This window comes from Salmo salar, chromosome ssa10 (genome assembly GCF_905237065.1).
Source record: "Salmo salar chromosome ssa10, Ssal_v3.1, whole genome shotgun sequence".
Taxonomy (NCBI): Eukaryota; Metazoa; Chordata; class Actinopteri; order Salmoniformes; family Salmonidae; genus Salmo; species Salmo salar.
The window spans coordinates 93,974,514-94,046,406 of NC_059451.1; the positions used below are offsets into that span (position 1 = coordinate 93,974,514).

A 71,893-nucleotide genomic window follows, 5' to 3' on the forward strand; every position below is an offset into this window, starting at 1 on the left:
TTTGTATTAAAGCTCCATAGACTAAAGGCAAAACATTTATTTGCCACTGCTCTTGATCCGTTCCAGCTACAAACACCAACCCAAATGTGCAGACTGTCTTAACTTAGATGGCATCAACACAGCTTTTTGCTACCATTCATAATTCATGAACTTTAGAGCTTGTTGTATCCCCATTCATTTCAATGGCGGAATGCAGGCTTCAACATTTTAAACTGAAATCACAGCCCAAAAACTTTAAGATTTATAAGGGCACAAGGCGAGACCCAAATGCAGACACAGGAGGCAGATGGTCAGGCTGGTGGGCTCAGAGTCAGGACAGGCAAGGGTCAAAACCAGGAGGGCGAGAAAAGAGAGACTGGGAAAGCAGGAACTGAAAAACAGAAACGCTGGTTGACTTGACAAACAAGACAAACTGGCACAGAGAGACAGGAAACAAGGATAAATACACCAGGGAAAATAAGCAACACCTGGAGGGGGTGGAGATAAGCACAAGGACAGGTGAAACAGATCAGCCCCCCCCCCCTCTAGGGGCACCACCTGGCATCCTACCTGGGCACATACCTGGTTGACCGGGGTATCGGCGGTGGAAGTCTGCGATGAGGGCTGTATCCAGAATGTCTCTAGTGGGAACCCAGCACCTCTCCTCCGGGCCATAACCTTCCCAGTCAACCAGGTACTGGAAACCCCTGCCCCGTGGTCGAACACCCAGGGAGGCGTTTTACCGTGTATGCCGGATGGCCATCGATGACATGGAAAGGAGGGGTGGGCCTGGAGACAGATGACAAAGGGCTGTGAGACATGGGCTTAATCCTAGACACATGGAAAGTAGGGTGAATACGGAGGGTACGGGGTAACAAGAGACAGACAGCAGTGGAACTAAGGACTCTAGAGATGGGAAAAAGGACCAATGAAATGGGGGGGACAGTTTGCGGGACTCCACCCGAAGGGGCAGGTCCCGTGTGGAAAGCCATACCCTCTGCCCAATGCGGTAGTGGGGAGCTGGAGTCCGGCGGCAATCCTTTTGTTGATGATACCTGGAGTTGGTCTTGAGAAGTGCCACCCGAGTTCTTCTCCAGGTACGTCGACAGTGGCAGACGAACATCTGGGCCGAGGGTACGTTGACTTCCTGCTCTTGTTCTGGGAAGATTGGAGGCGGATACCCCATGGAGCACTCCAAAGGGGAGAGTCCCATGGCTGAACAGGGAAGGGTCTTCCGGGCATACTCCACCCAGACCAGTTACCGGTTCCAGGTAGTGGGGTTGGTTGAGACCAGGCATTGTAGGGTGGTTTCCAGGTCCTGGTTAGCCTCGTTCCGACTGGCTGTTGGATTGGGGATGGAATCCGGAGGATAGGCTGGCCGACAACCAAATAAAAGTGCAGAATGCCTTCCAGAACTGAGACAAGACCTGAGGACCCCGGTCAGAGACAATGTCCACCGGGAGTCCATGGATCCGGAAGACGTGCTGCACCATGAGCTGGGCCGTCTCCTTGACAGAGGGTTGTTTGGGGAGAGGGATGAAAATGGGCAGCTTTGGAGAACCGATCCACTACTGTCAGAATGACGGTGTTGCCATCAGACGGAGGGGAGCCCAGTGACAAAGTCCAGAGAGATATGGGACTAGGGATGATGAGGTAGAGGCTGAAGGAGGCCAGAAGGAGCTTGCCGCGGTGTCTTGTTCTGAACACACACAGTGCACGCGGCGACGAAGGCAGAGACGTCAGGAACCATTGTGGGCCACCAGAAACGTTGTCGGAGGAAAGCTCGGGTACGACGGGAACCTGGATGACAGGTCAGCCTGGAGGAATGAGCCCATTCCAGGACCTGGGACCGCACTGAGTTTGGGACAAACAACCGGTCAGCCGGGCCCCCTTCAGGTTCAGGCTGGGAACGTTGTGCCTTGCGAACCAGGGTTTTAATACCCTAACCCACTGAAACCGCAAGGCATGAGGTAGGGAGAATGGTCTCGGAGACCGAGGGTGTAGCAGAGGAACTGTATAGGTGGGAGAAGGCATCAGGCTTCACATTTTTGGACTCTGGGTGGTAGGAAATGGTGAAGTTGAATCTTGAAAATAACAAAGTCCACTGGGCCTGCCTGGAGTTAAGGCACTTGACTTTACAGAGATATTCCACATTTTTATGGTCGGTCCAAACCAGAAATTGCTGTTCTGCTCCTTCCAGCCAGTGCCTCCACTTTTCCAGCACCATCTTGACCACCAGAGGTTCTCGGTTGCCTACATCGTAGTTCCTTACTGCCAGATTGAGACAATGGGATAGGAAGACACAGGGATGGGGCTTTTGGTCCTGGGCAGATCGCTGGGACAGGATGGCCCCCACTCCAACATCAGAGGCATCAACCTCTACCACAAATTGATGAGACGGGTCCGGATGGACGAGGATGGGCGCTGTGGTGAACTGATGCTTCAGGTCCACAAAGGCTCTGTCAACAGCTGGAGACCATGTGAACAGTACTTTGGGAGAGGTGAGTGCAGAGAGGGGGGCCGCCAGCGTGCTGTAGCCCCGAATGAAACGGCGGTAGAAGTTAGCGAACCCCAGGAAACATTGTAACTGCACCCTGGACTTAGGTTGAGGCCAATCTACCACTACTTTCACCTTTTCAGGATCCATTTGGACATTTCCATCAGCGATGACATATCCCGGAAAGGAGATTGTAGAGCGGTGGGACTCACACTTTTCAGCTTTCACAAACAACTGGTTCTCCAGTAGGCGCTGAAGGACCAGGATGTCGTCAAGGTAGACGAACACAAAACAATTTCACATGTCCCGGAGCACATTGTTTACCAGGGCCTGGAAGACAGTGGTGGCATTGGTGAGTCCAAACAGCATGACCTGGTACTCATAATGTCCGCCGGCTGTGTTAAATGCTGTATTCCACTCATCTCCTTCGCGTATCCGAACCAGGTGGTAGGCATTCCGAAGGTATAGCTTGGGGAAAAAATGGTGGTAGGCGGTAACGATTCTTGATCGTTATATCATTAAGACTTCGGTAGTCAATGCACGGACGCATGGTATTGTCCTTCTCCAAAGAAAAACCCTGCGCTGGTAGGAGATGCAGACGGATGGATGCCTCCAGTAGCCAGAGACTCCTCTATGAATTCCTCCATGGCCTTGGTCTCCTGCCCGGATCGAGAATATAGCTGACCACGAGGTGGTGTGGTGCCGGGGAGGAGATCAATGGCACAATCATAAGGACTGTGTGGGGGAAGAGAAGTAGCATGTGCCTTACTGAATACATCCAGGAGGTCATGGTACTCAGTGGGAACGGCAGAGACATCCAAGGCTTTGCTTACGCACTGAGGAGGATGTCTCGGGGACGGCTGTGCCGCTTTAAGGCAGTGAGAATGACAAAAGTGGTTCCAACCCAGGATGCAGCTCGTGGTCCAGTCAATAACAGGGTTGTGTTTTTGGAGCCAAGAAAATCCCAGAACAGGAACATGGGGTGAATTGATGAGGAGGAACTGTATGTTCTCACTGTGGTTTCCGGAAACCTGTGTCTGAACGGGCACTGTGCTATCGGTGATTGATCCAATTGAGCGGCCGTCCAATGCCCTTGAATCCATGGGGACAGAGAGAGGTTAAGTGGGAATACCTAATTCAGAAACCATAGTAGCATCCATAAAACTTTCATCAGCCCCAGATTCAATGAGCATCCAGAGAGACTTAGACTGGTCTCCCCACAGCAGAATCACAAAAAAAGGTGTACAGGTGATGGGAATTAGGGAACTCCCAGTCTGGCTCACCAGAGTACTTGTACCCACTAGAGAAAAGGAATTCTTGACCGGGCAGGTGGCTATATAATGTCCTGTGTCTGGCTATATAAATGCAGACACAGGAGGCAGATGGTCAGGCAGGCGGGCTCAGAGTCAGGACAGGCAAGGGTCAAAACCAGGAGGGCGAGAAAAGAGAGACTGGGAAAGCAGGAGCTGAGAAACAAAAATGCTGGTTGACTTGACAAACAAGACGAACTGGCACAGAGAGACAGGAAACATGGATAAATACACCAGGGAAAATAAACGACACCTGAAGGGGGTGGAGACAAGCACAAGGACAGGTGAAACAGATCAGTGCGTGACAAGATTGTTCAAACTAAAGCATTTTGAGAGCGTAAACACATTCTATGGCTAATGATGCTATAGTACCCACTATAATAATTCCACACCTACAAACCATCCCAGAATAGGTCACTATATTATAACTAGCCCGTAGCCTAAGAAAACCCTACTACTACTACTACTACTACTACTACTACCATTACTACTGCCATCACTACCACTACTACTTCTATTTCACAACCATAAATACTTCAAAACTAGCAAGCACCCAAATTTACTTCAGAAAATGACTTTTTTCTAGTTCTTTATTACGTTTTTATCCTCGATCATTTTAAACGTGTTGTTTTCGCATAGTTGAAACAACCATTTGTTTCAAGAGTATTTTATTCATTCATTTGGCTGCTACAGTGCGCTTTGCAGCAGAGGGCACAATCCTCGTTATCAGGTATGATCTGAATTGTAGTATCTCTTGTGCATGCAAATGGATTTCTGCCTTTATGACACACACACACACACATGCACACACACACTGCCCCACTGTTTGGACAAGTCATCCCCTGTCAAACCTGACTCAGCAGCCATACAGGCAGACAATGTGTGTGTGTCTGAGTACGTGCGTGTGCGTACGTGGTGTGTGTGCATGTAGCTGTGTATGTGAGTGTGTTTTTGTGTTCCCGAGTGTCGGTGTTCCTGTGCAAGCCTGTGTGTGTATGTCATCCTGTGTTTAAGTGTGTGTAGGGGGTTTGTATAGCCAGTGTGAGGCGTGCCCAATACTGGTTTGCCATGCCCAACGCTGAGATCATGTGTTTGGTCAGTCATTGTTCCACTCCGGACCCCTTTAGTTCTGGCTGGTTGGTGCCTTCCTGTGCGGTCATCACACCGGGTGTCAGTCGGCTCTGGTGTGGCTCTCCTAACCCCCTACAGCACATTTGGCCACCTGTTGTCGGAAACCGGAAGACTTGTGTTGAGTCTCGGAGCTTTAGCTCAGTGGACTAACAGTTTTAAATGTGGTACAGAACACCCCTGGTTGAATGCCCGGTTAGTATTTTACCCCAGCTAACTATCCTATACTCTGTGACCCTTCACCTCCAGGTTGACCTACTGTGAGCAGGTCCTAGTGACTGTTATTCATCCATCATTGATCAATTATTGGTCCTCTCTCTGGTTATGGATCAATGATTCTGCTGATCCACAGGGACAGATAATGCTGAGACCAAACTCTATCTCATTTTACACTGGCCTTTCAGAAAAAAAACATGATTTCACATTTGGAAAATCACATGATTTCACGAGAAATTTCCCATGTGAAATCAAGTGAAAACATGTGTTTTTGGAACACTTCACATGTGATCACGTCTTCACATTTGTAGTTTCATGTTATCACATGTTGCTTTACATGTTGTGACATTAACTTCACATAAGATCACATGAAACCATCTGTCTGTCTGCCCGTCTGTCTGCCTGTCTTATATTTCCCTGGGGTAAGTAGGGGAGGGACAGAGTGCTCTACTGTATCTACTACAGCCAGGGATAAATAAGAGCTTAATTTATCATAAACCTGCCTGATAGTCTGACCAACAGACATGAGGGACGGAGGAGATATTGATGCTGAAGATGATCCATTCTTCATTGCTCTAAATCCAATGGATATTTGGTCAGTACTAATGTAAGTTCAAGATACTGGAATACTGTATACCAAAGCATGTTTGTTATGTATGATATTGAATAGACAGAGGCTAGATGTATTGGCTCATGTCCTGTGAATGCACTGCTGTAATCAATTATGCTCACCCATAATCCAACCCCCAGTCAGTCGTATACTAGCAGAGCTGATCTATAATATAGATACAGCACAATGACCCATATGTGGAGTCCTATTCCACTCTGGACAGTACCCGAGTGCAGACTGAAGATGTACACAGATTAACAAGGTACAGTATGTGGATCAGTGTCTATTTTAAAGTATCCAGAGAGGAATTAAATGAGGACAGGAGCCTGGACTTTACCCCGCAGGGAGATAAAGTACTATATCTATCAGAGTCTGATGACATCAACATGTTGAGTAGGAGAGAGATATTGGGAATAAAGACAGAGCGAGAAGTGGGTATGTATATAAGACATGAGAGAGAGAGATGGTGTGATAACAGAAGGAAGATGCCAAACTAACACCAATGCAAAATCACAAGTTGTGCATTCTTAGCTCACAAAGAAGTTCCAAATTCCTTGTGATGTTTGTTCTATAATTTGTGATGTACTGGCTTCATTCTCACACTGACTATTGCTTTTATGTTAATCATGACAGAGAGGGTTGGTTTCAACTCCAGCTGCAAATTACATCCAATACACTATATTGATCTGATAGTTAATTCTATGCACAATACCACCCTCCTGTTAACGATTCGTTCTTACAGGCATATTTATCTGCAGTGTGTGTGTGCGCCAACCCTTTTTGTCCCCCACTGGCTCCCATCCCATAATACGACAAGACCGCACTGATGAATTATTTGCCCAGTGAGGTGTATCCTCGGGAACCATGCATTCCTGACACACATCATAGAGAGAGAGACACACACACCCTTGAACGAGGGAGGGAGGGGTAGAAAGAAGGAGCATACTGAGTGTGTGAGTGATACTGAGAAGAGGAGTGAGCAGAGTGAACCTGCAACTCAGTCTAACACACACACAGACAGACAGAGGGATCTTTACAGCAGCAACGGAAGCAGCAGGAGCGCGGTGTGGGACAGAGGGGGATGTTGTCTGGCTGAGCTGGGACCTGTCCTCTTCCTCTCCTGTCTGTCTGATGGAGAGCAGAGGGACGCAGCACAGTGAGTACTACAGGCTGTGTGTGTGTGTGTGTGTGTGTGTGTGTGTGTGTGTGTGTGTGTGTGTGTGTGTGTGTGTGTGTGTGTGTGTGTGTGTGTGTGTGTGTGTGTGTGTGTGTGTGTGTGTGTGTGTGTGTGTGTGTGTATCCAGAATATATAGATTGAGGTAGGGTTTAGGGAGTTGTGAAGGGCTAAGGAAGAGAGACAATGATTGAAAGGAAGTTGGTGTTGCTGTGTACCCAGCTAGCACATAATGTTCTGAGAACCATATATTTCTTAGCACTTGGTGAAGGCGGGGTTGACCCATGGTTATTCTTTATACAACCTTCCCACGATGTTCTTGGAATGGTGCAGGATAGTTGCTTGGCTTTGGAACATTTGTCAGGACATTTAAGGAACTTGACAAAATATTGTTATTTTCTTGGTATTTCATTACTTTAACAGAACATTTCCTAAAAGTTCAAACATGGTTACATTTAATATATTTTTTTGTCATGTTCTAGGATTGTTCTCCTAATGGTTTGACATTGAGAATTTTCTCAATTAGTTCTGAGAATGTGAAGAAACAACATTCTCCTGTTGGAATTTCAATACTTCAGCAAAACGTTTCCAACAGATTTCCTCATGATTCTATTTTAAGTAATGTTCCAACTTTTTTTAACAACGTTAAGAAACAATGTTCTTCAGGTTTCCTTGTGGTTCTATTTAAAGTCATGTTCTCAGAACATTAAGAAAACGTTCCATTAAAACGACAAGAAAACATTAGTAATGTTCAAATAACTTTTTAAATATTATATTGAAAATCCTATACATTCTGTCCTCTGCATCAACAAAACTCTCTCTAGCCTATATCTTGTTAAGTGTGTTCAGGTGTGTTGGTCGAGCCCACTAATTGGCCACACCCGATTTTAATGAGTGCTTGTTTCCTTTGAAATGGGGTCTGTTTGAATAGACCAAAATGAACAGCTTTGTATGAGTTTAAAAAAATACTAGCTCCATCCTGGTGGTGCAATGGACTAATTCCATGGATAGAGAACAGAAGATCATAGGTTCAAATTGCACTGATGCTGTGCCACACATTATTAATGCCAAAGCAAATTAATTTCCATGTGTCCTATCTGTGCCTGGAGTTCAAAACCGTTAACCTAAGCGAGCAGTCCTATTGAAAAATTCAGTGAATGTTTTATGGAAGTTATACAAAAAAAACTCTAAATAACCTCTAATTTCGGTTCTCAGAACAATAACAAAACCTCACAGGAAAACTTTCAGGAACCCATAGTAAAATGTTCTCAGAACCTCCCGGTTACCTAAAAATTAACGTTCCCAGAACAAGTTTAAAAAACGTTCAGTTTTACCGGTCAGGAAACGTATGACTTCGTTCCCAGAACCAATGGGAAACCAAAGACGTAGGTTCCCACAACTTCCAAGGAACCAAATGTGCTAGCTGGGTGTGTAGGAATATATATGGTGACTGCTGTGCTACATCCTGAGAGCATTGGCAGAGAGAGGCATGGAAAAATCTAACGGGGTATGCGTGCATACATTGAAGGGTATGTTTTTTTTCTAATGGAGGAGGAGAGGGACATGGCTCCAGTTTTTTGTATGCTGACTTTGAGGTGTGTGTTGTCTGTGTTCTGCAGGTGAGCTGATACTAAGGTGTGTGGGATCGAGGTGAAAGAGGAGTTCGCTGGGAATCATGTGATTGGACAGCGATGTTTACCTGCATCATGTGACTTCACAGAGAAGATTATACTATAGAGTCTCCATTATGGCTGTTGTGATGTGTATCTCTCTCCTCCTATTCCTGCTCCTCCTCTTCCTCTCCCTCACTCCTCTCCTCCATCTGCATGCCTTCCCCCTGGCCACAGAGGCACCACCTCACCCACACACAGACACACAGACAGATGTACAGGTTTCACACATCCCTTTAGGGGCCTCCTGGGCTCTGGTAGGCCTCAACGCTGGAGCCAGAATGGCCGACTCTCTGGGTTGGTTTCCAGAGCTGAGGGGCTCCATACTGGAACCTGAGGAAACTAAGAAACAGGACTACACAGACGAGTTTCAAGGAACTATCGGTGAATACCATGATTTGCTGGAAAGCCCTGAGCAGTCACCTAAAACTGTCCCCAGACAAACAGGGCTGGAGACATTCAGATTCACAGAGGCAGACAGTGTCACTGCATGGATGGAAATGAAACCTCCAACTGGGACCTTATTTAGGAATGGACTACCAGACAGGATCCAGGATGGAGATCTTGAAAACGAGCTAAAAGAGATCAACACCAGGGGGAAGGCTGGATCCCCACTAACTCCTTCACAGGATGGACAAACTCCTCTGATACATCTGTCACTCCCACAGAATGGAGATAGTATTGGTAGACCAACACCCATCCTTCTCTTTCGCTCTGACTATACAGAGACCCCAGGCTTTAATCCACTCACTAGGCCTACTTTACCAACCCCAGTGACAGCACAGCTAGGCTCCACTACTGACCCGGACCAAGACCAACCCATAGCCTTGGCCACAGACAAAGGGTTGCTATCTCTGGACCAACCAGCCACCCCACAAAGAGACATGATGGAAGGAGATATCGTGATGGAGACTGGAGACTTCTCAGAATTGGAGGACTACACAGAAAACCTCACAGATACAGGAACAGGCACAGGTAAGACGAACTTCTCAAATCCAACCCACATTCCCGTCTTATGTCCGCTTTTACAATACCCTCAGGATGTTAGTAAGAAAGAATAGGATATTGATCAGAAATAATTGTCCTATTTTTCTATTTTGTGTAACACTGGAGGTGAATTAACTGATGTACTGTGGAAGTGTGACGAGTATCCCCTTATATATTTTCCCTTCATGACATCCTACCTCTGATGTTAGGAAATGTGTATTTTATGTTTACATGCCTCTGTAGCAGTACATAGTAGTAGTAGTATGTTTTCTGTTGAAGTGTGTGTTGGAAAGCGATGGGACTTGTCTGCTCTGTGTCTTCTCTGTGCCACAGTGTGTGTGTGTGTGTGTGTGTGTGTGTGTGTGTGTGTGTGTGTGTGTGTGTGTGTGTGTGTGTGTGTGTGTGTGTGTGTGTGTGTGTGTGTGTGTGTGTGTGTGTGTGTGTGATATGTATTCTGCTAGCAAACACGGTTGTTTTATATTCACAGGGCAGTTTACTCCACGCCTCCTCATCTCCCACTCCTTCAATCCCCGTTCTCTTCTCCCCTCTCTCAATCCCCCCTTCATCTCCCATTCATCTCTACCACTCCCTCTCTCTCCTCTGTCCTGTCTTCTTAAACAGCTAAACTGAGGGAGACTGTGAATTAATTCCATGTGAATAACAGTAAATGAGATGAATGGCAAAACATAGCTGGACTGGTAGTTGTGGGACATCCCGGAGTTGCCTCTTCACTGTTGACGTTGAGACTGGTGTTTTGCGAGTACTATTTATTGAAGCTGCCAGTTGAGGACTTGTGAGGTGTCTGTTTCTAAAACTAGACACTCTAATGTACTTGTCCTCTTGCTCAGTTGTGCACCAGGCCTCCCACTCCTCTTTCTATTCTGGTTAGAGCCAGTTTGCGCTGTTCTGTGAAGGGAGTAGTACACAGCATTGTATGAGATCAGATACTCAACTAGTCTAAAGAAGGACAGTTTTATTGCTTCTTTAATCAGAACAACAGTTTCTAGCTGTTCTATCATAATTGCAAAAGGGTTTTCTAATGATCAATTAGCCTTTTAAAATGATAAACTGGGATTAGCTAACACAACGTGCCTTTGGAACACAGGAGTGATGGTTGCTGATAATGGTCTGTACGCCTATGTAGATATTCCATAAAAAATCAGCCGTTTCCAGCTACAATAGTCATATACAACATTAACAATGTCCACCTTGTATTTCTGATCAATTTGATGTTATTTTAATTTAATGGACAGATAATGTGCTTTTCTTTCAAAAACAAGGACATTTCTAAGTGACCACAAACTTTTGAACAGTAGTAAGTGTATATATATGTGTGTGTGTGTGTGCGTATGTATATACAGTTGAAGTCGGAAGTTTACATACACTGAGCCAAATACATTTAAACTCAGTTTTTCACAATTCCTGACATTTAATCCTAGTAAGAATTCCCTGTCTTAGGTCAGTTAGGATCACCACTTTATTTTAAGAATGTGAAATGTCAGAATAATAGTAGAGAGAAAGATTTATTTCAGCTTCTATTTCTTTCATCACATTCCCAGTGGGTCAGAAGTTTACATACACTCAATTAGTATTTGGTAGCATTGCCTTCAAATTGTTTAACTTGGTTCTAACGTTTCAGGTAGCCTTCCACAAGCTTCCCACAGTAAGTTGGGTGAATTTTGGCCCATTCCTCCTGACAGAGCTGGTGTAACTGAGTGAGGTTTGTAGGCCTCCTTGCTCGCACATGCTTTTTCAGTTCTGCCCACAAATTTTCTATAGGATTGAGGTCAGGGCTTTGTAATGGCCACTCCAATACCTTGACTTTGTTGTCCTTAAGCCATTTTGCGACAACTTTGGAAGTATGCTTGGGGTCATTGTCCATTTGGAAGACCCCTTAGCGACCAAGCTTTAACTTCCTGACTGATGTCTTGAGATGTTGCTTCAATATATCCACATCATTTTGCTTTCATGATGCCATCTATTTTGTGAAGGCCACCAGTTCCTCCTGCAGCAAAGCATCTCCACAACGTGATGCTGCCACCCCCGTGCTTCATGGTTGGGATGGTGATCGTCGGCTTACAAGCCTCCCTCTTTTCCTCCAAACATAACGATGGTCATTATGGCCAAACAGTTCTATTTTTGTTTCATCAGACCAGAGGACATTTCTCCAGAAAGTACGATCTTTGTCCTCATGTGCAGTTGCAAACTGTAGTCTGGCTTTTTTATGGTGGTTTTGGAGCAGTGGCTTCTTCCTTGCTGAGCGGCCTTTCAGGTTATGTCGATATAGGACTCGTTTTACTGTGGATATAGATACTTTTGTCCTTTGCTGTTGTTTTGGGATTGATTCACACTTTTCGCACCAAAGTACGTTTATCTCTATCTCCTTCCTGAGCGGTATGATGGCTGCATGGTCCCATGGTGTTTATACTTGCGTACTATTGTTTGTACAGATGAACGTGGTACCTTCAGGCATCTGGAAATTGCTCCCAAGGATGAACCAGACTTGTGGAGGTCAATGTGGAGGTCTAATTTTTGGGGGGAAGTCTTGGCTTATTTCTTTTGATTTTCCCATGATGTCAAGTGAAGAGGCACTGAGTTTGAAGGTAGGCCTTGAAATACATCCACAGGTACACCTCCAATTGACTCAAATGTAGTTAATTAGCCTATCAGAAGCTTCTAAAGTGATGACATCATTTTCTGGAATTTTCCAAGCTGTTTAAAGGCACAGTTAACTAGTGTATGTAAACTTCTGACCCACTGGAATTGTGATACAGTGAATTATAAGTGAAATAATCTGTAAGCAATTGTTGGAAAAATTACTTGTGTCATGCATAAAGTAGATGTCCTAACCGACTTGCCAAAACTATAGTTTGTTAACAAGAAATTTGTGGAGTGGTTAAAAAACAAGTTTTAATGTGTGTATTTAAGTGTATGTAAACTTACGACTTCAACTGTATGTTGGGTATAGTGTGTATATTTTTGTTGTATTGTACAGGGCGCATTTGGAAATGAGACCTAAATCTTAACATGTCTTCCCTGTTAAAATAAAGATAAAACAAACTCACGCACACATGCATGTGAAGAGGAGGGACCAGAGGTCTTGTCGCAGAGCTCCTATCCCTGTACTGTATTTACTGTATTTCTCTATGAAGAGGCAGTAGGCAGGCACATAGGGAATAGAAGTGTCTACATTATTCAGATGGTATGTAATCATAGGGGACAGACATATGGAATGTGTATGTGCACCTACAATACTATGTTATAAATTATGTAATGTTAGTGAGTGTGCCAGTTTCTGCGATTTATAAATAGTTCACAAATGAGAACAGCAATGGGGTCAATACTACCTAATCTGCCCCCCCTCCATCTCTCTCGCTCCCCTGGCTCTCTCTCTCTCTCTCTCTGACCCAGTTAGAGATTCCCAGTTACAAGCATGTACTTTTGCAATAGATTACACCACACTCGCTGATGTTTCACCCTATGAAACGCCTCAGATCTGGGGATAGGGGCAAGGAGTTGATTTGGGCATCAGTTTCAACCATCTTTGTTTCTGTTTTACAGGTGTGTCTCCAGAGGAGGTGTGGCCTAAGTCAGCCACCAATGAGACACCTATCCTCGACTGCAGCCTGGAGACCAAGGCCACACCCTGCAACACAAATCTATCCTGGAGCCCTGTTTACCCTGATGACATCATCTCAAATAAATCCCAGCGCCCCATTCTGTCTCTAACCCCTCCTCTCTTCGTGCCTCTGTATTCTGATTGGAACTCAGCTCTGGCCACCTGGGGCTTTGCCTGGGAGGTCCACATCTACGGTCTGGGATCTGTGTTCGCTGCATTAGGTCTGATATCTGTACTCTGCCTGTTAGGCCTGCCCCTGCGCTGCCCCCCCGGGAAGCCCCTACTTCACCCTGCTGCATCTGTTCCTCCTGGCCACTGGAGGCACTAGAGCATTCACTCTGCTGTATGATGCTTATAGTCACCAGGACCGCCTGTCTGCTCTGGGCTCTCTCCTACTTTCTGAGCTACCCTTACCCTGCCTCACCTCTGCCTTCTCCCTCTCCTTCCTCCTCCTCTCCCTCCGCTCTCGCATGCACCTCTCCCTCCCTTTCTCCCTCTCTCTCTCTCTCCCTCTCTCAGCTCTGCCCCGGCCCTGTCTCTTGTTCTCCCTCTCACTGTTGCACTTTGGGGCCTCCCTGGGTTCCATAACTCTCTTCCATGTCTTCCCCAGCCTCCCTGTCCTCCTCCTACTCCCCCAGGGAGTGTTCATCCTACTCTGCCTCCTCCTCTCCTGCTCCTTCCTCCTCTTCTACTGCTTTGTACGACAAGACACCAAGCATGTCCAACGGCTGAGTGATGGTGAGGGAGAGGTAACAGGTTCCCCGGTGTTGGTGGAGAGGCCGTCCCGCTGCCCATTCGCTGAGGCTGGGGAGTGGAGCAGGGCGGCAGGGGCTGGGGTGGGAGGGTCTCTGTGCCTGTTAAGCTGTGGGGGGCTCCAGCTGTATGGGATGTTACATGCAATGGGGTTTGGAGGGGTGAGTGCTGGGGCGGGGTTTCAGCCCTGGCCTTGGTGGGGCTACCAGCTGGGCTGCAGGCTCTGTGAGGTGGGGGTGTGTCTGTCCTTGTCAATCATCGGCACTCATCCCCTCCTCTTCTGTTGCTCCAACTCTAACTCCTGCCCCTGGACTAAACCCAACTGCAACCCCCGTCCGGGGTCCTGGGTGCAGCTGCCCTGTGGCTCACCCTCAGGAGGGCCTAGCCACCCCCTTCCCCTCTCCCCAGCCCTCCCCCCTCACTACCCCTGGTCCCTGGGGCAGGAAGAGAAGCTGGTGGTGTGTGATGTCATCAGTAAGTGCAAGTCTGAAGCGTTCCCCCTTTATACACTAATGGACCCCCCCTCAAACGGACTGAACCTGCATCCTAACCCTAACACCCACCCTGACCAGACCAGAACCTCCAGACACCCCCACCTCCCTGACCCTCCCAGCCCACCATGGATGCCTCAAGCTGGGGTTGCATCCCAGGGCTCTTCCCAGGCTAGTCTAGTTCTGGACACTGACTCCACAATGTACCTGCGCCCCCCCTCTCCAATCGACCTGTCCCGGAGCATAGACCAGGCCCTGTACAACGAAACCCTGTTCCCCCACAGTCTCTTCAGTCATCCCAGGCTACTCCATGCATCCTCCAGCCTCTCCCTGAACTCCCCTGGCTCCCACCTCAGCCAGAGTGCCTCACAACCTGGACACAACTCAGCCGACAGCTCCCTCTACCGGACCTCTTCCTGTAGGGATGTGGATATGTCTCCTACACGGCCACCCCAGCCTGAGTGCATCCTCCCAGGCCACGGCGATCCCATCTCTCCCCCTGAGCGCTGGTGGAGAGGTAGTAACTCCAGCTGCATGTGCCAGGAATCCCTGAGTGGGTCTTCCCAGGGTCTGTTCTCCAGCCTGGGGGCAGGAGGGGCGCATTCGCATCCCCCCTCCAAGAGAGGGCAGCTCCATTCCCAGAGCAGTCTGCCCAGGACGCTCCCCAACCTCACCCACCACAGACGCTACCGCACCCTCAGCTCCACCTCGCAGGACAGCCAGGGGGAGGGGCGGCTGGCGGGCAGAGAGGACCTGAGTGAAAGCAGGTTGCTGGAACGGGATCTGGCCGTACAAGCGGAGTTCGTCAACGTGTGCCGACAGATCGATGCTCTTAGCGTGTGCAGTGACACTATTGACTTGTAGGTAGATACTACTGGGTTTGAACCATGAGTCATCTATGCGCCACAAGACACTGTTAGTCTGCCGAGCTAAACCAAGATATTTATCTGTTATGTAAGGACATAAGGATATGATGTAAAATGCACAGAGATTATATATTGACCTCTAGAGCGATCTAAGGACTTAACTGATAAGCTAAAGTTTGTGTTTGAGTGGTTAACATTGAGCTCAATTATCTCTTTCACTGCTACATCAGACGTGTTTGGAGGAATTACTATTAATTACAGTTTTCTGGGATTCTACATGTAGAAAATAGACATAAGTTAGACTTAATTAGAACTAAATAAAGAGATAAAGTTCTGGTTGATTAGTTCTAAGTGTACAGTTATAGAGTTACAATATGTGCTAAATGAAACAACTTTCTGAGCCAACCAATGTAGAGTAGATTAGAACACTAATGTCAGTGTAGTGTTGACGAAAGCCATAGAAATGTGCAAGATCACTTCATGCTTTAGTGGCACTTACTGGGGGAGAGTGAACATAGTGTAACAGATGCTGTCATACTGTACATTATAGCTGTTTTTTTTATTAAAACATTTGTTCTTATAAAGCATTTATAACTGGTGCCCTACCTCAAGCGTATCTGTTTAAGTCGCAACAGCAATGTCAACCAGGAGTTGTGTTAGAGTGTCCAAGTGCCAAATGTAGCTATGGAACCAACACCAAATCAATCAGAGAGATCTAACAACGTTTTTCAGACAGGAACAAACCAGTTCATTCTCTGATATTCACACTGACTTCAAACCTTTTTTCTACAAAGAGTATATGTGTCATACTGTACATACATCATTAAAGGCTGTGTAAAATGTTTATTTGTAAACACAATGTACATGGAAAACATTTATACTGTATGGCATGTATCATAGACAAGGTATGATAAACAAAACATTAAGTTTATGATGTTTGAAAACACAAGTCATTAATTGTAGTGTATGAACATACAACAGACACTATAGATAATACTGTAGACTTTTAGGGATTCTCCAACTCTATACATTGTCATGAGCTACAGGCCATATCACATGGAGTTGTTTCAGTTGAACTTACAGTACCAGTCAAAGGTTTGGACACACCTACTCATTCAAGGGTTTTTCTTTATTTTTACTAATTTCTACATTGTAGAATAATAGTGAAGACATGAAAACTATGAATTAACATATATGGAATAATGTAGTAACCAAAAAAGTATTTAACAAATTTAAATATATTTTAGTTTCTTCAAAGTAGCCACCCTTTACCTTGATGACAGCTTTGCACACTCTTGGCATTCTCCCAACAAGTTTCACCTGGAATATTTTTTCAACAGTCTTGAAGGAGTTCCCACATATGCTGAGCACTTGTTAGCTGCTTTTCCTTCACTCTGCCGTCCAACTCATCCCAAACCATCTCAATTGGATTGAGGTTGGGTGATTTTGGAGGCCAGGTCATCTAATGCAGTACTCCATCCCTCTCCGTCTTGGTCAAATAGCCCTTACCCAGCCTGGAGGTGTGTTGGGTCATTGTCCTGTTGAAAAACAAATAATAGTTCACTAAGTGCAAACCAGATGGGATGGCGTATCGCTGCAGAATGCTGTGGTAGCCATGCTGGTTAAGTGTGCCTTGAATTCTAAATAAATCACAGACAGTGTCACCAGCAAAGCGCCCCCAGACCACCACACCTCCTCCTCCATGCTTCATGGTGGGAACCACACATGGGGAGATCATCCATTCACCTACTCTGTGTCTAACAAAGACGTGGCGGTTGGAACCAAAAATCTCAAATTTGGACTCATCAGACCAAAGGACAGATTTCCACTGCTTGTGTTTCTTCGCCCAAACAAGTCTCTTCTTCTTATTGGTGTCCTTTAGTAGTGGTTTCTTTGCACCAATTTGACCATGAATGCCTGATTCACACAGCCCCCACTTAACAGTTGATGTTGAGATGTGTCTGTGACTTGACCTCTGTGAAGCATTTATTTGGGCTGAATTTTTGAGGCTGGTACCTAATGAACTTATCCTCCACAGCAGAGGTAACACTGGGATTTCCTTTCCTGTGGCGGTCCTCATGAGAGCCAGTTTCGTCATAGCGCTTGATGTTTTTTGCGACTGCACTTGAAGAAACTTTAAAAGTTCTTGAAATTTACCAGATTGACTGACCTTCATGTCGTTTCTCTTTGATAATTTGAGCTGTTCTTGCCATAATATGGACTTGGTCTTTTACCAAATAGGGCTATCTTCTGTATACCACCCCGAGCTTGTCACAACACGACTGATTGGCTCAAACGCATTAAGAAGGAAAGACATTCCACAAATGTACTTTTAACAAGGCACACCTGTTAATTGAAATGCATTACTACCTCATGAAGCTGGTTGAGTGAATGCCAAGGGGTGCAAAGCTGTCATCTGGGAAAAGGGTGGCTAACACGTTTTTGGTTATTTCATAGTTATTTCATAGTTTTGATGTCTTCACTATTATTCTACAATGAAAGAAAAACCCTTGAATGAGTAGGTGTGTAGAAACTTTTTGCTGGTACTGTAGGTGTTGAACATTCAACATAGTTTGGAGTTTTTTCAGTAGTCAGCAGCAATAGTTAAAAATAGAAATAGTAATGAATTCAATGTCTGTTCATCTAGCTACCACAGATGTAAATCTGTAGTGTAAGCCTTGAGTGTGGTTTATGTTGCTATTAAACAGGTTAGGCTTGGGATAAGAGTTACGAATGGAGTGAGGAGAAAAGGGGTGAAATAAGGAGAAAGAGAAAAAGGGAGAAAGGGAGAAAAGGAACGAGCAAGGGAGCAAGCATAACAAAGACCAAATTGTCCTCTGTTGGTGTGGAAAAAAGACGCTGTCGCAATGTTAGTAATGACGTTATGGGCAGCAACTGATGTAATGATGTGATGTAATGTCATTAATCAGCTCATTAATCATGATAGGCCTACACAACATACATACACCAAATAAGGAGATCAGTAGATTAGTCAACTTCTTTATTCTGGTTTATGCAACAGCATGGTACAGCTTGAGTGAATTAAAAGCCAGAGATTGAGATCACCAGGATATAACAAAATAAATAACACTAATAAAACATCTGATCAGCTTTTGTGCAATGTTCAGCACCCAAGGTTCACTTCAAACAAAGGTTAACACAACAGACAGAGTGGTTCTGTCATTGCTGGTGGTTGACTAACAACTGATAGTGGTCTACTGTTATAAACTAGCTGCAGGTCTTCTACAGGAAGAAGATTTATGTAATGGAAGATGGATAAACAACATTTCTTCACTCACTGCCACCAGGTACAGATGTAGAATCTTCATTTGAGCCAGTTTGCAGGAAAATAATCCTGCATCAACAGAAATGTTGAATTATTATGTGGATCACTGGAGGTTGGTGTGGTAATGGCTGGAGCGGAATAGGTGTGGAATGGTATCAAATATATCAAACATGGTTTCCATGTGTTTGATGCCATTCATCCCCTCAGCAGCCTCCACTGATGTGGATTATAATTAAAATTGACATTTTTGTAGGGGTTGATACATTTTTGTTGAGGCAAATCAAGTCTGACATTTTAAACTGGAAATTACAAACTTTAGAAGCCTTTTTCAAACTCAAATACACTCAAATACACACGCTTGCATTTCCTGCTGTGTAAGAACATTCTCAGCAACAAAAGAGTGATCAAATTAAGATCCTACATCTGTAGTAGCAGTACATTCAGCCTGGTTAACAAGATAATTATAGAAAGACATCCAGGGATGGTTTCCAGGACACACACTCCTCATTGAGCATGCTTAAGTCCATGGCTAGGCTTAGTCTGTGTTCAGGAAACCAGCCCTAAGGTATATTACACGGTATACAGTATTATATTGTGGCCTACATATATATTCCTTTTCTCAAATCCACTCAAGTACTACAGTATATATTTACAAATACATCATATTATTAACAGTCTACTGATAAACTAAAGACTAGGCCAAAGTCACTGTACAATTATGCTGTCATCAGAAAACACATCACAAAACTTTACACACAGACAAAACAGTATTTGGCTATCTACTTTCTATCTGTTTTGTTTGATTCCAAACTGATAAGAATCCAGTGAGAACCTGATTACAGCAATATCCACAGTGTAGACCAGTGAAGTAATCAACACACTAAACCTCGAGTCAGAGTCGAGTCCAAAGTCCCTAGTGTTAAAGTCCTAGTCCTTTATACTTGAGTCAAGAGTCCCTTGGTAGTGCTAAAGCTGTGGTCCAACCATTTTAAAATCTAAATTCTGTTACATTGTTGCACATTGTAAGGATATGTACATAATACAGCACTCTAACATTTGCTGGTGTAGCTACTATGTTAAATCATGCAACAAAGTCACTACTAATCGAGTCCAAGTCCAAGTCCTCACTGGTCGAGTCCGAGTCGAGTCATAAGTCATGAAAATCGTGACTCGAGTCCAATTCAAGTCCGAGTCCTGGGACCTTATTTATCAATATTGCTTAGAAATTATTATAAAATACTACTTACGAAGGGAATTCAGAATGTTTAATAAGCTAGGCGTATGTCGCACGTCACTAATTCACAGGAGAGGCATTTTAACAAATAAATTTTTTAGCAAAATGTGTTTTTGGCAGAAATGCCTTCTGGAACATGTGAACTTTCATGTGCCTAGCTACAAACCAAACGGAAAAGACATGCTGCTGTGAAGTGTTCATCCATGTACAAGTCTAGCTACATTTTCAGATATTATACATTTCTAATTTTGTCAGAAAGTCGTTTTCATTGCAAGTTAAAGCATACTGTTAGTTAGCTAGATCACTAGCCAACATTACGTGTATGATCTGTGTAGTAATATTATTAGGATCTCAGAAATCCATTTGCATTGCTAGTTGTAGCCTAATGTTAGCTAGCTAGCTTTGAACCTAGTTTGTTTGCTTTAGCTACCTGCAGATTCATACTCTAGCATTTTATGCATAGTGGCAAGCTATGACAATCCATTTGTACTGTAGCTATGGGTTGGGAATATAGTTAATTGTTTAGCTTGGTAGCTACATGTCTAAACAAGACTCCACTTCGCAAGATAATGATTACTAGACCCATCAAGTTAGCCAAGTGTGTCTGAGGTTGATTATGGCCATTTATTGTATTTCAGGAACATGTGTACATGTATAGACAATAGTGACCCGTACAAATAACTAGATGTGGTTGGGGGTGGTTGTAGCATTTCTTTCACATGACCCATCAATGTAGACAAGTGTCTGGGTAAGCATCCTGTAATTATAAATATTTTTATCTGGACACTTTCAAAGTCAGATTAGGATATAGGCCAAAGAGTAGATAAAGTTGATTTTTACCTTTAGGTTTTCCTTATTGTAAAGAGATGGGTGGGGCTAAGGCTTAAGAGGGTGTGAATGATGCGGAATAGGTGTAGACAAAGAGCTCTCCAGTAGGTGTACCATGTACAAAAACATTCAAGGGCCCTTTCCTCAAAAGTGGGGTTACAAGTTTATCAACTTTCAAAGCAGAATTACTTTCCCATTGTTCCTCAACTGCAGTGTATGGCTGATGTACCCTTTTGTAGCTCTGAGTCTCTACTTTATTCCAATTTAAAAGTAAAAATAAAAATGTCATGTTGCTACTAGAACCGAATCAAGCCGGTGGGTCACATATGGTCAAAATAATCTCTTTAAAGCCTGTGGGGAATGTACAACGCCGGACCATGAAATATAACCTACAACGGGCAAACAAAAAAAGCTATGAAAAAAAAGTACTTTTCCAAGACTGAAATAGAGGTGCCTAGTGTCAGAGATTGAGTACAATCAAAATGTTTTACTTTGCTCACTCAGTTGTGGTTACCTGTACAAATTAAAACATAGCTACAAAGAGAGGACCATTAGGACAATTCAAGTCGCTTTAGCAATGGCAAATATACTTAAAATGAGTAGCTAGACAACTCACTAATATGCCATCCATCCTCAACAGCACCCTCCTGTAGGCATATACAGTGCCTTGCAAAAGTATTCATCCCCCTTGGCGTTTTTCCTATTTCGTTGCATTACAACCTGTAATTTAAATGGATATTTATTTGGGATTAATGTAATGGACATACACAAAATAGTTTAAATAGGTGAAGGGAAATGGAAAAAATAACTTGTTTAAAAAAATTCAACAACAACAACAAAAATACGGAAAAGTGGTGCGTGCCAATGTATTCAGCCCTTTGCTATGAAGCCACTAAACAAGATCTGGTGCAACCAATTACCTTCAGGAGTCACATAATTAGTTAAATAAAGTCCACCTGTGTGCAATCTAAGTGTCACATGATCTGTCACATGATCTCAGTATATATACACCTGTTCTGAATGGACCCAGAGTCAGCAACACCACAAAGCAAGGGGCACCACCAAGCAAGCGGCACGGAGCTCTCCAAACAGGTCAGGGACAAAGTTGTGGAGAAGTACAGATCAGGGTTGGGTTATAACAAAATATCAGAAACTTTGAACATCCCACGGAGCACCATTAAATCCATTATTTAAAAATGTAAAGAATATGGCACCACAACAAACCTGCCAAGAAAGGGCCGCCCACCAAGAAATACGGACCAGGCAAGGAGGGCATTAATCAGAGAGGCAACAAAGAGACAAAAAGACAAAGATAACTCTTAAGGAGCTGCAAAGCTCCACAGCGGAGATTGGAGTATCTGTCCATAGGACCACTTTAAGCCATACACTCCACAGAGCTGGGCTTTACAGAAGAGTAGCCAGAAAAAAGCCATTGCTTAAAGAAAAAATAAGCAAACACGTTTGGTGTTCGCCAAAAGGTATGTGGGAGACTCTCCAAACATATGGAAGAAGGTACTGTGGACAGATGAGACTAAAATTGAGCTTTTTAGACATAAAGGAAAACACTATTTCTGGCGCAAACCCAACACCTCTCATCACCCTGAGAACTTTATCCCCACAGTGAAGCATGGTGGTGGCAGCATCATGCTGTGGGGATGTTTTTCCATCGGCAGGGACTGGGAAACTGGTCAGAATTGAAGAAATTATGGATGGCACTAAATACTGGGAAATTCTTGAGAGAAACCTGTTTCAGTCTTCCAGAGATTTGAGACTGGGACAGCGGTTCACCTTCCAACAGGACAATGACCCTAAGGATACTACTAAAGCAACACTCAAATGGTTTAAGGGGAAACATTTAAATGTCTTGGAATGGCCTAGTCAAAGCCCAGACCTCAATCCAATTGAGAATCTGTGGTATGACTTAAAGATTGCTGAACACCAGAGGAACCCATCCAACTTGGAGGAGCTGGAGCAGTTTTGCCTTGAAGAATGGGCAAAATCCCAGTGGCTAGATGTGCCAAGCTTATAGAGACATACCCCAAGAGACTTGCAGCTGTAATTGCTGCAAAACGTGGCTCTTCAAAGTATTGACTTTGGGGGGAATGAATAGTTATGCATGCTCAAGTTCTGTTTGTTTCACAATAAAAAATATTTTGCATCTTCAAAGTGGTAGGCATGTTGTGTAAATCAAATGATACCAACCCCTAAAAAAATCCATTTTAATTCCAGCTTGTAAGGCAACACAATAGATTAAATGCCAAGGGGGGTGAATACTTTCGCAAGCAACTGTGCCATTGCCGTTCTGCAGAATGAACGTGTCGTGCTTTCCACATGGCCACCCTGCCACCACATTCAACAACTTATTTTGCGCATTATTTTGCCTATCACCCGCAGATGAGTGGAAGCCTTTTCTGTTCACACGCTGGCTGAGGCGGCATAGTTTAACTCGTTTTGGGATGGTTCTTTTATGGCGATGTGGGTGCCATCCATTGCTCCGTTCATTGTTGGGAATGCTGATGGACAAAGAAACCCCTATTGACTTCAACCTGTTGTGCGATGGTGTATGGACATTTTATGTAACTGGTCGTTTTGCTGATGACTGCATCCAAAACATAGGCTTATCAAGGGCTGTGAGATGCTGATCGGCAAGCTCACACTGAAAAGTTCCCGTTGGCAAAAACCAGAGGGTGGATAGCACTTGCATGTGCACCGGAATAGCATGTGTGTGTGCCTTTCTAAAGCAGGTCTTAAATAAAAATCCAATAAGATTGGTTTTGGGAAACGATATCTGATGAGCCAATCTGTACTTTCTGCAAAAAAGTCCCACCGATCTCTAAAAACACACTCTCTGCGAAATGCAGCGTGCCGAAAGAGCAAGCTCAGCTGTCTCTCGTTCGATTTCCCATCTGTCTTTTACAGTATTTCACCTGCGCCTCTAATTTAACAAATGACTGTAGCCTACTTTATATGAATTATTATCATAACAGATGCTCTGACATGGTCCAATTATACAGTACCAGTCAAAAGTTTGGACACACCTACTCATTCAAGGGTTTTTCTTTATTTTGACTATTTTCTACATTGTAGAATAATAGTGAAGACATCAAAACTATGAAATAACACATATGGAATCACATAGCAACCCAAAAAGTGTTAAACAAATCAAAATACATTTTATATTTTATATTCTTCAAAGTAGCCACCCTTTGCACTGATGACAGCTTTGCACACTCTTGGCATTCTCTCAACCAGCATCATGAGGAATGCTTTTCCACCACTCTTGAAGGAGTTCCCACATATGTGTAACCGATGTGAAATGGCTAGTTAGTTAGCGGTGGTGCGCGCTAATAGCGTTTCAATCAGTGACGTCACTCGCTCTGAGACTTGAAGTAGGGGTTTCCCCTTGCGTTGCAAGGGCCGTGGCTTTTGTGGCGCGATGGGTAACGATGCTTCGGTGGGTGTCAGTTGTTGATGTGTGCAAGGGTCCCTGGTTCGAGCCCGGGTTGGGGCGAAGAGAGGGACGGAACCTACACTGTTACATTGGTGCCGTGACCCGGATCATTGGTTGCTGCGGAACAGGAGGAGGTCAAAGGGGGGGTGAGTGTAACCGATGTGAAATGGCTAGTTAGTTAGCGGTGGTGCGCGCTAATAGCGTTTCAATCAGTGACATCACTCGCTCTGAGACTTGAAGTAGGGTTTCCCCTTGCGTTGCAAGGGCCGCGGCTTTTGTGGCGCAATGGGTAACGATGCTTTGGTGGGTGTCAGTTGTTGATGTGTGCAAGGGTCCCTGGTTCGAGCCCGGGTTGGGGTGAAGAGAGGGACGGAACCTACACTGTTACATATGCTGAGCACTTGTTGGCTGCTTTTCCTTCACTTTGCTCTCCAACTCATCCCAAACCATCTCAATTTGTTTGAGGTTGGTGATTGTGGAGGCCAGGTCATCTGATGCAGCACTCCATCACTCTCCTTGGTCTAATAGCCTGTACACAGCCTGGAGGTGTGCTTTGGGTCATTGTCCTGTTGAAAAACAAATTATAGTCCCACTAAGTCCAAACCAGATGGGATGGCGTATCATTGCAGAATGTGGTAGCCATATTGGTAAAAAAATCTGTGAAACCACCCCCACACCTCCTCCTCCATGCTTCACGGTGGGAACCACACATGTGGAGATCATCCGTTCACCTACTCTGTGTCTCACAAAGACACAGCGGTTGGAACCAAACATCTCACATTTGGACACATCAGACCAAAGGACAGATTTCCACCGGGCTAATGTGCATTGCTCGTGTTTCTTGGCCCAAGCAAGTCTCTTCTTCTTATTTGTGTCCTTTAGTAGTAGTTTCTTTGCAGCAATTCGACCATGATGTCCTGATTCACGCAGTTTCCTCTGAACAGTTGATGTTGAGATCTGTCTGTTACTTGAACTCTGTGAAGCATTGATTTGGGCTGCAATCTGAGTTGCAGTTAACTCTAATGAACTTGCCCTCTGTAGCAGAGGTAACTGCAGCAGAGGTCCTCTTTTCCTGTGGCGGTCCTCATGAAAGCCAGTTTCATCATAGTGCTTGATGGTTTTTGCGACTGCCCAATTTTCCGTATTGACAGACCATCATGTCTTAAAGTAATGATAGGCTGTTTCCCTTTGTTATTTTAGCTGTTCTTGCCCTAATATGTACTTGGTCTTTTACCAAATAGGGCTATCTTCTGTATACCACCCCTACCTTGTCACAACACAACTGATTGGCTCAAACGCATTAAGGAAAGAAATTACACAAATTAACAAGGCCCATCTGTTAATTGAAATTCATTCCAGGTGACTACCTCATGAAGCTGGTTGAGAGAATACCAAGTGTGTGCAAAGCTGTCATCAAGGCAAAGTGTGGCTACTTTCAAGAATCTCAAATATATTTTGATTTGTTTAACACTTTTTTGCTTACTACATGATTCCATATGTGTTATTTCATAGTTTTGATGTCTTTACTGTTATTTTACAATGTAGAAAATAGTAAAAATAAAGATTCACAATAGAATACAATTAAATCGAAAAATTATTTAATTATTACTCTCACAATTTCACACATTTTCAACATACAGAATAATTCCCCCATTCTATGCTTGACAAGCAGTTCCCTTATTCCGCCACTTTACACTGTGCCTATGCATCGTTATGGCTGTGCATAAATGTCTGCACACTCTCAAGCAAAGTTCATAGTGATAAATCTTACACTTTGCATGGAAATGATCCCACACATGGTTTACCCACAAATTTGATAAAATGAGGCCCCCGGACTCTAGTACTACAACACTGGTATAGCCTTCATGTGCAGTCTTAAGGCGCTGTGGTTATCCCTGATTTAAGGCTAACGCTTACCTTATAGCTTATCCTAGCTTTGGTCCTCTCTACAGTAGAGCCACACAGACAGACCTCTATGCTATTTCATACAGTAAAAACACTACTGAACCTCCAAACCAGTGGAGGCTGCTGAGGGGAGGACTGCTCATAATAATGACTGGAACAGAGCGAATGGAATCAAACACATGGAAACCATGTTTGATGTATTTGATACCATTTCACTCCAGCCATTACCAAGAGGCCGTCCTCCCCAATCAAGGTGCCAACTGCCTCCTGTGCTCCAAACACATCTGAGACCAAGGACCATGATCAACCAGAACAGGTTTAAAGAGTTCCAGGGTACATAAAACAAGGATTATTATGTTCAAATAGTCTCTCCCAGGACACAGTAGTCACAGTTCTACATTAGCTACGTACATTATAAAAATTGTCAAAGACTCCAGCCACCCTAGTCATAGACTGTTCTCTCTGCTACCACACGGTACCGGAGCTCCAAGTCTAGGTCTAAGAGGCTTCTAAACAGCTTCTACCCCAAGCCAGAAGACTCCTGAACATCTAGTCAAATGGCAGCCCAGACTATTTGCACACCCCCCCCCCACACACACACAACTGCCACTCTCTGTTGTCATCTATGCATAGTCACTTTAATTAACTCTACCTACATGTACATACTACCTCAACTAACCACATTGACTCTGTACCGGCACCCCCTGTACATATATTGTTATTTTTTACTGCTGCTCTTTAATTACTTGTTACTTTTATCTCTTATCTGTATTTTTGAAACTGCACTGTTGGTTTGGGGCTCGTATGTAAGCATTTTACTGTAAGGTCTACACCTGTTGTATTTGGCGCATGTGACTAATAAAAATTGATTTATACAGCCCGATGGCTCTGTGCCATAACCCAATACATCTGACCATTGACGCTTAGTCCCTAGTCCCTGTGGTTTATGTCATAACATCAATTAAGTCATAGGTCAGAGGTGACTCTTGGTCTCTCAAAAGCATCTTACACAACACAGAGAAAGAGTAGGTGAAGGGAGACGAGAGGAGAGGAGTCCAGCGGTCTTCCCTTGTATAGCCAAAAGGTTATGTAATGGTTGAACTGAGTAGTAGCTATGGTTAGGTCAGATGTGGTTACTTGGGTGGAGGTTGAGTAGTGGTTGTAGGTAGGTCAGATGTGGTTACTTGGGTGGAGGTTGAGTAGTGGTTGTAGGTAGGTCAGATGTGGTAACTTGGGTGGAGGTTGAGTAATGGTTGTAGGTAGGTCAGATGTGGTAACTTGGGTGAAGGTTGAGTAGTGGTTGTAGGTAGGTCAGATGTGGTAACTTGGGTGGAGGTAGGTAGGTCAGATGTGGTAACTTGGGTGGAGGTTGAGTAGTGGTTGTAGGTAGGTCAGATGTGGTAACTTGGGTGGAGGTTGAGTAGTGGTTGTAGGTAGGTCAGATGTGGTAACTTGGGTGGAGGTTGAGTAATGGTTGTAGGTAGGTCAGATGTGGTAACTTGGGTGGAGGTTGAGTAGTGGTTGTAGGTAGGTCAGATGTGGTAACTTGGGTGGAGGTTGAGTAATGGTTGTAGGTAGGTCAGATGTGGTAACTTGGGTGGAGGTTGAGTAATGGTTGTAGGTAGGTCAGATGTGGTAACTTGGGTGGAGGTTGAGTAGTGGTTGTAGGTAAGTCACATGTATCCGTTGTGCCTGGTGGCTGCTGGTGAGGGTACACTGGGTGCTGCTCGTGAGCTCACTCTTCCTCCTCCCTCAGTATAGCCGCTTCTCATAACTACAGGAAGACAACACACAGAGACAACTGTCAGGAATACAAGTCAAGCTTAATTGAAACTCATATTACACTACATAAACTAGATTGAGGGTTTAAGAAATTGGTAGAGCTTTAAAAATTCACGACCTCGACTTTTGGGTCTTCCTGAAAACAAAAAGAGACCAACAGAGAAAATTGCAGTAGGAAAAGAGTTAGAGTTGTGAGCACAGGGAGAATGTACTTACATGGCACAAAAGAATATCTATGATGAGAGCATGAGTCAGAGAAAGAGAGAAGACAGACATTGTGATGTTTAGCTTGCTTCAGTGTTACTGTTTAGCTCAGGGGTAGGCAATTCTATCCACAAATGGTCAGAGTGGGTGCAGGATTCTGCCCCAGCTAAAGCCATGACACATCCAAAACAATAAATCAACCAATCATAGTCAAAAGTGAATTACTTGCATCTGCTGTTACTGCTTTGGCTGGAGTGAAAGCCTGCACCCACAATGGACCTCGTATGGTATGACTGCCAATCCCCGGTTTAAGTAGCAACTCCTAAACAACATATAGTAAAGGAGATATGGACGCCACTGGTGAGAACAAACACACTCACTCACACTACCACCCAGGCTAGAGATAAAGGACATCGGACACAGAACATGGGACACAACAGGACAGGTTAGTCGATCACAGAGGAGAGGAGCACAGGATCTACAACGAATACCAGGATGTGTAACGATGCCAGAGCCAGGCAGGGGCAAACTTACGAGTGGAGCCCGTGTACTCCCCCCTCAACCTGAGCTGACATAGTCCTCTTCTCAAACTTCAGCTCCCCAGAGTACATCATGGACCTGAAATAACATACAACAATACAATTTTATCACAACAATGGAACAAAGAGACACAGATCATATCAAAGTGGAATACAATAACACAATCTAACATCTGTTCTGACTTACCGCAGTATGCAGAGGCTCTTGGCTCCGATGTCTTGGCAGCCATGTTGTATGCCAGCGATGAGGTAGGGGGCAAACTTATGGATAGAACCTTTATCCTGAACCGACCCTGACACACCCTGAGCCACCTTCACCTTGTCCCCCTCACTGTCGAGATAAACACACAATCACAAATCACTGCAAATAGACAACACACACACACCTTCTCCCCCTCACACCTCTGGCCTTTGCCCTATTACTGGAAATACACAAGACACACCGTGTCTCTCTTTCTACCTGAAGTAGCGTTTCTGACTGCTGCTGTTCTTCTCCATGGCGTCCAGGGAGCCCATCCCACGGTACTTCTTCAGCCGCACGCCATCTGAGAAGAAATACTCCCCCGGGGCCTCTGTGGTTGCTGCGAGCAATGACCCCATCATCACTGAGGGCACAGAAGTCAGAGGTGGAAGGAGGTAAAAGTCAGACCATCGATAGTATGGTGTAGATTTTCCTGTTTGTGGGAAAAGGCTAATAATAATGCTTGGTGGGTTCAACACACACACACACACAAATACACACCTGTGGATGCCCCAAGAGCGAGAGCTTTTACCACATGTCCAACGGTCTGGATGCCTCCGTCTGCGATGACGGGCACACCGAAGCGCCTGGCATACTCTGCAACCTTGTACACTGATGTGCCCTGGGGACGCCCACACGCCATCACTGGCACACAACACAAACATAACACAAAGCATCATGTCAGCAACGTGTCAGCAATTTGACAACAAATAGTTTGTCTTTTTAACTAAACATTTGGCAAACTGTACACTCTCCTCCCTCCTCATTTGCTGTTCCTCCCCTGTCTCTCGTTACCTTCCTGGGTGATGCAGATGGAGCCGCAGCCCATCCCCACCCTCAGAGCGTCCACACCCGCATCGATCAGATTCTTAGCCTGGGCTGCAGTCACCACTACACACACACAGAGAGAGACAGAGATACAGAGAGAGAATGTAAATTGAGAATGGGGAAGAAAGAAAGAAAGAAAGAAAGAAAGAAAGAAAGAAAGAAAGAAAGAAAGAAAGAAAGAAAGAAAGAAAGAAAGAAAGAAAGAAAGAAAGAAAGAAAGAAAGTGAGATTAACGTGAAAGAGACATTGCTAGAGAAGGTAGAGGAGACTCACCGTTTCCTCCCACCACCTGTAGTTCAGGGTATTTCTGTTTAATGTAGTTGATCATGTTGATCTGATAGACAGAGTTCCCCTGGGAGGAGTCCTACAGCAGTAAACAGACAGGGGTTAGAGAGGAGTGGAACCCAAAGATAAGACAAGTAACCAAAAATACAATATAAACAACTCAGCCTCTTCCCCAGACCCACCAGCACTACCACGTCAACCCCAGCCTGCATCAGCAGGTCCAGTCTGCATTTGTCCTCCTCTCTGGTTCCGATGGCCGCTCCACACAGCAGCTGTTTCCTGGAGTCTTTAGAGGCAAGTGGGTAGTCTCGGTTCTTCTTCAGGTCTGTCCTGGCGATGATGGCAACTAGCTCATCACTGTCATTCACTATGGGCAGTTTACCTAGGAGAGACAGAAGTTCCAAACAAAGACTAATCTTTTGTCATATCCTATCTAACTAAAGTGTCACTACAGGACATTTTGTGTCACTACCATACAGTACCTTTCTTGCTGCGCTGCAGGATGTCGTTGGCCTCTTTCAGTGTGACGCCAGCTGGTGCAACCACTAAATCTTCTCTCTTTGTCATAGCCTGCAAGAATCATCCATTCATGTAAACCTCACAGGAATAGTATTCAATTATACAAGAAATAGACTCATCCAGTTTACAATATATGTTTTGATAATAAATTGTCAATATATTGGACGTGTACAAACAAGCATGTCATCCACACACACACCTCTTCCAGGGGTCTGTCATGGTCTTTCTCTGAGAGGAAGTCAATGTCTCGGGAGGTGACGATGCCCACCAGCTTGCTGCCCATCTTGCCCGTCTCGGTGACAGGGATGCCAGAGAAGCCGTGGCGGACCTTTGCTTCGAATACGTCTCCCACAGTGTGGCGAGGACTCATCACCACTGGGTCTGTGATGAAACCCTGCTCAAATTTCTGACCACAAATAAATAAACATCATTCAGCGAATGTACTTTTGTATTTATTAAACCAGCTAGTTTAAGTGTATTCATGTACTGTTACATTGTCAAATGACGTTGTGACATGAGACTTTATACTGTTGATATAACGGTCTATCAATATACTGTATATCATCATGTTGTCTAACCGCTAGCCACCATCTTACCTTAACCAAGCGGACCTCATTGGCCTGGAACTCTGGAGTACAGTTATGGTGCATGATCCCGATCCCACCCATGAGCTATAACACACAGAGCACTGACCAATCAGGGTTAGCCGAACAAGACATTTGTCCAATCAGACTTCAATATGCGTCAAACAGAGTCCATGTATTACAAGACATATATTTTATTTTTATTTATGGAAATACATAAAAACTCATTACCACAACCAAAAATACCACTAGTAAATTAAGTTTTATAACAGATTTGTGGTCTTGTCTTATTGCTGTTGGCTGGCTGAGGAGGTGAGGAGTGGCTCTATACTCACAGCCATAGCAATGGCCATGGAGGACTCAGTGACTGTATCCATGGGAGATGAGATGATAGGAGTCTTCAGGGTGATCTTCCTGGTCAGAGCTGAGGTCAGGTCCTAGAAACAGGTAGAGGAGGAAATAGATAATTATCACATTGCAGTGATCTGAGAAGAAAAACTTAACTACATAAATAATGACACCCTGTCACCAAATACCTGTGACTGTAAGGCAAGACCCATCTGAACATGCAATACCTCCTCATTGCCATTAGGTGGCACCATGGACATCAGCTGTCCCTGCTCAGTCCTGTATGTACAGCCATATACAACAGGAGGCATACCTTTCTGCCAGTAGAGAACAAACAAGCTAAAAACACCAGCACCTGTAGCCTACTAAAGCAATTACACCGGGCATGACTCTGACTCTCAGCCATGAGGGACTGGTGTTGCTATTCTCAGTGTTGTTGTCGAGTGAAGTGGTCTGGCTGACTGTGTTACCAGCAGAGAGGTGTGTGTGTGTGTGTGTGTGTGTGTGTGTGTGTGTGTGTGTGTGTGTGTGTGTGTGTGTGTGTGTGTGTGTGTGTGTGTGTGTGTGTGTGTGTGTGTGTGTGTGTGTGTGTGTGTGTGTGTGTGTGTGTTATTCAATTGAGAGGAACATAAAGCAGCCTCCTATCCTCTTCAGGGAGGCAGAGAGGACCACAGGAGAGGAGAGGCTGCACACACACACAGGGCTATACTGGACTGTGTATGTATGGGTATGACATCATATGCCAGAAAACAGCAATGGAGTTGACTAAAGCAGTAGCATGGCTATGATAATGTAGCTTCTGTTGTTAATTAGCAAATAAAAGGTTAACCAAACACACTGGATACTCACCACTTCATCAGAAATAAAGTCTATGAAACCAGGCAGAATCAGGAAATCACTGTAGGGGGGAGACAAAAAAATGAACAGAGAGAGAATATTGTGTGGTCTACGATCACTGACATATCATGTTGTCCTGAAAGGTGGATACACATCATTCTGCCAAACAGTGAGGGAACTGTTGTGTGAACACTTCCCACCTCTTGCGTCCCAGCACCAGTCCCCTGACCCCTGGCCAGCACAGAGTCACATCCCTACACCCTCAACCACTTTGCATATCACACACCCTCACACAGACTGGAAATAAAGCCTCTTTCTAATCCTCCCACTGTACTAGATGTGAGGATATGATGTTCTCTCTGTGTAAATCTCCATTAGGACTGATAACACAAGCCTAATATACTCATTCTAATTTGAAAATAAACAAATTCCTCTTATGTAAGGCATAATGATGATTATTCTACTGGTCTGGTCTCACCATATCATCACAGCAGTCAATGAGTGTTTTTACTCTGTCAGTATCACACTAACACTTATAAGGTCTTACTGAACGAAAGGTCGAAGTGGGTCTCTGCTGAGAGAGGATTTGTTATATCTATGATACATTAGTGTGGACATTAAGATAATACACCAGCCATATCCGCACATATTCAGCCATCTATGAGATGTTTCATATTGAGGTGGAGGAGCACATGTCTACTAGTATCAGAACTAGGCCTACTACATATCATACTCATTTGAGTGTCCCGGATGTACTGTATGTTTACTATGCTGATCTATGAGACCAGGCTGAGTCACTCTCTGTCATACACTTTCAATTGGAAACATTTCAGGAATTTCAATCAAGATCATTGGAAATGCTCCTCTGTAAGTCTGGTAGAATGTATGAAAAATAAATCTTACTTGTATGTGAGTCCATCCCCGATAGAGAAGAGCTGCTGAGCCGTCAGTCCATCTTCAGGCACGTACCCTGTCCCTCCACTGATCAGGTAGTCAGCCATGCTGGAACACACACACACAGTATATATACTGTACATGTGTGTATATATAAACTCAGCAAAAAAGAAACATCCTCTCACTGTCAACTGCGTTTCTTTTCTGCAAACTTAACATGTGTAAATATTTGTATGAACATAAGATTCAACAACTGAGACATAAACTGAAGAAGTTCCACAGACATGTGACTAACATAAATTGAATAATGTGTCCCTGAACAAAGGGGGGGGTCAAAATCAAAAGTAACAGTCAGTATCTGGTGTGGCCACCAGCTGCATTAAGTACTGCAGTGCATCTCCTCCTCATGGACTGCACCAGATTTGCCAGTTCTTGCTGTGAGATGTTACCCCACTCTTCCACCAAGGCACCTGCAAGTTCGCTGACATTTCTGAGGAGAATGGCCCTAGCCCTCATCCTCCAATCCAACAGGTCCGAGACGTGCTCAATGGGATTGAGATCCCGGCTCTTCGCTGGCCATGGCAGAACACTGACATTCCTGTCTTGCAGGAAATCACGCACAGAACGAGCAGTATGGCTGGTGGCATTGTCATGCTGGAGGGTCATGTCAGGATGAGCCTGCAGGAAGGGTACCACATGAGGGAGGAGGATGTCTTCCCTCTAACGCACAGTGTTGAGATTGCCTGCAATGACAACAAGCTCAGACCGATGATGCTGTGACACACTGCCCCAGACCATGACAGACCCTCCACCTCCAAATCGATTTTTCTCCAGAGTACAGGCCTCGGTGTAACGCTCATTCCTTCGACGATAAACGATCTGACCATCACCCCTGGTGAGACAAAACCGTGACTCGTCAGTGAAGAGCACTTTTTGCCAGTCCTGTCTGGTCCAGCGACGTTGGGTTTGTGTCCATAGGCGACATTGTTGCCGGTGATGTCTGGTGAGGACCTGCCTTACAACAGGCCTACAAGCCCTCAGTTCAGCCTTTCTCAGCCTATTGCGGACAGTCTGAGCACTGATGGAGGGATTGTGCGTTCCTGGTGTAACTCGGGCAGTTGTTGTTGCCATCCTGTACCTGTCCCGCAGGTGTGATGTTCGGATGTACCGATCCTGTGCAGGTGTTGTTACATGTGGCCTGCCACTGCAAGGACGATCAGCTGTCCGTCCTGTCTCCCTGTAGCGCTGTCTTATGCGTCTCACAGTACTGACATTGCAATTTATTGCCCTGGCCACATCTGCAGTCCTCATGCCTCCTTGCAGCATGCCTAAGACACATTCATGCAGATGAGCAGGGACCCTGGGCATCTTTCTTTTGGTGTTTTTCAGTAGAGTCAGTAGAAAGGCCTCTTTAGTGTCCTAAGTTTTCATAACTGTGACCTTAATTGCCTGCCGTCTCTAAGCTGTTAGTGTCTTAACAACCGTTCCACAGATGCATGTTCATTAATTATTTATGGTTCATTGAACAAGCATGGGAAACCGTGTTTAAACCCTTTACAATGAAGATCTGTTTAGTTATTTGTATTTTTATGAATTATCTTTGAAAGACAGGGTCCTGAAAAAGGGACGTTTCTTTTTTTTGCTGAGTTTATATATATCACACACAGTGAATTCGGAAAGTATTCAGACACCTTGACTTTTTCCGTATTCACCTCAATCTACACACAATACCCCATAATGACAAAGCAAAAATGTTTTCAGAAATGATTGCCCCCCAAAAATGTAAAAATGAAATCACATTTACTCAGTACTTTGTTGAAGCACCTTTGGCAGCAATTACAGCCTCAAGTCTTCTTGGGTATGGCGCTACAAGTTTGGCACACCTGTATTTGGGGAGTTTCTCCTATTTTTCTCTGCAGATCCACTCAAGCTCTGTAAGTTTGGATGAGGATTGCCGTTGCACAACTATTTTCAGGTCTCTCCAGATGTTTGATCGGGTTCAAGTCCGGGCTCTGGCTGGGCTACTCAAGGACATTCAGAGACTTGTCCCGAAGCCACTCCTGCATTGTCTTGGCTGTGTGCTTTGGGTCGTTGTCCTGTTGGAAGGTAAACCTTCACCCCAGTCTGAGGTCCTGAGCACTCTGGAGCAGGTTTTTCACCACTTTGCTCCTTTCATCTTTCCCTCGATACTGACTAGTCTCCCAGTTCCTGCCACTGAAAAACCACAGCATGATGCTGCCACCACCATGCTTCACTGTAGGGATGGTGCCAGGTTTCCTTCAGACGTGACGCTTGGCATTCAGACCAAAGAGTTCAATCTTGGTTTCATCAGACCAGAGAACTTTGTTTCTCATGGTCTGAGAGTCCTTTAGGTGCCTTTTGGCAAACTCCAAGTGGGCTGTCATGTGCCTTTTACTGAGGAGTGGCTTCCGTCTGGCCACTCTACCATAATGTCCTGATTGGTGGAGTGCTGCAGAGAGGGTTGAGCTTCTGGAAGGTTCTCCCATCTCCACAGAAGACCTCTGGAGCTCTGTCAGAGTGACCATCGGGTTCTTGGTCACCTCCCTGACCTCCCGTTTGCTCAGGTTGGCCGGGCGACCAGCTTTATAAAGAGTCTTGGTGGTTCCAAACTTCTTCCATTTAAGAATGATGGAGGTCACTGTGTTCTTGGGGACCATCAATGCTGCAGAGATATTTTGGTACCCCTTCCCAGATCTGTGCATCGACACAATCCTGTCTCGGAGCTCTACGGACAATTCCTTTGACCGCATGGCTTGATTTTTGCTCAGACATGCACTGTCAACTGTGGGACCTTATTTAGACAGATGTGTGCATATCCAAATCATGTTCAATCAATTGAATTTACCACAAGTGGGCTCCAATCAAGTTGTAGAAACATCTCAAGGATGATCAATGGAAACAGGATGCACCTGAGCTCAATTTCGAGTATCATAGCAAAGGGTCTGAATACCTATGTAAGTAAGGTACCTGTTTTTTATTTTTAATACATTTGAAAAAATGTCTAAAAACCTGTTCGCTTTGTCATTATGAGGTACTGTGTGTATATTGAGGAAAAACATTTACTTCATCAATTTTAGAATAAGGCTGTAACGTAACAAAATGTGGGAAAAGTCAAGGGGTCTGAATACTTTCCGAATGTACTATATATAGACAGAACCCAGCTGACAATATATAGGGGCAAAGTTCTTCTAGACTCTAATACAGGATGTGTAGTTTTAACCCTGCAGATTAAAGGTGCACTATGCAGAAATCGCTCTGCCATTTCCTGGTTGCTAAAATTCTAAAAGTTTACCTAATTTCAGCTTATGTGACAAAACAAGCAACTGTAGAGAATCATTGTACTATTTTAACCACTGTGAAATATATTTTCCATAACCCCAAATATTGTATTTTCAGTTGTTTGTAGCTGGTGTACAAAACCGAAAGCAAAAGACGCAAAATAGAAATTTAACGGGAAGTATAGAAATAGCGCACATAGAACAGATCCACCACTTCTTAGACTTTCTTTCAATGCGAATGACAGATCTATAACTAACATTTCTAGGTGAATTTGGTAGGGTCGCCCAAAAAGCTTCATATTGCAGCTTTAAATATATAGACAAATTTAATGATGCATAATACTGTATCTCCATGTTGCACCTGCAAGGCTGTCAGTGAAAATTCAAAAGACCTCCTGGGTACAATACATGCTCCTAAGAAAGTGTTATCCAGAGAGAACATATTTCTGTAACCCACAGTTTGTTGTTTTTACATAATATAAGGGAATATACAGTTGTGGCCAAAAGTTTTGAGAATGACACAAATATTAATTTCCACAAAGTTTTCTGCTTCAGTGTCTTCAGAAATTTTTGTCAGATGTTACTATGGAATACTGAAGTATAATTACAAGCATTTCATAAGTGTCAAAGGCTTTTATTAACAATTACATGAAGTTGATGCAAAAAGTCAATATTTGCAGTGTTGACCCTTCTTTTTCAAGACCTCTGCAATCTGCCCTGGCATGCTGTCAATTAACTTCTGGGCCACATCCTGACTGATGGCAGCCCATTCTTGCATAATCAATGCTTGGAGCTTGTCAGAATTTGTGGGGTTTTGTTTGTCCACCCATCTCTTGAGGATTGACCACAAGTTCTCAATGGGATTAAGGTCTGGGGAGTTTCCTGGCTATGGACCCAAAATATCAATGTTTTGTTCCCCGAGCCACTTAGTTATCACTTTTGCCTTATGGCAAGGTGCTCCATCATGCTGGAAAAGGCATTGTTTGTCACCAAACTGTTCCTGTATGGTTGGGAGAAGTTGCTCTCGGAGGATGTGTTGGTACCATTCTTTATTAATGGCTGTGTTCTTAGGCAAAATTGTGAGTGAGCCCACTCCCTTGGCTGAGAAGCAACCCCACACATGAATGGCCTCAGGATGCTTTACTGTTGGTATGACACAGGACTGATGGTAGCACTCACCTTGTCTTCTCTGGACAAGCCTTTTTCCAGATGCCCCAAACAATCGGAAAGGGGATTCATCAGAGAAAATTACTTTACCCCAGTCCTCAGCAGTCCAATCCCTGTACCTTTTGCAGAATATCAGTCTCCCTGATATTTTTCCTGGAGAGAAGTGGCTTCTTTGCTGCCCTTCTTGACACCAGGTCATCCTCCAAAAGTCTTCACCTCACTGTGCGTGAAGATGCACTCACACCTGCCTGTTGCCATTCCTGAGCAAGCTCTGAACTGGTGGTGCCCCGATCCTGCAGCTGAATCAACTTTAGGAGACGGTCCTGGCGCTTGCTGGACTTTCTTGGGCACCCTGAAGCCTTCTTCACAACAATTGAACCACTCTCCTTGAAGTTCTTGATGATCCGATAAATGGTTGATTTAGGTGCAATCATACTGGCAGCAATATCCTTGCCAGTGAAGCCCTTTTTGTGCAAAGCAATGATGACGGCACGTGTTTCCTTGCAGGTAACCATGGTTGACAGAGGAAGAACAATGATTCCAAGCACCACCCTCCTTTTGAAGCTTCCAGTCTGTTGTTCGAACTCAATCTGCATGACAGAGTGATCTCCAGCCTTGTCCTCGTCAACACTCACACTTGTGTTAACGAGAGAATCACTGACATGATGTCAGCTGGTCCTTTTGTGGCAGGGCTGAAATGCAATGGAAATGTTTTTGGGGGATTCAGTTAATTTGCATGGCAAAGAGGGACTTTGCAATTAATTGCAATTCATCTGATCACTCTTTATAACATTCTGGAGTATATGCCAATTGCCATCACACAAACTGAGGCAGCAGACTTTGTGAAAATGTATATTTGTGTCATTCTCAAAACTTTTGGCCAAGACTGTACTGTACGTAGTTGTCTTTCTACAGCACCTAATGATATGAATGGATAGGGGATAACATCAAAACAACACTAATTTACTTTCAGTGTGGTTGTTTACCTTTCGATTAGATAAATAGCTTGGCTCTGTAATCTGGAAATGTTGATGAACCTACAGACTCTATAACCCTGTCAACGGAAAGTCTTTCACTCTGTGTGACGGTCAAGCAGCAGGTAAGAGGCTTTAGTTACATCACTGTCTCCTGATAGCAGCTAACTGGGATTTATAAAGCTCACTGACAACGTCAATGAAAACACCTTGACTGGCAGATGGATGTTTGGTAGTTCATTCATATAGATGAAAGCCAGTAATTCACTAGGTCAGTGGGGTCTGGCACCTGGGACCGAGCTAGGGCCTAGTTGTTGACTGGTGGTTAGAGCAATTGTAGTTTAGATGATGACGAATGGTATAGGTTGACCAAATGTGTTTGTTACCTGTGTGCGTGTGTCTGGCTCACCTTTCAGGTTCGTATCCGGCTTGGATGCGTGTGGCACTATATCTCTGCGCGGCCGTCTCGTGCCCGTGGCCGTGAGGGTTGGTGTGCGTGTAGGTTCCACGGAGGTTGGAGTTGGGGTGTGTGTGTTCCCCTTCACGGGGCGAGAGGCGCGGCCTGGCAGGCTCAGTGTCACCAACTATACGGCGGTAGTCGATCTGGTAGGTGTCTTGCTCAAGCTCACCAAACCGGTCGTAGCCTTGACCCTCCATCTCTGAGAAATCCAGGGCTAAGGCCTCCACGGTCGTCGTCTCACACACACAGACCTGACTGACCCCTTTCACACACACACACACACACACAACCTGACTGACCTCTCACACACATACACAACCAATTCTTCTGACACACTTGAGGCCTCTATCAAGTCTCACATGCACATTCAATGCCTTACAATTACAATGCCTCATTCACACACACCTGGCATATCAAGGACACCTGCACACCCAACGCCACTAGAACAGACTTCCCCAGAGTGTGTTCTTTCTCCAACACACTGCTGACACGAGTGGTCTGTGTCCATTCACTGCCACAGTCGATATCAGAAATACACAGACACACTGTCTCACAACTGTGTGTCAATCAAATAGCCCTCCTCTAAATCCTCCTGTCTCTGTCTTTGGGGTGTTCTCCTGTCTCTCTGCAGATACAGTCTATGGGAGATAAGGCCTAAAAGTGGGAGCTCTGGTGTTCCTGAGACTGATGTACAGAAAGATGGAGAACTACCTCTCTCTTCGTTAGACAGAAGTAGGGAGGGTGGGTCACGCTGCAGGCTCAGGAGTCCTCTGAGGAGGATACAGTTGCAGTGAGCTGAAGTCCTAGGTCCTGGGTGAGGCTGAGTGAGTGTCCCCTGGATGTCCTCCGGTCTCAGGCAGGGTGGTGAGTCCCAAAAGGGAGAGGGAGCTGGGAGGGTAGATCAGCCCCCCTAAGGCCTGGAGAGCTTTGGGAGCTGAGCTAGTGGAAATGTGAGAGCAGTTTGTTCCTGAGACTACCAGCCTATTTTTCCTCCTCTCCTGGCTTAGCTCTGTTTGTGACAGTAGTAGACGTCAGTTCTACAAAGAGGATTGGAGGAATTAAAGCAGGAGGGGCAACTGGCTGGAGAGAGAGATGAGAGAGGGAGTGAGAGTTCAGTGATAGAGAAGGGGTGGAGAGAAGGGTTGGGGGTGGGGAGCTGTAAAACACACTTTCCCAGTATCTCCATGGTGAGGGGTGTGTGTTATTAGTCTCAGACTGTATTTTGTAGGCAGGTTACATAAATGTAACTCTGTACTCTGCTGAAACCATTGACTGAGGGGAGAGTGACTGGGTTGCTAGGGCCATTTTCATGAACATCATCTGCAGATGATTAGTGCTTGTGACAGTTGCTGAGGGATTGGACCAGCAAAGCCTATTTAATACTCACTTACAGTCTCTTTCTCTCCCATTCTCTTTCTTTCTCCAGTATACTCTCTATCTGCCCTCTACTGGTAGCCCCTGAAGCCTCTCTCCTCTAATCCCATTGACCATATTGAAAAAAAAAGTATTCATATTTTACTCTGTGGACGTAGGCCGATCTGTATTATACATGTAATACAATCATGCTTTTTTTTTTACATAACACATTGGAACGCAACAAGTATATTTGTATCCGAACTTCCACCACTTTGTGCCATGCCCCAAGTGGCATCCGTGATGATGACGTATAATAAACGTGACTGCCATTGCAGTTGTAAAGACGCGACGAAAATGGCTACGTGGGTAATGCTACGTTGCTTGTCTTCCAACTTTACCTCTGCCATGCCCTTTCTCTACAGTTCGGCACAGCTAACTCCCTCACGGCTGGTATCCAGGGCATATGTACTACGGACTCTGTTCACTACCACCCGACTCTCATCAGGTACTTGGTTGTGGACCTCGCAACACAGGTGGCTAGCTAACACGCTATCGTTAGCTAGTTCATAACAAGGACGTTCTTGTTTTGCATAGCACGGACATAACGTAGCTAGTTAGCTAAGCGTGTAGACTAATAACTGTTTTTAGGTTTGTCAACTTCTGTGTAACTACTCGAACTAATTGCAATTTTCGCCTGAATTCCACAGCTCTTAAATTCACAGACAAACACGAATGGATACGAGTAGAGGGAGAAGTAGGGACGGTTGGCATCAGCAAATTTGCTCAGGTGGGTTGTTCTCGAGGCATGCTACCACTGGTTCTTAAAGACATGTTTCGGTACTTGAGTGACAAAGAAATTATTTAAACCTGTTTTGGGCTGGATGTGTCAATGTGTAGTTCATACATGCAAAATTAGCCATGAAAGTGACTTTTCTTGAATCTGTGCAATGCCATTTTCACTACATCCCCTAGCAATTAGAGTTGTAGCCAATGAGCTTCAGCCCCTCCCATTTGAGTGACGACTAACAAAATGCCTGCCCTGTGTTATCCAATGAGTTTGCTGGGTGGACACAGCTCATTTAATTGGTCAAATATAAATCTGTGTGTCCTGCAGGAGGCTCTAGGAGATGTGGTGTACTGTGGACTACCAGAGGTTGGCACACAGCTGGCACAGACTGGTAAGCAGCAGTTACTACCCTACAGACTTGTGTGGATGGTAACATGATACTGGTCATCTTGGGTTATACTAGTAAATCTTGCCTTCCTCAAGACCTGTTCATGACCTGGCCTATCGCTGTCCTCTTTTTAGATGAATTTGGAGCATTGGAGAGTGTGAAGGCAGCCAGTGAGCTGTACTCTCCTCTAACCGGGGAAGTCACAGAGGTCAACACACTCCTGGCAGACAACCCCAGCCTCGTCAACAAGTCCTGCTACAAAGACGGTGAGCACACATACACACACCCGCCCGCAGACATAGTGAGCTCCAAAAGTATTGGGACAGTGACACATTTTTTGCTGTTTTGGCTCTGAACTCCATAACTTTGTATTTGAAGTGATACAATGACTGAGGTTAGAGTGCAGACTGTCTGTTTTAATTTGAGGGTATTTTCATCCATATCGGGTGAACCGTTTACAAATGACAGCATTTGTTAGACGCACAAATATACAAGAGATTTGTGCTTCTGTAGCTTTCTCACTTATTATTCACGATTCATTCAGGATTATCCGTAATCATGGTAGCATCCACATTAATGTAGGAGAGTTTAGAAACATGTATTCTTATTTACAATAAGTCACTCTAAAATGACTGTTATTCACCATTCATTTCTATTGGACACAAAATAATCTGAAACCCAACCAAAACGGACAACAAATCCATCCAACAAATTTGTAGTCACAAGCTTGATGTGGCATTGCATGTTATGATTATGGGACCAAATACTTAACTTTTGACTACTTTAATACACATAAGTGAATTTGTCCCAATACCTTTGGTCCCCTAAAATGGGGGGAAGACTGTACCAAAAGTTAAGTAATTTCCAAACGGTCTACCAATATGAATAAAAATACCCTCAAATTAAAGCTGATAGTCTGCAGTTTAACCTCATAGTCGTTGTATCATTTCAAATCCAAATTGCTGGAGTACAGAGCCAAAACAAAATTGTCACCGTACCAATACTTTAAGCTCACTGTATATGCATACACTAGTCTACACGCATTCTTGACACGCACACAAACACACATCAGTGATTATTTTAGAAATAATATTCAAACAAGGCCTGTGACTAGGCTCACCTCTGACTTCTAATCCTTGCTGGGACAGGATGGCTGATGAAGATGACCATTGCTAACCCTAAGGAGCTGGATGCTCTGATGGATGAGAAGGCTTATGAGAGATACATCAGATCCATAGAAGACTAGCGCGGCCTAGACGCAACCCTTATCACCCCCACCCCCTCGCCTGCCTAGCAATCCCTACTAGAGAGGAAGTGCACCAGTTGTGCCGGGAGTCAGATGTGACACTACACCGGGAAACCACCAGAAATGCCAGAGGAGCAGCAGAGCTCATCCATATTGACTTGCCAGTGTTATTGTGGTCTGAATGTTAAGTCTTTAGTGTACTGGTAATGACTATGACCTAATGGGGATGCTGGGAGCAAATGTCTTACACACGTGGCATGACGTACTGTATGTGGCTGATGTAGAGTGATACTGTACGAGTCCTGAAGCATTCCCTGGCTGAATCAAGTCTTATCCTTGATTCCTTGTGTCCTTTCTCCACCTCCTTAAAACATTAGAGGGTTTCATTTTGATGTTTTGAGGAGTTAAGGACACAAAGAATTGAGGAAAAGACTTAAGATTAATCCTCAGTCTTCCACTCAAAGCCTTCCCCAAGCACAGGGGATGAGAAACTTATGCTGCATTCATAATTAAGTGAGGTTAATTATACCAGTTGTGAAATCGTAAATACCAGTTGGATGTATTACATCCTTTTAACTCGTTTAGAAATGGGATGATAGATGAGTTTCTCACTTGCAATTACATTGTGTAGGGGGGTTTAAGTGGATTTCTTTCCCAGTTGTATGTGGTAAATACCACCTTCCCACTTGGTTATGAATACAGCGTCAAGACTGAACAGTACTGGGAAAAATAGTGCAATTCTGAGGACTATCAAATACAGCTGTCTGGATCAGTCCATCTGGTAGGGGAAGGGCTAATAATAAAGCACTTTGGATCTGGAGCAGGCTGGTTTCTACTGTATGTTGTTGTGCGTCTGTATGCACAGCATGTACTGGCACTGAAGATTACGAACAAATAAAACTCTTGACTTGCACTTCCTTGTGTGTTTACTTAGTGCAAGTCCTGTCCACTTCATCCCCCCCCCTGAGATGTCTGTGTAGCCTCTGATACTAGTTTGGAAAGACAGTACTTAAAGATTGTATCTCATTGATGTTTATATTTGCTTGAATTCCTTAGTACAAATATTGCACTTTAACACAACTAGTAGCAGTGCTTGCAGTTGATTCAGCCTGCATTACTGAATTATCTTAAATGACTGGTAAAGGACTAAAATGTAAACCAATACATTTAAACAGCAGTTTGTCCTTGTTACAGACTAACCACACTGTTCCCGCACAAATAAAATGGATGTCGATTAAGGCAGCCCCCCCCCACCTCTGATTCAGAGGAGTTTGTGTTAGATGTGGAAGACACATTGCAGTTGAATGCATTCAGTTGTACAACTGACTAGGTGTACCCTTAACCTCTAACCCATGATGTGGTACCCAGTTTTGTAATAGTTCTATCAGTGTAGTCTTTGGCTGATCTTTAACCCCTGCCCTCTTGGTCATCTGTGAAACGTAGCCACTCCCCTAGGCACAGAGGATAACCTGGCCTTAGCAGCAGGGGTCCTCCTAACCCTTCCCCGGGCCATATGGAGGTGTGCCAGTCTATATCTTTCTCTGGTCTCTCTCCTGTCTCTCCCTCCCCTCATTCATCACACTGGCCATGAAGTCTGTCTGGTTCAGGAAGGCGATGGTCTCATCCCACCTGCGACTCACATGGGGGTTAGAGGCAGCGTCTGGATCATCTGATTGGTGTTTGAACTCCATGCGGGTGATGACAGGCAGGAGGAACTGCCTATCTGTGTTGACCACACCTCCCTGAGAGAGAAGTTGTCACTCACTCAATTTAGCAAAATTCACAGCGTGACATTTGTACATAAAATACACCATTATAAAATGGCTCAAGGCATTAAAAAAAAACATTTAGGCAAGGAAAGAAATCAAACAGGAAAAACAGTATTGAGGACCACTCATGAGTCACGATACAATAGAAGCAGTGAGTTGATGCACACCCTGGGCCTCCGAGACCAGGCGGGGGGGGGACCAGGTCGCACCCCGAACGGGGGTCCACGTGCTCCTCAAAATGCCTCCACACCAACTTCACGTCCTGCAGAGAGTGGCTCCTTTCCTCCAGATCTGTCAGTGTAGAGCAATAAGGGAAATGTAACACTCACAATTCTATACAGAGAAAACATGAGAGTTGAGTTAACTTAGGAGCAAGGCTATGGTAGGGTTATGGTAACTACGGTAAGGTTAGGTTAAGGCTAGGGTACGGTTATTACAATGAGGTTAGAGTAAATCTGGTAAGATAAGGGTAACTCTATGGTAAGGGTATAGGTTAGGATAAGGCTGGTGCTCTTGTCTCACCGGTGTGGCGCAGTGCAGCATGGAGGCTGGACACTTACAGGGTTTGTGCATGAAGTCATCAGGCACAGCAGCCAGCTCAGGGCACCACGTCCTGGCGTAACTTCCGTTAGGGTCACAGGTCATGGCCGCGTCAACAAGATGCATGACAAAGTTTCAGTGGTCCAGACCACACATGCCTCCATTCTGCCACATCACGGCATCTATGGCCACATCAGCATCTACCAGGGTGTCTTACACACACAGTAAAATGTGAATTAATTAAACAGACAAACCTCTATATTCTGGTGTGTGTGTTTCACCTGGAACCAGCAGTATCCCTCCTGCCATGGTAGATGGAGGTAAACTATGAGGAAAGATAGTTGTTCATCCATTCAGTCAGCCACAGCTGTCTACTATACGCAGGGTTGGGCAGTTCCAGTCGTCAAGGGCCTGATTGGTGTCACAGTTTTCCCCAGACCCAAATAACACACCTGACTCCAATAATCACCTAATCATGATCTTCAGTTTAGAATGCAATTTGATTAATCAGCTGTGTTTGCGAGGGATGGAGAAAAGGTGTGACCAATCAGGCCCTCGAGTACTGGAGTTGCCCACCCCAACCTGTCCTGCCTCTCTGCCGTGCCTTCAGATGATCCTGCTCGCTGCTCCACCGAAGGGCCTGATTGGACAGAAACCAGGAAGCGAGTGAGTGTTCTGCTTTCATTGGATACAACCCAGGAAAAGGATCAGTGTTAACACTGTCCTTACCTTGTCTCAGTGGTTCCCAAGGCAGGTCAGGGAACAGTGTTAGCTGCCAGTAGGCCAGGTCCTTCCAGGAAAGTTTTTGTATGAACTTGGGGGTCGGCAGCGTGCCCCTTTCACGTCCCACAGCGAAAAAACTACTGTAACTGACACTGCCATAATATTTTGAATATCCAAAGTGTATATCTAGAATGAGTCATAATCATCCATGAAAAGACATTGTTAAATGTACATTTCTTTGAATTTTTCATGAGTTTTTCGATTATCAATTCTGGTGATAGTAGGAGAGAAGCGAGTAGGCTGGGTCGTCAGTAGTTACCACAGCCACAAAGACATAAACCCCGCCTATTTCTACATTTATTTTCTTAAAATTTGATTTTAAACCTAACCCTAACCTTAACCACACTGCTAACCTTATGTCTAACCTTAAATTATGACCTAAAAGCTATTTTTGTTTTAATTAATCTTTACGATATAGACAATTTTTACTTTGTGGCTGTGCTATCTAGTGAAACATGAACGATTTACTCAACAGCTGATCGCTAGTTAACCCTCCTGCTGTGTTCTGGTCGAATTGGACCAATTTACAAGTTTTCTCTCTGAAAGAAAATGTAGTAAATTTAATCTGATTGTCATAAGGTTCCATGACTTTGCCCACACAGGGCATCTGAACATACAAAATACATTTGGATGATTTTCATAAAATGTTGGTTGTTTTATTTAACTTTTGGTCATTAGAAATGAATGGGTGAGACTACAATTAGTGTATAAATGTGTGTTTGAGCGAGACACACACACACACACACACACACACACACACACACACACACACACACACACACACACACACACACACACACACCTCATTCCCCTTCTTGGCTTCCATCGCAACCCCCACGGGAACCTTTCCCCAATAGAATCTTTCCCCCACGGGAACCACACCTGTTGGCATTCTCACAAACAATCGCAACATTGTTTCAACTAATATATAGAAGTTTTCTTGCAGCTCTGGTATATAAAGCTTTTTTGAGGCCTTGCTCACAATTCATTCTGTGGCAGCACAATGACCAAACGGTATACTGTATGTGAGGCTCTTGATCATATCTTTGATCATGACACTGGTGAGGAGGAGAGAGTCTTTAAACTTTGACACAAAGTAGTTGTCACGTTCGTCGTAAAGATGGTACCAAGGCGCAGCGGGAATGTGAATGCTCATCTTCTTTTATTAATGAAGAAGAAAACGCAACAAAACACTTAATACAACAATGAGAAACAGTCCTGTAAGGAACACAACTACACAAGGAACAACTACCCACAAAACCCATGAAAAAACACCCCTACTAAATAGGACCTTCAATTAGAGGCAATGAGAAACAGCTGCCTCCAATTGAAGGTCAAACCAATAAACTAATTATAGAAATAGATAAACTAGACACAGAAATAGACTAACATAGAACATTGCCCAACAAACCCCGAAACACATTAAACAAACACCCCCTGCCACGTCCTGACCAAACTACAGTAACAAATAACCTCTTTACTGGTCAGGATGTGACAGTAGTCTGTGATAAATAGCACAATATGTTTCATCTGAGTATTTGTTATAGTCAAAATAATCCATACATTATGCTTTTTTTACTCAAAAACTAGTTGTATGCGCTCAGGTCAATGACGCCTACAGGCCATAAATAGCAAAGATAAATCGCAAATGAAGTTCAAAACGTGTAATGTTCACAAAAACTTAAGTTGATATAAAGATCTAACACAACATTAGGTGATAATATATGTATTATTATGGATTTATAATCAGCCATAATGGGGTGGTCATTTTGAACCGGGAACACAGAATTAATGAACATGAAACAAACACAACAGGAGGGTAAACAAACACAGTCCAACACTGTTTTGTAATCTGATGCTATGCAATGCAACATTTTGACCAGTAGAGTGCACACAAGTCTAAAATATGACAGCCATGAGTCATTTTCTACGCTCATGGTGCTCCAGAGTACCCCTCAGCTCCCCTCTCCACACTAAAGACAAATCAAATCATCATAATTATCATCATCATCCAGTCTAGCCATCCTACAACCTCTCCCACCAACTTTCATAACCTTCATTTATTCTCTTGATCCTCGTACTATACTGAAAGGATGCGGGAGAGGGAGAGGGAGAGGGAGAGAGAGATCAATAGTGTTTAGACAGGGTATGTAGTCTCTAAGTGTGTGATCAATAGAGAACAGGGGGAGATTAGCTGGCTTCTCTCAGTTTCCCACTAACAGACAGATCAGTGAATGGACCAATCTGCCCTCAGGCTAAACACATTGACCTGCTGTTTCAGTCTTCTGTCTTGTGCTATCAATAAATATCTGTTTTGAATACATACCTAAGAGATCAAAGAGAGAGACAGAGAGAAAGGTGAAAAAAGAAGAGAGGAGGTGAGGACGGGAGATGAGAGGAGAGCAAGAGAGAGAGAAGGGAGAGAGATTACGAGTAAATGAGCAGACAATAGTGTTGCGCTGTACCTCCAAGTCTTTGTCCTGCCAACAGGACACATGTCCACAGCTCTGTCTCTTTAACACACAGGTACACACGTGCACGCCCCTATAAAATCACCATAACATCTCCAGGAGAATTCATGTAAAGACAGATTAAAAACTAAGTGAGGAGAAACGGGCCACTGGAATAGCTATTTGCAACTCATAAATCATTCCGACACACAGGCCCGCCGTGCGTGCGTACACACACACACACACACACACACACACACACACACACACACACACACACACACACACACACACACACACACACACACACACACACACACACACACACACACACAGTAATTAAACACTGGCTATGTACTCTCTCTTGGTGTAAATCAGACATGCAGACACAGTTATCACATTAGGGAGGTCTGCCATGTAGAAACACGAGGGAGAGGGGAGGGACCAAATACACACGATTGCATCCTCCTCCCACAGCAGGAGGAATATTTTTATTTCTTCACCATAACCATGGTTACGGTACATAAATACATAACCTGAACCATAATATCCCAATTCGGCACTTGGTCCATGATAGCAAAGACTTTCCCATTCACCTATCCTCTCTCTTGTTCTCTCTCACCCTTTCTCCTCTCTCTTTACTTCTCCCTCTACCTCTCCGTCTCTCCTCTGTTTTCCCACAGTGGTCGATAGCTCTTTAGAAGCATTGAGTGAATCAGCTGGTGGAGAACAGGAGGACAGAGAGAGGCTGAGGGGTTAATGTAGGTAAGCAGGAGGACAGAGAGAGGCTGTGGGGTTAATGTAGGTAAGCAGGAGGACAGAGAGAGGCTGAGGGGTTAATGTAGGTAAGCAGGAGGACAGAGAGAAGCTGAGGGGTTAATGTAGGTAAGCAGGAGGACAGAGAGAGGCTGAGGGGTTAATGTAGGTAAGCAGGAGGACAGAGAGAGGCTGAGGGGTTAATATAGGTAAGCAGGAGGACAGAGAGAGGCTGAGGGGTTAATGGAGGTAAGCAGGAGGACAGAGAGAGGCTGTGGGGTTAATGTAGGTAAGCAGGAGGACAGAGAGAGGCTGAGGGGTTAATGTAGGTAAGCAGGAGGACAGAGAGAAGCTGAGGGGTTAAGGTAGGGAAGCAGGAGGACAGAGAGAGGCTGAGGGGTTAATATAGGTAAGCAGGAGGACAGAGAGAGGCTGTGGGGTTAATGTAGGTAAGCAGGAGGACAGAGAGAGGCTGAGGGGTTAATGTAGGTAAGCAGGAGGACAGAGAGAGGCTGAGGGGTTAATGTAGGTAAGCAGGAGGACAGAGAGAGGCTGAGAGGTTAATGTAGGTAAGCAGGAGGACAGAGAGAGGCTGAGGGGTTAATGTAGGTAAGCAGGAGGACAGAGAGAGGCTGAGGGGTTAATGTAGGTAAGCAGGAGGACAGAGAGAGGCTGAGAGGTTAATGTAGGTAAGCAGGAGGACAGAGAGAGGCTGAGGGGTTAATGTAGGTAAGCAGGAGGACAGAGAGAGGCTGAGGGGTTAATGTAGGTAAGCAGGAGGACAGAGAGAGGCTGAGGGGTTAATGGAGGTAAGCAGGAGGACAGAGAGAGGCTGAGGGGTTAATGTAGGTAAGCAGGAGGACAGAGAGAGGCTGAGGGGTTAATGGAGGTGAAGAGACACATGGAGAACACATATCTTCATTGCCAGGTATCAGAGCTGAAGTCTAGCTATAAAACAGGGAGAACACATATCTTCATTGCCAGGTATCAGAGCTGAAGTCTAGCTATAAAACAGGGAGAACACATCACTTCATTGCCAGGTATCAGAGCTGAAGTCTAGCTATAAAACAGGGAGAACACATCACTCATTGCCAGGTATCAGAGCTGAAGTCTAGCTATAAAACAGGGAGAACACATATCTTCATTGCCAGGTATCAGAGCTGAAGTCTAGCTATAAAACAGGGAGAACACATATCTTCATTGACATTTATCAGAGCTGAAGTCTAGCTATAAAACAGGGAGAACACATCACTCATTGCCAGGTATCAGAGCTGAAGTCTAGCTATAAAACAGGGAGAACACATCACTCATTGCCAGGTATCAGAGCTGAAGTCTAGCTATAAAACAGGGAGAACACATATCTTCATTGCCAGGTATCAGAGCTGAAGTCTAGCTATAAAATGGGGAGAACACATCACTTCATTGCCAGGTATCAGAGCTGAAGTCTAGCTATAAAACAGGGAGAACACATATCTTCATTGCCAGGTATCAGAGCTGAAGTCTAGCTATAAAATGGGGAGAACACATATCTTCATTGCCAGGTATCAGAGCTGAAGTCTAGCTATAAAACAGGGAGAACACATATCTTCATTGCCAGGTATCAGAGCTGAAGTCTAGCTATAAAACAGGGAGAACACATATCTTCATTGACATTTATCAGAGCTGAAGTCTAGCTATAAAATGGGGAGAACACATCACTCATTGCCAGGTATCAGAGCTGAAGTCTAGCTATAAAACAGGGAGAACACATATCTTCATTGACATTTATCAGAGCTGAAGTCTAGCTATAAAATGGGGAGAACACATATCTTCATTGCCAGGTATCAGAGCTGAAGTCTAGCTATAAAACGGGGAGAACACATATCTTCATTGCCAGGTATCAGAGAAGAAGTCTAGCTATAAAACAGGGAGAACACATATCTTCATTGCCAGGTATCAGAGCTGAAGTCTAGCTATAAAACAGGGAGAACACATCACTCATTGCCAGGTATCAGAGCTGAAGTCTAGCTATAAAACGGGGAGAACACATATCTTCATTGCCAGGTATCAGAGCTGAAGTCTAGCTATAAAACAGGGAGAACACATATCTTCATTGCCAGGTATCAGAGAAGAAGTCTAGCTATAAAACAGGGAGAACACATATCTTCATTGCCAGGTATCAGAGAAGAAGTCTAGCTATAAAACAGGGAGAACACATATCTTCATTGCCAGGTATCAGAGCTGAAGTCTAGCTATAAAACAGGGAGAACACATCACTCATTGCCAGGTATCAGAGCTGAAGTCTAGCTATAAAATGGGGAGAACACATATCTTCATTGCCAGGTATCAGAGCTGAAGTCTAGCTATAAAACAGGGAGAACACATATCTTCATTGCCAGGTATCAGAGCTGAAGTCTAGCTATAAAACAGGGAGAACACATCACTCATTGCCAGGTATCAGAGCTGAAGTCTAGCTATAAAATGGGGAGAACACATATCTTCATTGCCAGGTATCAGAGCTGAAGTCTAGCTATAAAACGGGGAGAACACATATCTTCATTGCCAGGTATCAGAGAAGAAGTCTAGCTGTGATGTATGCTCGACGGGACCACCTAGCCCTATAGCAACCGCCATAGCAACACACTCTGCCATCTACGTGAACAGCATAATAAGATTACAGGAATACACACACACCGTCAGAAGCAGAAACATTAACATACACACACACCGTCAGAAGCAGAAGCAGAAACATTAACATACACACACACCATCAGAAGCAGAAATATTAACATACACACACACCGTTAGGAGCAGAAACATTAACATACACACACACCGTCAGAAGCAGAAACATTAACATACTGTACACACACAGAAACACACACAGTGGAGGTTGGGTTCATATTCCTGATCAAACACTCAGCTGTTGGTTTTGTGGATCACTGTAGGGATGTTTAGAGAGCAGAAATAGAGTGAGGAAGAGAGGAGGGAGAGGAAATGAAAATAGAGGAGAGGTGAGGAGAGGAGAACAGAGGTTGGATATGAGAGACCATCCCTTTCTGAATGCTTTGAGAGAAGGAAGGGGTGGAGGGGACAGGAAGAGAAAGAGGACAGTAGAGAAAGAGAGAATGAAGGAAGATAGTCATAGCTGCAGGAAGTATTTTAGGGGGGGGGGGGGGGAATTTGGCCACTCAAACAGGATTAATAAAGCCCTATTTCACACAAGACTCATCTTTTTTTTCATTATTATTATTGTTATTATTATTTTCAATTTGTCAGGGGGTGCTGCAGCACCCTCAGCACCATTACATCCCGTGGCTATGAAGATAATACAGAGGCTTGACAAAAGAAGAATGGAAAAGGAGATGTGTGTGATAAAATGGAGGGTAGAGAAAAGGAGATAAATTAGAAGAGAGAGGGGATGAAGGAAAGGAGAGAGAGGATGGAGGATGAAGGAAAGGAGAGAGAGGATGGAGGATGAAGGAAAGGAGATGGAGGCTGAAGGAAAGGCGAGAGAGGATGGAGGCTGAAGGAAAGGAGAGAGAGGATGGAGGCTGAAGGAAAGGAGAGAGAGGATGGAGGATGAAGGAAAGGAGATGGAGGCTGAAGGAAAGGCGAGAGAGGATGGAGGCTGAAGGAAAGGAGAGAGAGGATGGAGGATGAAGGAAAGGAGAGAGAGGATGGTGGATGAAGGAAAAGAGAGAGAGAATGGAGGCTGAAGGAAAGGAGAGAGAGAATGTAGGTGTGCAATACTGGAGCATAGAACAGAAGTAGAGTTCCTCCCCCTCCAGCCTTGCATAAATTTCACACTTCATTTGCATATTCACTACTTTCACTACATGACTACATACATGATATTCATTAGCATAATAACCATCTATTATAGTAAGCTTTGTTTGAGGATAAAGGAGAGTTTAAAGGAAAAACAATATGAGGAAGGGAACAACACAAGGAAGTGTGTGTGTGTGCATGCGTGTGTGTGTGGGTATGTGTGTGCGCTACGCATGTTTGTGTGTGTGTGTGTGTGTGTGTGTGTGTGTGTGTGATCTGGGATTCCTTTCCTGGATTCCTGGTGCATGTGTTTATTGTGTGCTGTATGTTATATATACCCCAGAGGGAGGGGGTAATCAAACTACCTTCAGGGCTTCAGCTGAACTCAACACACAAGGAGCTGGGAAGAGAGAGACATAGAGACAGACAGAGACAGGGACAGACAGAGACAGAAAAACAGAGAGACAAAGGCAGACAGAGAGACAGACACAGAGAGACAGAGAGATATATAGAGGGAGAGACAGAGAAAGAGGCAGGGAGATATAGAGGGAGGGAGACAGACGGGGGGAAAGAGGGCGGTGGATAGAGGAGCTGCGAATGAGGTTGGCACGGTGCCATCCACTCAGGGCTGGTTCCCACACACTGGCATGGGGAGGGTGGTGTAGAGGGGCCAGGATAAGGAACAGAGAGACTCTTTCACATTGCTACACCAATGCCCAAAGACAGACAAGATACTCAGATTTAGAGGTCGTCATTGCAACAACAAAAAATGTTCGCAATTGACATACCTGGGTAAATGAAGGTTAAAAAAAGATAAAGAGGAGATGCAGAGGATGGAGGAGGACATAAGGAAGAGCCCTTGAGACCCCTGGAGGGTAGCCGAAACAAGACGACTAGATCCAGGAGGATGAAGAGAGGAAGTAGAGAAATTAGGGTGAGGATGGAGGGATGAAAAGGAGGACGATGAAGAACATGGACTCTGCCGGGCGATTTGAGAGTCACATCAATGGCAGCTGGCGTTCGGAGGACAGGCACCATACCATCAACAAAGTGTCCACTCCCTCCATCCTCCTCTCTTTCTCTGCTCCCATCGCTCTCTCCTCCCTGTGCCAGCTAGTGGATGACATTCCATCCAGCTGCCGTGACACGCTCAAAAACAACGGAGCTAGCAGCAGAGAAATGTCTCATTTGGAGAGAGGAGATTCACTAGAGAGGATTCATCGCTATTCAATGTTTGTTTGTTTGTTGGATTGTTTGGACAAATCTGGCCAGGAGTGCCAGGGCAACGGTTGCCAGCTTCCCAGCGATGGCATCTTTCAGCGGGGGGGGGGGGGGTGGCAGACCAAGAGTTGGCACTACACCAGGGGAGAAAGACAGAGTTGGCACTGCACCAAACACAACACAACACAACAGATGCTTACGGCCGCTAACAGGCTGGTTAAACACTAAAGAAATAGCTTTCACATGCTTATGTGACTGACAGGTTCGAACCTGGGGATCAAAACGTTTTAGTCCGCTAAGTCAATGCAACTCTTCAGACGGGATCAAAACGTTTTAGTCCGCTAAGTCAATGCAACTCTTCAGACGGGATCAAAACGTTTTAGTCCGCTAAGTCAATGCAACTCTTCAGACGGGATCAAAACGTTTTAGTCCGCTAAGTCAATGCAACTCTTCAGACGGGATCAAAACGTTTTAGTCCGCTAAGTCAATGCAACTCTTCAGACGGGATCAAAACGTTTTAGTCCGCTAAGTCAATGCAACTCTTCAGACGGGATCAAAACGCTTTAGTCCGCTAAGTCAATGCAACTCTTCAGACGGGATCAAAACGCGTTTAGTCCGCTAAGTCAATGCAACTCTTCAGACGGGATCAAAACGTTTTAGTCCGCTAAGTCAATGCAACTCTTCAGACGGGATCAAAACGTTTTAGTCCGCTAAGTCAATGCAACTCTTCAGACGGGATCAAAACGTTTTAGTCCGCTAAGTCAATACAACTCTTCAGACGGGATCGAAATGTCAACAACAACCAACAACCAGTGAGTGGCAAAGGCATGGGGGGGGGCGGCACAATATCCTCATGAACCCAGGAGTACAGCAATAAGGAGAGGGATGAGACTGCTACTTCCTCTATACTAGTACCTCCCTCTCTTCTCTCAGTATCTGAACCGCTAAGCAGCGAACACTGAACCCCTGTGTTGGAAATCTCCTACACTCTTAGAAAAAAGGGTTCCAAAAGGGTTCTTCGGCTGTCTCCATCGGAGAATCCTTTTGATTCCTTTCTACAGAGGGTTCTACATGAAACCCAAAAGGGTTACACCTGCAACCAAAAGGGTTCTACCTGGAACCAATAAGGTTCTTCAAAGGGTTCTCCTATGGGGACAGCCAAAGACACCTTTTAGGTTCTAGGTTTCCTTTTAGGTTCTAAGAGTGTATGGTGTATCAGACTGAGGGAACATTTACAACAGAAGAATAATGAGATCTTAAATATGTTGACTTGTTATGGATTTCAAGTTCACAGAGAAAACAAGGATGGAGGAATCAATGAGAAGATGGATTTCAAGTTCACAGAGAAAACAAGGATGGAGGAATCAATGAGAAGATGGATTTCAAGTTCACAGAGAAAACAAGGATGAAGGAATCAATGAGAAGATGGATTTCAAGTTCACAGAGAAAACAAGGATGGAGGAATCAATGAGAAGATGGATTTGAAACTTTTGGGATTCACCATGTGTGTTATTTCCGTACCAGCCAGATTGCTGCAGTCCAAAGGCCAGATCACAGACACAAGCAGAACCAGGCAGTAGGCGCTGCTGTATGTGTCTGGTTATCTCCTCTGTTGATAATGAACAGTGACGGACTAATTTCAACAGCCAATCATAATTAGTGATTTAATCGCTCTGCAACATTTTCCTCACCCTGCTCCCCACCACCTCACCCCAACTCACACCCCTAAACCGTGCCACATGGTTGGACGTGACTGGATATGCTAATGTCTGGAGATTGTGCGTGTAGACAGAGAGAATCTGCCAGGACTAAAAGGGATGTGTGACAGTGTGAGATCACGCAGCAGTAGTTCCGTTTTTGTTTTTTCTTCACTGGTTATTTGGATTTATCATGACTGGTTGAAGACGGGCTTAAACTGCTTCACCTTGGCTGGTTTGCGTGTGTGTGTTTGTGTGTGTGTGTGTGGGGGGGGACTTCATTTTTGCCAGAACTCAATTTCTAACATGTATGTGCACAGAAGTGAATCGCATTGCAGCTGACCCAATTACCTGAGATTTTATTTATGGGTGCAGAGATTATCTGGAGACTAACGAGCAGTGGATCAACCTCTTCCCTCTCTTCATCCCCTCCTCCTTCTATCCCCTCCCTACCACTCATTTTACTCCCGCCATCTCTCCCTCCCTCCAGACTCCTGTGGGATCTTAATTAATCGCAGCCTTCATTATGCAAATACAGTGCAATAAACGACAGGAGAGGAGGAGCTAGACACAGTCTAATGGAGGGAGAGGTGGGGGAGGGAGAGATGGAGAGGGGATGCAAATCTGGTTTTACCTACAGTATGATCTCACCAATACCATTGAACATGTTCTGATAAAGGATTGGTACATGTTTATAGCAGAACACAAGACTATAGTGTCATTTCTCCATCAAGCACCTGCTCTCCCCAGACTGGTGGCCTTTTCTGCTTCAAGCACACAAGGAATATATGTAATACTTGCAGAAGCTCAGCAGCCAACGCCATCTTAGTTTAATCATCACACAGGATCATAGGGTTCATGCGAATTTCATTTGCATATCATTAAACGGTGAGACTCATTTGGTGCGGCCAGCAGGAATGGGATTGGATGAAGAAAAATGAAAAAAAGCATCTCGTTATTAAACAGCAATGTTTTATAGTCCGCCAGCCAATCCATTTAACTTGGCCGTAATTAAAATGTGTCAGAGACAATCAATCATTCTAACAAGGATATTACCAGCATCTCAATCTGGAAGAACACTTGATACTGGAAAGGAACCTGTGTATGGAGCTTAAAGGTATATTCCCCCATAACACATCCAGTATACTGTATGTGGCACAGGAAGTTGGTGGCACCTTAATTGGGGAGAACAGGCTCGTATTAATGAGTGGAGCGGAATAGGTGGAATGGTATCAAATACCATTCCATTAGGGCCGTTCCAGCCATTAACATGAGCAGTCCTCCCCTCAGCAGCCTCCTGTGGTATGTGGTTTACATTACGCTTGCCTTTCCAGTTTCCCTTCTCTGAACTCTGTGTTACTGTGGAAAGAAGTGAAACACACATAAAGAGTCAGATGGAGTCAGATGTCATATCTCAATGATGCCACAATGACCTTAGCACTGTGTGTGTGTGTGTGTCTGTGTGTGTTTGTGTGCATGCGTGCGTGAGTGTGTGCGTGTATGTTTATGCATAAAACACTTTTTACCATAAGGGATATAATTAGACTGCTGATCTTTTGCATGCAGATCAGTTGGACAGCATGACAATTGCTCAAACCTGACACACACACACACACCCCCATGACCCACCCCTATCATGGGCAGCATGTGGTGTTGTCTGTGGGCAGAGTGTATTAGGATTAGCATAATGCGGGGTGAGTCTATGTAACAGCCACGGTGACGCGTGCTGAACTCACTGTCCTGCTGTTGAGCATTCAAATCACCTAATGGATGTAAAGAAGCTAGCTACCCAGGAGAGGGGTATGCGTGTTGGGGGTGGGGCATAACAATGAAAAAAGGCATAGATAGATCAAATGTAGACATAAGAAAAAAGTATAAAATAACAAAATTACATATTTGTGTGAACTATTTGAGTGAACTAACCCATTTAAGATGCTCCTAAAAGCAGACAATTCTGGCCCTCTTACAATATAGAGCCTTCAGATACTGCGGAGAGAATGTGTTCCAGAACATTCGCATTGTAAATAGACTTTTACCAGGCTATCTCTCCCATATGACTGATTAGAACAGCCTGGCGACCATTATAAAATCATTAAGAAGATGGATAGAGAGCACATCTTCTAATAAAAACCGCTCTATACCTGATGAAGCACTGAACAAACTCTTCCTCAATGACATTCACTGATTACTGCCCAACAGTGTGGTGTGTGTGTGTGTGTGTGTGTACTATTAATACTGTACTCCATTAGTGATATGGCTATTGCAGTATAGTATTCCAGCAATCAGTTTACCATCAGGACTGTGTCTGTACTGGGATTTCTAGTACTGAATAAAAACATGATACATTGATAATGTGAAACACACACACACACTGAGAGAAATCATGGAAAAGCATCTGCCAGGGGAGGGGTTGAGGCTGGGGTAGGGGTGTTATCAGTGAAAACAGAGTCCTGTCTCTTTAACTGGTGGCTGAGCTGAAGGACTCATGAATAAACATGAACTTTTTCCTCTGCTCACACAGAACCAATCTAAATCTAAATGAGCCTACATACACACCAACACCAATGACATTATAACCCTTCTGGGTTAACCCCCCCCGGATCACTGATGCTCTAGTGTATGACATTACAACCCACTATCCCTCCTTAAAGTAACCTCCCCTGTCCCCCCAACAGCATTCAAAATACGTACACGAGTAGGCAATAGCATTATATCCCCTACACACACATAGACCCTCCCTTCCTTCAACCCCCCTCCCCAGCCCCACTTCCAGCATCATCAACAGCAGCAGCAGTATAATTCATGCGAGGTCATTAATATTCATCATATCATTTTGTCACAAAGGAAAGTAATCTGGCTGGATGTCACTGACGTAATTAATGAACTGACCTCTGGGTCCAGGGATCTACCCAACACACACACACACACACACACACACACACACACAAGACATTGGGCAAATGTGTCCACCAAACCAGACTTTATTTACCTCAGTGGCTATGGAAAGGGGAGGGGGAGAGGGAACACAGTTAACCACTGGGGCAAGAGACTGGGACAGGTGCACAACACAGGTATCTTTTGGTTATCACTACGGCAACAGCTTCCAGGAACGACACAATATTTACATCTTACAGTTATTCAGAAAATAAGCAAAAGGAATAAAACAACAATATGTACATAACAACTGCCAAGTGGTACAGTATTTGGAATTTCAGTACAGAAGAAAGATCATTGGTATTGTGGTAAACATTGGTCAGATATAGAGCTAAGGGTAAACAGAGTTAGAATCCTTTGGAAGGTTAGCCTGGATGACAGACTGTTTCTGTGTTCAGTATCACTGCATGGCTACATAGCTACATGGCTACAATCTGTGTGGCTACATGACTACGTGGCTACCCAGGTACATGGGATACGTGTCTATGTCACTTCATGGCTACATTGTTGCCTGGCCTATAGCAGAGACAAGCATGGCTACATAGCTACGTGGCTATAAGGCTACATTGTTGGCCTAAAGCAGAAACAAACATGGCTAAACAAGCCAGCGACACAAGATCAGAAACATACCGGTACACAGACCTGTGGAAGGTTTGGGCTAGATACAATCCAACCTGCCATAGAATAGCTATGCAGGATCTTAAGTATAGAAGTATCTTATCTTTATAGTATCATTGTAACTTCTTTGTATCTTTGTTTAGAAACCACTGTCCACATAGTAATACATTACTGAGTAAATACTGGCGCCCCAAGTATCTCTTTGTTAACATCAGAATAAAAGGTCAGGTTATGAACAGCGTCATGTGTGTTATAACAGTTTGTTGTTATTAAAGTATTACAAAATACGTTAGCAGCCAACTGGACATCCTCAAAGACTGAGATGGAAGAATCTATCTGGTCAGAAAGACATTGAGGAGGAAAACATTTCAACCACTCTACACACTGCAATGGCTCTGAAGTAGTTCCCTACTGAGTATGGTACACTAGGGGCTGGGGTTTGGTTCCCTACTGAGTATGGTACACTAGGGGCTGGGGTTTGGTTCCCTACTGAGTATGGTACACTAGGGGCTGGGGTTTGGTTCCCTACTGAGTATGGTACACTAGGGGCTGGGGTTTGGTTCCCTACTGAGTATGGTACACTAGGGGGCTGGGGTTTGGTTCCCTACTGAGTATGGTACACTAGGGGGCTGGGGTTTGGTTCCCTACTGAGTATGGTACACTAGGGGCTGGGGCTTGGTTCCCTACTGAGTATGGTACACTAGGGGCTGGGGTTTGGTTCCCTACTGAGTATGGTACACTAGGGGCTGGGGTTTGGTTCCCTACTGAGTATGGTACACTAGGGGCTGGGGTTTGGTTCCCTACTGAGTATGGTACACTAGGGGCTGGGGTTTGGTTCCCTACTGAGTACACTCCTACTGAGTGCACTAATAGCTGGGGGGGGGTTGCTCCTCCATCCTAGTATAATAACAGGTTTTGGTTTTTCTGGAGGTTACAGTGTACACTCACCAGTGGCCTGGTGAAGAGGCAGATACAGCAGTTCTGATACAGTCACTCTTTCTTCCCAACAATCAATATTACATTATCAAGTAAACTTTTAAGTTGTTTTCTGTGGCATTTATGCATCGATGGTTACAGTGTTATTGTCTTTGGGTTGTGTTTTAAAGCATTCAATATTATCATAGTTATTACTGTTACTATTACTACAGTAATATTATTACATTTAGAGAACAAAAAGAGGAGAGATGAGAGAGAAAAAGAGAGAGAGAAAGAAAGACGGTTAGAGTGTGTGAGAGAGTTAAGTGCACACAACATCCAAAGTTTTCATCAGTATTACGTCAGTAACTCTCAGTGAGTATGGTCCGTCAGAACAGAGGCAGTCTCAGGGGAGACTGAGTCGACCATATAAAAGCTACATACTGTACATTAATTTACTCCTCACACCATTTAACATTGTAATAATGGAACTATCAATTATCGGTCAGAAAGCTCAGATATCTGAAATCCAGAGAGGTTTCTTTAGAACTACCATTATAGGAACTTCATATCAACAGTCAATATTTACATCATAAGGTTTCAAAACAGACTTTGTGTCTGGCATTAGGAACAGAAGAGAAACTAGTACATTACTAGGACCAAATAAAAAACAGTTCAGTTGGCCTGAGTATAGTATACATGGGATTATATTACACAACATACTGGTATTTACTCAAATAAGAAGAAAAGGCAACTCCACATCATAACGCCTACATTATGTTCTCATACACCACAAAATAACACTTGTCATATCAAAGCATAATAACGACCGTTAATCCATTGTATTCATATTCATTAACATTTACTAAACACAGACAATGTTGTGTAGTGTTTGGTTAAAGTTGTGACATATATTGGTCGAACGTTATCAAAATAGCTTCTTATACGACCTCTCACATAAAGGACAAAGTGGACTTAGCTCAGTGCTATTTGGCCTATTTTCCACATAAGGAGCGTTCAGTACATGTGCAGTAGAGTCATCATTGGCTTGAGAAGGTTGAGGTCTGCTTCAGCACCACATAGACCAGTCAGTCTATTGATACGCACCAGTCTCAGATCTACTCTTCACTGTATGGGCTGTACTGTGGTTTGGAAATGAAAAACACCATGTTGACAACACAATCCACGGACATGTAAGGTTTTGGTTACGAGCTTTGGAATCCAAGCCAGTCTTTGCAGATGCTCTTTGTAAAGAATATTTGAATTTTTTGTTTTCCGTAGCTGCTTTTGTTTCTTTCAGTTTTCTTATACTTTGAAAGAACGTTCTATACACTAAAACATCGAACAGTTTGATACTTGCACTAGTAGTCTTTAAACACAAGTGAGACGGGCACCTACTGTGTCCTGGTTCTCCAGATTCTATTGTCAGAACAGGGACATCTGTTGGCATGGAGGGGTTAACTCCTGAGGTATCGGTTGGAGGACAGGAGAGGAGGGGAAAGGAGAGAGAGGAACACAGGAGTGGTGTCTTAAAGCTCTAGAGGAGGTCTGCCCTGTGATGTTTTGGGGCTGATTAAGGGGTGAGGTACACTGGTAGAATGCTCTTTGGCTTCTGTGGCATCCGGTTGGTTTATTGTTGTGAGTGACGTGCACTTAGTTCATGGCTGTGTGCGTTCTCTCCCCTGTCCTCTGCTGCCTTTCCCTCTATCCTGTGGTGGGGTCAACTCTGAGGCTCCTTGCCCTCTTCTCCTTGGCCCGGCCATTCTGAAACCACACCTGCACCACCCTGCGTGGGAGCCCCAGCTGCCGTCCCAGGCCCTCACACTGCAGGGGACTGGGGGTGGGGTGCTCCCTGTAACAGGCTCTGAGCTTGATCACCTGCTGGGGGGTCATCTGTGTACGCTGCCTCTGCTGCTGCTGCTGTCTCGGTCCATGCCTATCCACACTCTCAGACAGACTTGGACTGGAGTTCTGGTCACAGTCTTGAACGTTGAAGCTTGCCATCCCATATTTGTATCCCAGAGACAACAGATTGCTATGGTTACCCACATGAGCCTGGTCAGACGAAGGGAATATTTTTACTGACAGACCTTCTTCCTCTTCCTCCTCTTCCATGTCGGGTTCGTTCAGGTCAAAGGTCAAATCTGTTTTCCCAGAAATGTATTTTCTCTCAGTGGGGATGGCCCCGGGGCTTGGGGAGGGATGAAAGGGGTTCGGGGAGGGATGGAGGGGGGAAGGGAGAGAAGGATGGTGGGAGAGAGAGGGAGAATGCTGGAGGGGCAGTGGGGGACCCTCCCTGTCTCTGTAGGATCCATGGTTGTGAGAAAAGCTGAAGTCATCAGCGGAACCTATCTGATGAGACAGACCATAGGCAGGTCTGTCAGTCTGGGACCAGTGGCGGGCCCTAACATGGGCATCCAGGGCACTTTGAGCCTTGAACAAAGCCCTACAGAATGGACAGCGCCTGTGGTTGTCACCCAGACCCACACCTAAACCTCCTCTCCCCAGGGTCTGGAGCTGGCCCTTCCTCTGACGAGCCCTAGTGTTCTGGAACCATACCTGAGGAAGGACAGACAACCACAGCATTATTACACAAAAGATGATTCAGCATTACAGAATTATAGAAATGTTACTATGAGAATGATAAAGTACCTGCACCACACGTTTCTTCAGGCCTGTGTCCCTGGTGATGCCCTCCAGTACAGAGCGGGTTGGGTTGGAGTTCAGACTGTAGCGCTGGTACAGAACCTCTAGCTGCTCCGCACTGATGGTGGTCCTCTGGCGCCTATCCCGCCTCTGCTCATCCCCCTCTCCCTCCCTCTCTCCCCCTTCCTCTCCATCACCGGCCATCACATCACTCATAGGCCTAACCTCTGTCCCTTCCTCCAGCCTACGCTTCAGAGAGGGCAGGGCTGGGCTAGGAGCAGAGTGGGTGGTAGTGTATGGGGGCAGAGCTGGGCTAGGAGCAGAGTGGGTGGTAGTGTATGGGGGCAGGGCTGGGCTAGGAGCAGAGTGGGTGGTAGTGTATGGGGGCAGGGCTGGGCTAGGAGCAGAGTGGGTGGTAGTGTATGGGGGTAGAGCTGGGCTAGGAGCAGAGTGGGTGGTAGTGTATGGGGGCAAGGCTGGGCTAGGAGCAGAGTGGGTGGTAGTGTATGGGGGTAGGGCTGGGCTAGGAGCAGAGTGGGTGGTAGTGTATGGGGGTAGGGCTGGGCTAGGAGCAGAGTGGGTAGTAGTGTATGGGGGTAGAGCTGGGCTAGGAGCAGAGTGGGTGGTAGTGTATGGGGGTAGAGCTGGGCTAGGAGCAGAGTGGGTGGTAGTGTATGGGGGTGAGAGCTGGGCTAGGAGCAGAGTGGGTGGTAGTGTATGGGGGCAGAGCTGGGCTAGGAGCAGAGTGGGTGGTAGTGTATGGGGGTAGGGCTGGGCTAGGAGCAGAGTGGGTAGTAGTGTATGGGGGTAGGGCTGGGCTAGGAGCAGAGTGGGTGGTAGTGTATGGGGGTAGGGCTGGGCTAGGAGCAGAGTGGGTGGTAGTGTATGGGGGCAGAGCTGGGCTAGGAGCAGAGTGGGTGGTAGTGTATGGGGGTAGGGCTGGGCTAGGAGCAGAGTGGGTGGTAGTGTATGGGGGTAGGGCTGGGCTAGGAGCAGAGTGGGTAGTAGTGTATGGGGGTAGAGCTGGGCTAGGAGCAGAGTGGGTGGTAGTGTATGGGGGTAGAGCTGGGCTAGGAGCAGAGTGGGTGGTAGTGTATGGGGGTAGAGCTGGGCTAGGAGCAGAGTGGGTGGTAGTGTATGGGGGCAGAGCTGGGCTAGGAGCAGAGTGGGTGGTAGTGTATGGGGGCAGGGCTGGGCTAGGAGCAGAGTGGGTGGTAGTGTATGGGGGTAGAGCTGGGCTAGGAGCAGAGTGGGTGGTAGTGTATGGGGGTAGAGCTGGGCTAGGAGCAGAGTGGGTGGTAGTGTATGGGGGTAGAGCTGGGCTAGGAGCAGAGTGGGTGGTAGTGTATGGGGGCAGGGCTGGGCTAGGAGCAGAGTGGGTGGTAGTGTATGTGGGTAGAGCTGGGCTAGGAGCAGAGTGGGTGGTAGTGTATGGGGGGTAGAGCTGGGCTAGGAGCAGAGTGGGTGGTAGTGTATGGGGGCAGGGCTGGGCTAGGAGCAGAGTGGGTGGTAGTGTATGTGGGTAGAGCTGGGCTAGGAGCAGAGTGGGTGGTAGTGTATGGGGGCAGGGCTGGGCTAGGAACAGAATGGGTGTTGGTGTATAGGGATAAGGGTGGTTGGTGGCAGGATGATAACAGGGACTGGTACTGAAGCATTGACTGGAGGGCTATGGGCTGCATTAGACCAAGGGGGAGGAGAGAGGGGTCTATGGGGAAGGGAAGAGAGGAGAGGTTGGATAAAGGAAGACGGGGGAGGGGGAGTTGGGGTAAGGGGAGAGGGGGGTATGGAGAGTTTGGGCTTGTGTATGATAGTTTGAGAGGGGTCAGGGCAAGGGGTGGTTGTCGTTGTGGTACCGTCCTGCTCTGAAAGTGGTTGTGGTTGGCGGGGGGGTGGAGGAGGAGAGGGTGTTGGTGAGGCTCTGGCTTGGACTGGGGAGAGGAAATTAACTGGGGCTTGGTCTGGGGACAGGGTTACAGATACGGATGCTGGTGGTGGGGGCACAGCTGGGTCTATGGCTGTTAGGGTTGCAGCTGGGGTAAGGGCTGGGACTGAGGTTTGGGAGATGGAGAGGAATTGGGCTTGGTCGAGGGTTGAATCTGAGGCTGGTGCTGAGGGTAAAGGTGCAAGTGCAGGTGCTGAAGCTGGGGTTAGGGGTGCAACAATAGTTGTCTCAGTGTCCCCCGGTGTGAAGGGTCTGAGGGGGTAGAGGCGGTCGTACTGCAGCCTGTACTGTCTGGAGAACATCTCCAACACTACAGGAGGGATCATCTGGCGGTGAACAAACTCCTGGTGGCTCTTCAGGATCAGAGAGTCAGAGAACAGCTTCCCACATTCTCCACACTGCTTCTCCTCCTCCTCCAGGCATCCCTCCATCTCTCTGTTCTGCTGTCTCTGTCTGCTCTGAGTGCTTTGTAGGGCCAGTTCCCAGCCGTATCTTTCCAACAGAACTCTGAGGGCCTTCTCTGCTCTCTCCTTCTTCTCACTCTCCTGCATCTCTCCGTTCTTCTCTCCATCTCCATCAGGAGGGGAGGATGGGTTGTATTCTTTCTCTGTCTGGTGGAGGGGGGAGTCACTGTCAGCGGTCTCAGCCTGGGTTTCACATTTCGGAGCATGGGCTGGAAACTGGATTCTATTCGTCTCTGGCTGTGGAGAGGGAGGTCCAAGCCTCTCTATCTGGGGGCGTTGGTCCGAGGTGGTCTGAGGGGAGACAGTTGAGGTGGTCTGAGGGGAGACAGCTGAGCTGGTCTGAGGGGAGACAGCTGAGGTGGTCTGAGGGGAGACAGCTGAGGTGGTCTGAGGGGAGACAGCTGAGGTGGTCTGAGGGGAGACAGCTGAGCTGGTCTGGTTCATAAGGGTTGTGTTGGGGTTGAGTAGCAGCCCTCCAGAAAGGTAGAAGGACAGTAGCAGCTGCTGCTGTAGAGAGAATAGGCTGTCTGGCGATAAGGGGAGGGGAGGGAAGAGGTTCCCGTGTTGGAGAATCTCTGCTGCTGAAGGGAGGTGCTGCTTTAGGAGGTTATGTTGCAGTAAGGGGAGGTGTGGGAGCAGTGTTGGACTAAAGATCTGGGGCTGGAGGAGGGCTGTGTGTTGCTGTATCTGGGCCTGGGCTAATTGCTGTTGGAGTAACGTCAGGTCCTGCTGTCCTGCGGAAGCGGTCAGGTCCTCTACTCTCCTCCTCTTAGCCTGTTGACCCTTAACCTGGCCGGAGACACCCACACTCAGCTGGGCTTCACTCAGGGAGGAACAGGGACTTGGGGAGGCAGGGGCTGGTCTGGTGACTGCTGGGGGGGTTCCCCTGGTAGATGCCTCTTCTCCTCCAGGCGAAGGGCTGGAGGCAGGGGTCTGGGTTTGGACCAAGGATGGGACTGGGGTGTGGGGAGGCTGGGTTGAGGCTGAGGCTGGAGCTAGAGTTTGGTGAGTGTGGGGGTTCAGTGGTAGCTGGGTCCGAGCTGCACGGGCTCGTGTCTGGTGCAGTACAGAACGGAGGTGGATGTCCAGGGTGGAGCTCTGGCTGTAGGCCACCCCACACATTCTGCAGCGGTAGGGCCTGGGGTCAGAGGCCAGGCTGCACCGGTAGGGGCTTGGTTCCAGGCCCTGGGGGTGTCAGCATAACTGGGGCTGCAGTCATGCAGGGCCCGTCTGGCTTTGGCTCGGTGGAGGTGGGACACAGAGTTATAGTGGACCAGCAGGATGGTTCTCTGAGTGAAGGACTCACAGCAGACTGAACACTTGTAGGGCCGAGCCGGGTCCAGGAACCGCTCCAGAGTCGGTTTTGAGCCCTTGATGAGGGGGCTGGATTCTGACCCTGTCTCCTCCCCCTGCTGCCCTGAACCCTTGTCACTATTACTAACCCCTGGACTGGGCCTCTCCTCCTCATCTGGGTCATCCTTTTCATCCTCCTCTCCTTCATTTCCCTCCTCCTCATCTTCCTCCTCCATACTCTCCCCCTCCTCTTCCTCCCCTCCAGGCTGGTTGGTCGTTGGACGTGTGCTCCACTCTGGTCAGGGTGTGTACCCTGTAGGTGTAGGTCCTGTAGGTGTGTGTTGAGCAGGTGTCTCTGCAGGGGCCTCTTGGCTGCGGCAGCGTCTGGGGCAGAGGTGGCACTCTGTCGCCGCCCTCATGGCATGGTACTGCCAGTGCAGCTTCAGCTTCTCCTGTGTCCGGAATGCTAGACTGCACCTGCCACAGCGGAACCTGTAACCATGACGATCAGAGGAGGGAGGGGCATCGCTGAGAGGAGAGGGGGGTAAGGCAGATGAAGGGAGGTGGCTGAGGGAGGGAGAGGGAGGAGTGGGGGGAGGGGATGAGCTGGGGGGACTCTGGGAGGTGAGAGGTGTTGTCCTCTGCTAGATGCTGGTCCTCACAAGGACGGGTGGGCAGAGCAGGGACATCTTTGGCTGGTATCACTTCTTCTTCATTTATATGGGAGTCGTTTGATTGAGACTCATTTCTGAGGGACTCCTTTGCGTAAAAGTCCATTGTGTTGGAATCGTTTGTTTGATATTCGTTTGTGTTGGAGTCGTTTGAATGGGAATCCCTCTGCAGTGTCTCTTTCTGTAGAATCTCTGGCAGCTCCACTGCCACCTGGAAAAGAATCCAACAACAAAGGTTTTCAATGTCAGTCTGAACCTATCCAGATGACTGATTGCCTTTATAGTCAGTCAAAACAGTGTCTTTCCTGTTTGATAGTGCAGATGGAATAATAATTGTGATGCTCCTTTATTGTCTACATCACCTCATTCTCCCATTACACACTTTACTTCTAAATCAATGAATAATAATACGAGATGGAGGGAAATAGAATCAAGAGTGTTTTAAATCAACCACACACAGAAAGAAGACACACACACATGGCATGGCAGAGACAGAAGAGAGCATACACATATGCGGGTGCAGCAGTGAGAGAGTGAAGGTCAGGCTTAATCTTGAGAGAGTAATTGGAAAGCGAGGAACATAATGGCCATCATCACCCCAGACTGAATTAATGAACCTACACTACTATCAGAGAGAGCGGGAGAGGGGTGGAAAATGGGGGCTGTGGTAGCAGAGAGATGGAGAGAGAAAGCGAGGGGGGGGGTTGAGAGGGGGCGAGAGAGAGAAAGAGGAGGCGCAGAGAGAAAGATGGAGAAAGAGGGGGTGGAGAGGGGGGACGAGAGAGAACAAGGGGTGCAGAGAAAAAGATGAAGAGAGAGAGGACGGGTGGAGAGAAGAATGAGAGGTATGAAAAGGGAGTGAGAGAAAAAAGGGAGAGAGGAGAGGGTAAGAGAGATGAGAGGAGGGGTGAGAGAGGGATGAGGGGAAAAACAGGAAGACTAAAAGGAAGAAGGCAGTCAAGTGAAGTCAGAGAGGGAGACAAAGAGCACTTAGCATCCTGGGTAAAGTAATGGAGGTTGGTGATGTGGAGAGATGAGCACTCTTTGTTTGCTAGAGACACTAAAAGCAAACTCCTTCAGCTTGATTGTACTTCTGCTTATGAAAGGTAGCTAGAACACACACACTTACAGTGCTCATGAGCTTGTCCACACAGTCCTGGGCCACACTATGAGTGAGTGTGAGGTGACGTCTCAGGTGTGTGTGTACCAGTGTGTCCTGGCACAGTGGGCACTTGGCAGTAGTCTGTTGGTCAGTGGTGTGCTTGTCTGTTCTGGGGCGTTTGGGAGAGAGGGGGCTCTGTGTCTCCTCCAGCCAAGAGAATGATCGCTTGGCTGGGGATAAGGAATCTCTCCTCTCCCCCTCCTCACTGCTTTCATCTAGAAAAATAACACATATGTTAATACACACACACACACACACACACACACACACACACACACACACACACACACACACACACACACACACACACACACACACACACAGATTGATCCATTATTGATTTTCTATTAAAGAGCCTCCTGAGATTCAGACCAGTTCATTCAGACCAAATACCTGCTATTGACTGTTTAATACAGAGTAGCAGACAGAGTTAGACCAGATTTAGACCGGACAGAGATAGAACAAAGTACAGGTGGAGTCATTAGAACGGTACTCGGAAGTCTAGTTTCTGACCCTCACTAAGCCTAGTCATGGACTAAAATGCATGCTCAATGGAGAATCTCTATTGACAGTGTCTGGGTAACTGGCCCTTAAAGTTCTATTCTGGAATATTACAGACATTTTAGTCATTTAACAGATGCTCTTATCTAGAGTGACTTACAGGAGCAATTAGGGTTAAATGCCTTGCACAAGGGCACAACGTCAGATTTCTGTTCACCTAGTCAGTTCTGGAATTCCAACCAGCAACTTTTCGGTTACTGGTCCAAAGCGCTTAACCGCTAGGCTACCTGCCACCCTACAGTTCAATAGCAGTGAGTCGGTAGGTGCTTGTTAGCGTTGTCGGGGTGATAGGGGATGTAACGAGCATGTGCATCGACAAATCAATTAACCCAATTGACCCCTGACCATAATCAATCATTCCTTTTCTCTCAATCACTCTCTCTTCACCTTGCTCCATCACCTTTCTTCTAATTTCTTCTCGCCGTTGACTTATCCTAGGCCTGCAGTTCATTTTCTCTATCCTATTTATACATTTGTTCTGGACTGATGTACAAAATATGGTTGAAATTCCCTCTTGCCAATGTCTACAATAATCCCATACTTTTAAATTCCTCAGGAGGAATGAACAAGTGCACACTTCAGAGAGAAGGGAATGGGAAAAGACGAGCTGAATTTCTTACCCATCTCAGGACTGGTACACTTCCTGATGCTGAAGATGGCAGCTAGCTCCTCTCCTTTATTCAGGCTCCTCCTTTTCACAATCTGCAAGCGGTGAAGCTCCTCCCTCTTATGATGACCCGTGGAGTGGGTGTGTCTCAGTAGGTGGAGTTTAGAGCGGGAGGAGTAATTACACAAGACACAGTGGAACGACAAGGAGCCTCCAGCTACTGCACTGTCATACTGCTCTAAGAACTAGAGAGAGAGAGAGGGGGGAAGTTGGAGTTATACAAGGTGTGATAGAAAGAAATATGTACAAAATAAATCTGGTCTCTGTGTTTTATTTGCTGTCTATATGCCAAATATTTAGAAACAATTGTAAAGCCCAAGAACAGCAAATATTGTGTTTGTACTGACCCTGTAGACTCTGAGGCTGTCCTGGTGTTGGGAGTTGACACTGTGTATTCTCAGTTTCTCCAAGCTGCTGGTCTGGAAGTCACACACGTTACACTTCAGCTGGACCAGGTTGCCTGTAGCAACCAACTTCCCAACTTCCTCCCAGTCCACAGCCTCCCCCTTTTCCCCTCTCTCCCAGAGGTGGGCAGCCAGCTGGTAGCGGGCCCTGTGTCTGTCTGTCTGGCAGTGCAGGGTGAAGTTAGCTGTGAGGGGGGTGCTGTAGCCACACAGCCTGCAGTAGCAGCCTCCGGCCACCAGACAGCGCCACTCAGACTGGGGCAGGGAGCGGGGGGCACTCAGGTGAGACCCAAGAGACTCCAAACTGTCAGAGGAGAAACTGAAACACACCAGGCACCGGAACACACCACGGTAGAGTGGAGACGAGGAGGAGAGAGACAGGGGAGGAGGGGGAGAGGGGAGAGAGACAGGGGAGAGGGGGATGGAGAAGGGGATGGTGAGGAGGAGGGAGGAGGAGAGGGGAGGGGGGTCAGGGTTGATTCTGGGGCAACTGGCTCCTCTGCTGTTAGTTGATGCATATCCAAAGACTGCTCCCCACCTAGAACACACACACACACACACACACACACACACACACACACACACACACACACACACACACACACACACACACACACACACACACACACACACACACACACACACACACACACACAGACACACAGACACACAGACACACAGACACACACACAGACAGGCCGTGACAAAACATACATATAAGCATGGATATAATCAAGTATCTACCTACAGTAATTAAGTATGTGTCAGTGTGTGTGTGGTCTCTCACCTATGCTGTGTAGCAGTGTGAGTTGAGGAGGCAGACTCCTGCAGTGGGCCAGGTAGTAGCTTCTCTGCAGCTGCAGCACGTTGTGTGTGTGTTTCAGGCGCAACACATTTTGTGTGTGTTTCTCGCTGGTGGTGTGTATGCGCAGGTTCCGCGCAATGCTGGTCTCATAATCACACACCTCACACCGCCACCTCTTACCCTGGGAGGAGGGATGGCTGGGGTAGGCCGGTGTGTTTTCCGGGGGCTGCGTGACTTCGGGGTGTGTGTGTCCGTACACCTGATCGCCTGCTGTGTCTCTGACAGAGGAGCCCCCGCTGTGTGTGGAGTGTGTGTGTGTGCTGTGCACATGTTGTGTTTGTCCCGCTGCCTGTACGTTGCTGAGGTGTTTGTCTGACTGCATGTGTATGCTGAGGTTTCCTTTAGAGGACGTGGCGTAATCACACACACCACAGCGGTAGGGCTTGTACCCACAGACATAACTCTCCCCCGGGACAGACGAGGATGGGCCTTCCCTGTGCTACAGTACAGACACACACCCCTTGACCCTCCACAAACACAATTCTCCCCCAAGCCCCCCACAGACACATGAGCCCCCAGACTCTGGGTGTTTTTCTCTGAGGTGGACTTGCAGTGTCTGCTGGGACTTGTAATGCCAGTTACATTTGGGGCATTTAAGCGTCTTGCAGGAGTTCCGGGAGTGCATCAATGCCATGTGACTGTTCAGTGAGATGGGAGAAGAGGGTGAGGAGGAAGAGGAGGGAGAGGAGTGGAGGTACTTAGATACAGTCTCTATGTTCTCATCTCCCTCTCTTTCTTTCTCTCCATTTCCCTCATCATCATTTCTTTCTATTTCCATCTCTCTATCTCCATCTCTCACTTCTGGGTTGTTGTTTGGTTTGGGAACTTTGGCGGTGTCTCCATTGGCAATAAGGGAAGTGTGAGTGGCGTCTGCTCTACCATCATCCTTAGCGGGTGTGCTGGTGGACTCAGACAGAGCAGACTGCTGGGGTTTAAAGCTCAGAGGAAAACTAGGACTATTGCCCTGCACTTCTCCTGTGTCTCTCACCTCTGTCTCGTTCTGACGATAAGGAGAGGAGGGGAAAAAGCTGGAGCGCTTTGGA

General features: G+C 45.7%; 3 protein-coding genes across 4 annotated transcripts; 1 reads left to right on the top strand and 2 right to left on the bottom strand.

Moving 5' to 3' along the window:
- Nucleotides 1-26,795: 26,795 nt before the first annotated feature.
- On the bottom strand, nt 26,796-39,995 carry LOC106561215 (inosine-5'-monophosphate dehydrogenase 1a). 2 transcript variants are annotated; one of them, XM_014124928.2, is made up of 16 exons: nt 38,915-39,995; nt 33,075-33,173; nt 32,184-32,232; nt 31,322-31,423; nt 30,999-31,073; nt 30,602-30,808; nt 30,366-30,453; nt 30,066-30,265; nt 29,872-29,962; nt 29,566-29,661; nt 29,272-29,415; nt 28,990-29,134; nt 28,717-28,860; nt 28,525-28,608; nt 28,003-28,019; nt 26,796-27,778 (listed from the first exon to the last, which is right to left on the bottom strand). In XM_014124928.2, exons 1-16 carry the CDS (start codon nt 39,160-39,162, stop codon nt 27,678-27,680), a joined length of 1,890 nt encoding a protein of 629 aa, XP_013980403.1. In that variant the 5' UTR covers nt 39,163-39,995; the 3' UTR covers nt 26,796-27,677. The 2 variants fall into 2 exon arrangements, with proteins under 2 accessions (XP_013980403.1, XP_045544195.1); XM_045688239.1 differs by lacking the exons at nt 26,796-27,778; nt 28,003-28,019 and adding an exon at nt 28,215-28,312.
- Nucleotides 39,996-40,625: 630 nt separating this feature from the next.
- Nucleotides 40,626-43,655, top strand: LOC106561216 (glycine cleavage system H protein, mitochondrial). The gene is made up of 5 exons (XM_014124931.2): nt 40,626-40,826; nt 41,029-41,108; nt 41,436-41,499; nt 41,631-41,762; nt 42,645-43,655. The coding sequence occupies exons 1-5, from the start codon at nt 40,676-40,678 to the stop codon at nt 42,740-42,742; spliced, it is 525 nt and encodes a 174-aa protein (XP_013980406.2). The 5' UTR covers nt 40,626-40,675; the 3' UTR covers nt 42,743-43,655.
- A 16,645-nt stretch (nt 43,656-60,300) lies between these two features.
- On the bottom strand, nt 60,301-71,172 carry LOC123724561 (zinc finger homeobox protein 3-like). Its single transcript, XM_045688732.1, is given in 10 exon segments — nt 60,301-62,734; nt 62,828-64,227; nt 64,405-66,412; nt 66,415-67,104; nt 67,136-67,402; nt 68,321-68,568; nt 69,535-69,766; nt 69,929-70,523; nt 70,773-70,842; nt 70,971-71,172. Coding segments are annotated over 10 exon segments (6,567 nt in total). The 3' UTR covers nt 60,301-61,879.
- Between the last annotated feature and the right edge of the window lie 721 nt (nt 71,173-71,893).

Excerpts from the sequence above, each read along its gene's own strand:
- LOC106561215 (XM_014124928.2), bottom strand. The coding sequence starts at position 39,162 with ATGGAGGGTCAAGGCTACGACCGGTTTGGTGAGCTTGAGCAAGACACC. Across the intron at positions 32,233-33,074 it reads GGGGATGGACTCACATACAA|TGATTTCCTGATTCTGCCTG; the intron begins GTAAGATTTATT and ends TCCCCCCTACAG. Across the intron at positions 29,963-30,065 it reads GGGTTGACGTGGTAGTGCTG|GACTCCTCCCAGGGGAACTC; the intron begins GTGGGTCTGGGG and ends TTACTGCTGTAG.
- LOC106561216 (XM_014124931.2), top strand. The coding sequence starts at position 40,676 with ATGGCTACGTGGGTAATGCTACGTTGCTTGTCTTCCAACTTTACCTCT. Across the intron at positions 41,109-41,435 it reads GCATCAGCAAATTTGCTCAG|GAGGCTCTAGGAGATGTGGT; the intron begins GTGGGTTGTTCT and ends TGTGTCCTGCAG. Across the intron at positions 41,763-42,644 it reads CAAGTCCTGCTACAAAGACG|GATGGCTGATGAAGATGACC; the intron begins GTGAGCACACAT and ends TTGCTGGGACAG.